The sequence below is a fragment of the Crotalus tigris genome, unplaced genomic scaffold (assembly GCF_016545835.1).
Source record: "Crotalus tigris isolate CLP2741 ecotype Arizona unplaced genomic scaffold, ASM1654583v1 scf7180000017600.4437325, whole genome shotgun sequence".
In the NCBI taxonomy this organism is placed as follows: domain Eukaryota; kingdom Metazoa; phylum Chordata; class Lepidosauria; order Squamata; family Viperidae; genus Crotalus; species Crotalus tigris.
Genome location: NW_024096504.1, coordinates 222,477 through 294,565, shown reverse-complemented (window position 1 = coordinate 294,565; position 72,089 = coordinate 222,477).

Sequence of the window (72,089 nt, the reverse complement as noted above, 5' to 3'; positions counted from 1 at the left end):
CTTGTGTTAAATCTTCCATGGATTTTAATTGCCAATTTTTACCATCCCATCTAAGTAATTGTATATAAGAAATACTATCCATCTTAACGCCTCTCTTTATCCCTTCTATCGCATGCCATGGAATAGCCCATAAAGGAATTCTTGAATCACTTCTATAATATTTCTTCCAAACCCAAAATAAGGAAGTTCTTAAAATATGAGACTTAAAAACCCTATCAACCTTTTTATTAAAAATTAGATAGGCATGCCATCCAAAAAGTAAATCCCATCCCTCCAGGAGGAGTACATCTACATTTGTTAAGTTAACCCAATCACTAATTAATGTTAACACCACAGCATCATAATACAATTTCAGATTCGGTACCTTGAGTCCACCTCTCTCACGAATATCTTGTATAATTTTAAGTTTTACTCTTGGTTTTTTCCCTGCCCAAATAAATTTGTTAATATCTTTCTGCCATTTGTTTAAATTAACCTCATTCTTTAGAATAGGTATCATTTGAAATAAAAAAAGAAACTTTGGCAAAACATTCATTTTAATCGCTGCAATTCTCCCCAGTAGGGACAACTGCAGCTTCTTCCAATTTCCCAAATCCTTTTGTATTTTAACCCACAGCCTTTCATAATTATTTTTATACAGTTTTGCATTAGAAGCAGATAAGATAACCCCCAGATATTTTACCTTATTAACAACATCAAAATCTGTCAACCTAACTAGGGTCTCCTAGTCCAAATTAGTCGTATTTTTAAGCAATATTTTAGTCTTATTGTTATTAATTTTAAAACCCGAAACTTGTCCATACTGATGTATCAGTTGTAACAGTTCAATTACAGAATAAGTTGGTTGAGATAAAGTAACAACCAAGTCATCTGCAAAAGCCCTTAATTTATATTCTTTTTTATTGACTTCTATTCCTTTTATTTTCTGTGATTCCCGAACTTTAATCAGCAAAATTTCCAAAGTTAAAACAAACAGCACTGGTGACAGTGGACAACCCTGTCTAGTCCCCTTCTCAATAGAAAACACCTCTGACAAACCTCCATTAACTATAAGTTGTGCCGTTTGTTTTTGATAAATAACGCGAAGAGCTTGTAAAATTTTTTCTCCAAAATTCATTTCCTCAATTAATCTTAACATAAATTGCCAGTTTAACTGATCAAAAGCTTTTTCAGCATCTAAAAATATCAATCCTGCAGAAACTTGGTTGTTTTTATCCAAATATTCTATTAAGTTGATAATTTGTCTAACATTATTCTTCATATACCTTCCAGTTATAAAACCCGTTTGATCCATATGTATTAATTGTTTTAACACCATCGTAAGTCTATTAGCTAGAATTTTCAAAAAAATCTTATAATCTACATTCAAAAGAGATATGGGTCTATAATTCTTTGGTAATGTGAGATCTTGGTCTTCTTTTGGGATCAAAGATGTAAAAGCTCTACCCCATGACAAGGGGGTCTATGAACCCTGTAATATATTGTTAAAAAGTTCCCTTAAAGGTTGTTTCAACTCTTCTACCAAGGTTTTGTAATAAATAGATGTCAATCCGTCAGTACCTGGTGCTTTACCTAATTTTAATTCTTTAATCACTGTCTCAATTTCCTCAGTGGTAATCAAGCCATTAATTTCTTGTTTCTGATCTTCTGTTAATTTAGGAAAATGAGCATCTTGTATATATTTATCTATATCTGAAGCCGGTACTTTCATTCCCATATATAATTTTTTATAATAGTCTAAAAAAGATTTCTTAATCAGCTCCTTCTGATATACCACTTTACCATTATAATTTATTTTATCTATAGTCCTCAACCTCTGCTTCTTTCGCAATTGATAAGCCAACCATCTCCCTGGTTTATTAACATTGCAAAATGTATTATGTTTCATGTACAGTAAGTTGGTTGCAGTTTGATCAGCCATCAACATGTTAAATTGTGATTTAATCAATTTTATAGATTCTTTAATCTTCTCATCTGTAGGATTCACAATTAAGGCTTTTTCTTTTAATTTAATCTCATCTTCCAACTCCTTACGTTTCTGCACCTGCTTCTGTCTATAAACCTTATTCATTTGTATCAAGACCCCCACATATAAGCTTTACCTGCATCCCAAACCATTGGCATTGAAGTTCCCTTATACATATTTAAAGCAAAATATTCCTTTAATTGCTCCTTTAATTTCTGAACATTCTTTTCTTGTCTAAATAAGTTTTCATTCATCCTCCAGGATCTCCTCTCCTCTTTTTCATTAACCAATTCCATCCAAACTGGACTATGATCCGTCAATGTTCTAGGAAAAATCTTAGCATTCTTTACCCTAAAATATAAGTCCGTTGTAATCAAAAAAAAATCTGAATACTTTTTCTTAAAAATTAAAAAAACAATAAAATATTTTCAAAAAAAAATTGTTGAAAAGACTTCTAAATATATCTGCACAATGGCAAACTGCTTTTATCCCTCTGTTCATTAACATTTTGCGCAATGTTCTTTTAAAGAGGTTTGCTGATATACTTCCATCAAACATCAAAGTATTTGTTTATAAAAGACACAGGAGAAGTAGGCTGTTTTCCTACTTCTAGTATCATCTAATCATTTATATTACAATGGCTGAGTCCTACTGTAAGTTACAGTCAGCTAAGAAAATGATAGATTTCAGCAAGAAGAGAATAAGAAAAGTTTGAATCTTAATTTTGGTGGTTTTGATCTAAGTGAAAAGTCATAATTTCAGCTGCATCAGAATGATCATTTGAAAATTTATAATTACATTTAATTAATTTTTATGTTACCTATTGAATTTACTGCTGTGCTGTTTTTAAAAATTATTATTTGATACATACCATCATAGAAAGACTTTTGGTAATAAATAAATAGACTAAGTTGAATGATTATGATTGGAAACATTTAAATAATTTTGTTTCTTTAACCACTATTTAATCTTGTACATTTCTGAACTTTAATTTAAAAACAAAACAATAAATCCTGTATGAGCTGTTTAATGTATCCTTGTAAGAAAAAAAATCAAAGAAAACTGAATTGATTGTGAATACTAAAAGGGAGGAGATTTTAATTAGAAACCTTCAACCCAGTAAACCAAATTGTTTCTTTGCCTTTCAATGCAGTGGATCAAAGATGTATAAGCCTTGGTTTTCCTTTTGTTTATGGTCAGTCAGCAAAGTATCAAAGCTGTATTATTGATTGCATGCAAATAAAATTAAGTTGCATCTTCAAAGTGATTCAGTTGATTTAGGTAAGCCAGACTTTTGGCTACAAGAATGCCATGGCTCTGATTGGAAGGATGAGATGGTAGGCAATCAATCACTTGAAGCACACTCCTACCACTTTATAAGCTTGTGGTTTCTGCCATTTTCCTTATACCACTCCACACTTGAAACCATTTAAAGATTGATCACTTTGTAGAATTTCAATATGGCCAGATCAGTTTTTATTTGGGACAACGCAAAGGGTTGACATAAGGGTTTTGGTGATAGAGTTAACATGCAAGTCTCTGCAGGGGTGAGTGTGAGACAAGATAATTTAGTGGATCTGGAATGATCTCTGTATGAGGCAAAGTCAGAAGGAGTTAGGGAACTCACCAAAAGAAGCAAGTCCTAAGTAGGTTGAATGTAGAATGAGACAACTTGTCAGGGCCAATTTGCTGTGGCCATTTCACCATTGTTATCTTGCTGTAGCCAACTCAGCAGGACAACTTGCCACGGGACAATTCCACATAGAATAACTCAGTGTGATAAATATTATCTGCCACTGATTCTTCAACAGTATTTCCATTGACAAAAATGGAAATAATGAGGAAGAAACAGTGGTGGATAACATCACTTTAAGTTAGCCCATGTGGATTGTTCCACAATGAGTTCTCCCACAGGGAGCTGGCCATGGCAAGCTGATCACATTGAGATAGCCATGGCAAGATGGCTGCAGCGAGTTGGCTGTGGGGAGTGGTACTTAACCCAGTTGAATGGGAGCAAAAAACAAGAAGAAAAAAGAAGGGAGAGATATATTGTATAATATCAATGGTCTTTTAATACAATATATTCATACAATTATGTAAATATTGTATGATATTTCAACCATGTTAAAATAATTATATTTTTATTTTCAGGTTTTATCTGTGGCTCTGTGATAATGGAACACAAATTACAGAAAGTCATCTCATTGTGAACTTCAACCCAACAACATGTCTCCTAAACCTTGGTAAGAAAAGAAATGTTTTTTATATTGGGTTGTAATAAAATTATTTTATTTTATTTATTTATTTATCAAATGCATTTTCCACCCATCTCTTGGTTGAGGCAACTCTCACTTTCAATGGAGAACTGAAAAGAAGCTTTGGAAGAAAACTCCCATGAAGGATCAAATAATAATAATGGGGATATTACCTAGTCAACTCGGTTTAATCTAATAAAGAAATCTTTTTTCTGATGCATTTGTCTTCTAGATCAGAGATCCCCAATATTTCTGGCTTTGAGGACTGGCGGGGGGAGGGGATGGTTCTGCACGAGCAGCCATCAAGCGCATGTGGCATGCAGTTCCATTTGCGCGAGCAGCATGCACACACACCTGCTGCTCACTTAAATGGAGCGTGCATGTGCATGCTCACCCGCTGCTTGTGCAAGTAGGATGTGCATGCACCCACTTTCCAGCTGTTTCCATGACCCTGTTGCAAACTCCTGACAGCCCACTAGGTTGGGGACCCCTGTTCTAGATAATCCATTTAGTTCAGGGGCTATTCGTTGGAGTCACTTTTGTCAGATCTGTTTGAAGTTTTCTGTTGTGTGCTTGTAACTCACCTGGCCACACTAGTTATTAGCTTTGGTCTCTGTCTCATATTTTAGGATTTGTTAATAGAAATTATTAATGTGAAATAATTCATATCCCATATACACATGGCTATTGGATATAATTAATTCATTTACAAATCAATTTTTAATGTTACACTAATGTAGCAAATTGTGGTGTAAGATGGCACATTGAACACATGAGAGAAAGAAATTGAAACTTGCTTTAGTTAATCTGAAATGCAAATTTTAGCGCTACCTTAGTATGTATTCAGATTAGTTGTCAGAATCCAATTATATTTCATCTTTAATCATCAAATATAGAAAACCCCAATTCTGCCTTCTCTGGATTCTGCCATAAGAGGGAGAGAAGGGGGAGAACAAAGGGGCTTTATGGCCCTCACTTCCTTCAGTATGAAGGAATGTGTTTATTGCAACCTCAAAGAGTTTGAATGTAAATAGCACCAAAGAACCTTAACATGACAAAGGGGCTATTTACCTTTCATGTAGTTTATTTGAAGCCTCCATCCAGAAGGACGGAAGAAAGCATCAAAGGGGTGGAATTGTGATGCCTGAAACTATCACTGGAAGGGGGGGTGATTGGGTGGGACTGCTGGGGAACCCCTTAAAACCTTGAATGGGAGAGCTTGGACCCCAAGTCCTGTCTAGCCCGCCTGCAACTACTTCTTCTTAATAAAGGATTCCTGTTGGAAGAATTATTCCAAGAGTTCTGTCTTCTTAAGATGCAAAGTGGGATGGGTCCTTACATTTGTAAAGATTTGTGGTCCTAGCCACAGGAACAGAAGAATGAGTAAACAGAATGAATATTGAAAGTGCAGGTTAAATAGATCCTATTCATTTTAAACATACCAAGAAATAAACATTTTAATTTGTTGTTGGCCTGAAAGTCTATTTCCATCATAAATACATTCCTTCTTCTATTATTCCGTTTTAATAGTTTAACATTCTAATGAATTTTATATGAGTATGTTTTTGTGCATACATTTTGAAGAATGAACTATGCTTACTTTGTTTCTAACTTCAATTGCTACACTGATTGTGTTCTGCCATATTAAAAACTTGTGTAAAAATATATGAAAAATAATCAAGTTCTGCTTGTTCATTTCAAAACTTTTTCATTTTTTTGCTACATTTCATTATGCTGTCACAAAAAATATAATGAAAGTTAGTCAGCATGGAAATGAGATGTTTGAGGAAAGAGATACAAAGCAATATTTTCTAGAAATCCATTCATCTCTCTCACCATTTGAAGGATGTTCATCCCAAAGTGCATACTGTAGCTAAATGTCTATGGAAGTTCTCAGTCATTCAGATATGGTTGTCCCAAATGCTTTTTTCAGGAGACAACTTGACTTTCTTGTGTTTCTTTTGAAGACATTTCACTTCTCATCCAAGAAGCTTCTTCAGCTCTGAAGCTTGGGATGAACACCCTTCGAATGCTGAGAGAGATGAATAGATTTCCAGAAAATATGGCAGACTACAGGAACCATCTGTGCTTCACTTTGAGATTCAGACAGCAGAGACTCATCCCCAACAGCCTGTGCCTGATTTCAACAGTGAAGGGTCACAGAGCAGAAAACATCCTGCAGCCAAGAAGGCTCCACACACATTTGCATACTCAGATGACTCTGAGGACATAGGTAAACCACCAAATGGTTTCAATGACTCTTTAAAGGAATGTGAATGAATATCTATCTGCAAGCAAAATAAATCTTTCCACTCCCCACCATCTAGTCAGAGCTGAAGAAGCTTCTTGGATGACAAGTGAAATGTCTTCAAAAGAAACACAAGAAAGTCCCGTTGCCTCCTGAAAAAAGCACTTTTGGAAAAAATATGATTGTTTCATCCATTTTCCATTACTTGTTCAAAGAAAACAATTTGGATATTCTTGTTTCTTCGATAGAAATTTTTGCTAATTGACAAGCATCCCTTTCACGTATGTAATTCCAAGTATTCACACTATATTTCTTCATCTAATAATGCTGTATATGCACAATCTGTATATTAATCCATAGTAGAGTACAAAAATATAATAGGTAGAACCTGGAACAAATCATTATTATATGGAAAGTCAACAATATGCCATTTCTTAAAGCAACTTTCCTCCTCTTTATTTCAGTTCTGTTTTTCTGCATACTTTTTTTTCCCTTCCTCAACTTTTCTCTGGGGTAAGCTTAGGTTGCTCTACAATTCTTTTCCCCTGAACCTAGATATTGTTATTTTAAACTATATAATTATTTCTACCATTGATATGTGTAATATGTGATGGACAAACTGATTTATAATTTGAGTTTAAGCGATTCAAACAGATTTGCTTGGAATCAACAGAGGTTATGTTTGGCCTGTGAACTAGATCATCCAAGTAGCAGCTTTACTGAAAAATAAGCTTTATGAGTTTTATTCAGCAGCAGGGCAAGCATATATAATAAGTACCTCATTTCTATTTCCAGATGAATTCTTCTACAACATTAAAAAAAATTGGAATAGGGATCATAGGGAAAGAATTGGATATGAAATGGTGCTGCCATAGGAAGAAGGAAATAGTAAAATGTATAACATAATAAATAAAAAATGTGCCACCCCTCATTTCCACACACAACCTACTTATATTTTCCATATAGGGCTATCAGTGCATGTAGCATAGATGTGTGTGTGGACAAGAATACCAACCTTGCTATCAAGCAAAATGAAGCCTGTAACAGCGAGTGCCACATAAAGTGCACTAACCAAATAGGTGGTAAGACAATAGGGGAACTCAGGCACCACACAGGTTATGTAGAAAGGAAACACAGGGCCACCCACAAAGGACTCAAATGTTTATACACCAATGCACAGAGTATGAACAGCAAACAGGGTGAACTAGAAATTCAGGTTAATGAGGGCAGATAAGATATTGTTGCCATTACGGAAACATGGTGGGATGAAACCCACACATGGAACACACAGCTAGAGGGATTTAAATTATTTAAAAGAAACAGACCAAATAAAAGAGGAGGTGGAGTTGCTCTCTATATAAGAAATAACTACATCTCCACAGAAATAGAGTACAACAATGATAAAAACTGTCTTGAATGCATTTGGGTCAATATAAAAGGGGGGGGAAATGACATTGCCATAGGTGTATACTACAGACCACCCAACCAAACAGAGGAAATAGATGAACTTTTTGCTAGTCAGCTAACTAAGGTATGTAGGAAGCACATCACAATAGTAATGGGGGACTTTAACTACCCTGACATCAACTGGGAGACAAACTCCGCACCAAGTGGAAGATCAAACAGGTTCCTGGCAAACCTAGCAGACAACTTTGTCTCCCAAAAAATAGAGAAGGGAACTAGGGGATTAGCCATTTTGGATCTAATTCTCACTAACAGAGATGAAATGATAGATGGTGTTGAAGCCATAGGAACCCTGGGAGGAAGTGATCATGCAATATTAGAATTCAACATTATAGAAGCACAACCAATAGAACACAGTCAAACTAGAGTCTTGGACTTCAAGAGAGCTAATTTCAATAAACTTAGAGAGGGCTTGGGAAGGATTCCATGGATGAGAATCCTCAAGGGGAAAACAACTCAAGAAGCTTGGGAAATTTTGAAAAATGAGATAATAAAAGCACAGTCTAGCACAATACCAACAAAGAGGAAAAACAACAGCTCTCAAAAGAAACCAGCATGGCTGCATAAAGAACTCTCTGACAAATTGAAAGATAAAAAGGACAAGTATAGAAAGTGGAAAGAGGGGAACATAACTAAGTCAGAATATCAGCAAATAGCCCGAGCCTGCAAAGATGAAGTGAAGAAAGCCAAGGCTCAAAATGAACTAAGGCTTGCGACCAAAGTCAAAAATAACAAAAAAAGCTTCTTTCAACATGTAAAAAACAAGAAAAAAGTGAAGGAAATGATTGGTCCATTAGTGGGTGGAAGTGGCAAGAAGGTGACAAGCAACAGGGAGAAAGCAGAACTATTTAACTCATTTTTTGCATCTGTCTTTACACAAAGGGAAAAAACAGACCAACCTATCAAAAATAGTGCCATAAAAAACAAAACAGAAACACAAGTTAAGATAGGCAAGAAAATGGTTAGTGAGCACCTGTCCAGCCTAGATGAGTTCAAATTGCCAGGACCAGATGGATTACACCCCAGAGTTCTCAAGGAACTGGCAGATGTGATATCGGAGCCACTGAACTATATTTTTCAAAGATCCTGGAACACAGGGGAACTACCAGAGGACTGGAAAAGAGCTGATGTAGTTCCCATCCTCAAAAAAGGAAAAAAAATGGATCCAGGAAATTACAGACCTATCAGCCTGACCTCAATACCTGGGAAGATCCTGGAAAAGATAATCAAACAACGAATCAACGAACACCTAGAGGCAAACAAAGTCATTACTAAAAGCCAACATGGGTTTGTCCAAAATAGATCATGCCAGACAAATCTTATTGCATTCTTTGACCAAGTGACAAAATTAGTGGATCAGAGGAATGCTGTGGACATAATTTACTTGGACTTCAGTAAGGCATTTGATAAAGTAGATCACAACCTACTACTCGATAAGATAGAAAAATGTGGGGTAGACAGAACCACCACCAGATGGATCTGTAGCTGGCTGACCGGCCGTACTCAGCGAGTGGTCCTCAATGGAACTGCATCTATATGGAGGGAAGTGTGTAGTGGGGTGCCCCAGGGCTCTGTTCTGGGCCCAGTACTCTTCAACATCTTCATCAACGATTTGGATGAAGGGATAGATGGGGAACTCATCAAATTTGCAGACGACACCAAGCTGGCAGGAATAGCCAACACTCCAGAAGACAGGCTTAAGATACAGAAGGATCTGGACAGACTTGAACACTGGGCACTAACTAACAAAATGAAATTCAATGGTGAAAAAAGCAAGGTTCTACATTTAGGCAAGAAAAACCAAATGCACAAGTACAGCATAGGTGGCACCATGCTCAATAGTAGTAACTGTGAGAGGGACCTCGGAGTCCTAGTAGACAATCACTTAAATATGAGCCAGCAGTGTGCTGCAGCTGCCAAAAAGGCCAACACAGTGCTAGGCTGCATTAACAGAGGGATAGAATCAAGATCACGTGAAGTATTAATATCACTCTTCAATGCCTTGGTAAGGCCACACTTGGAATACTGCATCCAGTTTTGGTCACCACGATGTAAAAAAGATGTTGAGACTCTAGAACAGCGGTTCTCAACCTATGGGTCGCGACCCCATTTGGGGTCGATCGACCTCTTTTGTGGGGTCCCCAAACGCGGCGATCTGCCATTTTGTCCCCTCCGGGGGTGCACCGCGCCTCCGGGGGGCGGTGCCGTGCACGTGCGCCGCGCGTGGGGGCGGTGGCGCGCCTCTGGGGGGCACCACCGCGCATGCGCGCCGCGCGTGGGGGCGGCGGCGCGCCTCCGGGGGCGGCGCTGCGCATGCGCACCGCGCGTGGGGGCGCCGCCACACCTCCGGGGGTGGCGCCGCACATGCGCACCGTGTGTGGGGGCCCCGCCCCCATGCACGCCGCGCGTGGGGGGCAGCGCCATGCATGCGTGCCGCGCCGCGTATGCGCATAACGTTTGTGTGACAGGGGTCGCCGTCACACAAACGTTGAGAACCGCTGCTCTAGAAAGAGTACAGAGAAGAGCAACAAAGATGATTAGGGGACTGGAGGCTAAAACATATAAGGAATGGTTGCTAGAATTGGGTATATCTAGTTTAACGAAGAGAAGGACAAGGGGGGACATGATAGCAGTATTCCAATATCTCAGGGGCTGCCATAAAGAAGAGGGAATTAAGCTATTTTCCAAAGCACCTGAAGGCAGGACAAGAAGCAACGGGTGGAAACTAATCAAGGAGAGAAGCAACCTAGAACTAAGGAGAAACTTCCTGACAGTGAGAACAATTAATCAGTGGAACAGCTTGCCTCCAGAAGCAGTAAATGCTCCAACACTGGAAGTTTTTAAGAAGAGACTGGACAGCCATTTGTCCGAAATGGTGTAGGGTTTCCTGCCCGAGCAGGGGGTTGGACTAGATGACCTCCAAGGTCCCTTCCAACTTTACTACTACTACTATTATTATTATTATCTCAAATGCTAAATCTTTTCTTTTTTCTTAATGTTGTGCAGATGTCTTACAATGATGTTTGGATATTTCACATGATAAAATTCCCCAACCGTCACTGTCTGCTTATCTGTCAAGTAGAAAAAAGGAAAAAAACAGCAGTCCTGCGTACTTTCTTTTTTTCCTCATCCTTTACTAATATCTATTTTCTTATTTTGTAGTTCATCTACTTTCTAGATAAATAAACAGATGTGATAGTGTCAGATTTGAAGAGCAATTACAGAAGTTCAATACTATCTTATTTCAATGTTTGCTAAATTTACAAGCTCAAATTTGTAAACAAAAAGTTAAAGTGTTGAAAACTTGGTCAAAATTACATCCATTAGTTTGTGCATGTGTGAATGAAATCTAATAAACAAATTATAGACTCTCTTTTCTTGGTTAATTGATTTTAAATTTGTGCAATCCTGTCAAGCTTAGTAGTAAAGATCCTGTTGGGTGCATTCACCTGAAATTTACCCATGATTTATTCATTAGATTTATGTTGTGTCTTTATATCAATAGCATTTACTGCTAGAAAAGTATGTTTTGGATTTCAAAATAGACATTTTATTATTTATTTTACTCATTACTTATTTATTTAAATTTAACTTCTACATTACCTTTCTACTCAAATGAATAGTCACTATTTTTCAGCTCTTAATAGTCTTTATTATTTATTCACATTCCACAACTTTCTTCTATTTCTTATCTTTTTTATGTTAATCTCTGAGGAGAAAATAAAAAAAGGACTTAGTCATAAGCTGCTTCATGTCAAAAAGTTGGAGATAGAACTATCAGTTCCAGTAGAGATGTTATTTTGACCTTTAGGATTACATTTACATCAAAAAGTGTCATTCATCAGACTTTCACTCATATACCAGAGTTTTTCATCTAATATTTTAACAAAGCTCAGTCAACTTGGAATAATAAGGGTAGTCTTTTGCTGCAGTTTTAGAATTTTTGCATATTTTTAATCTTGGCACTTTTATCTAATGCACAATTTTCACCTGAAACAAAATATTAAATGTTTAGCTAGTCTGAGGAACTTGGAATGATCTGTGCTTGAAATTTGGAAAATGTGCTTCATCCATAGCTTAATATAAAATACCTATTGCATAATTTTAAAATATCATTCCTTGATTTTTTTATTAAATAAATAGAAATATAGGTGCTACTTTTCCTATTTTTTTTGGGGGGGGGAGATGAACAACAATGGCACATGCCTTCTTTTTATTTTGCTTTTCTTAAAAGGGTCTCAAATGATAGTCTTTTCAGGCTATTTTTAGGTGGGTAATGGGGCATTTTCAATTTCAGCGTTCTGGAACAGTGGCATTACGAATAATTATCAGTTAGTAACAAGTAAGGTAATACCTTGCCATGGCTGTTGTCATCATGGTTGAACAGATAAAAGCAAAAAGGTGAAATTTACTGCTTAATGCTTATTGATCAGTATGTTTTGGCCAGTTTATGCATATTTTTTTAGTACTTTAAGATAATATTAACTATTATTAAATATTTAATTAATTTATATAACTTTCTCATCAAGATGATTCTGGGCAGCATACAACCACAGTAAAGAGTGCCAGAATTGCTGTAGTAAGTTGAAGTGGTCATGGGATGTCTCATTGTACTTATGACAGAAATTCTGGCCCTGGTTGTGATTCTAAGTCAAGGACTACCTGCATAGCTTATGGCTAGTATCTTGTATTAATTTGAAAACTGGAAGTCATAGAACAGAGCTTTTATATGGGTGTATCATGAAATGCCCCAAACTGCCCACACTATTGCATTGTGAACCAGCTGCAGTTTCTATATGCTCTTCAAGGGCAGGACCATGTAGAGTACACTACAGTGTTCCAATGGAGAAATGGTTAAGGCATAAGTCATTTTATTGTCAGTTCAATAGTGAATTGACTTCCCAATTGAAAAGTAGCCATAAATGATGCAAAAGACAGAGGCTCTCCTAACCATGGCTTTGAGCAGGAGCCATAAGCATAGAAAGATCTATTCATGCCAACTTGGTCTGGGGGAACACAAACCCATTCATTGATAAGGATGGAAAATCTCCAGATTCGGGGTTTGACAAAATCCATAGTCAATTTATCTTGCCAAAGTAAAGTCAGTTTTTCAGGCACCCATAACCTCCAGACCCTTAAAAAGAACCTCAATAGTATAATTTGGTCATATGTTGTAATGACATACAGTATAATTGAGTATCATCCGAACTCTAACTCATATGTATCAATGGATGAACTTACCCAGTGGTTTCATATAGATGTTAATTAGGCGTGAGAAGAGAAAAGCCTTGGAGATCTCCACAAAGTAGAAACTTGGGCTTAAATTTGAACTCTCCTCCCTACTAACATTGACTGGAACCAGACCTGGATAAAGGAGGACCAAAAAAATATAAAAATGGTTCAGGTTTAGTTTCTTGTTATGGGCCTATAGCAGTGGTGGTGAACCTATGGCACGGGTGCCAGAGGCGGCACTCAGAGCCCTCTCTGTGGGCACGCGTGCTATCACCCCAGTCCTAGGCCTTCAGCTGGGTTTTATAAACCCTTTTTGCTTTAGGCCTCTGCTGCTATGTGCAAAAAAAAAAAAGTTCAATCAAGCAGTCAATTTCAACTTCTTGCGGGAAAAAATATCTTGCAAAGTTGGAATTGATTGATTGAACTTTTTAGTCCCACCCAGTCTGCCGTTACCACCACAGCCGTGTCCAGCCAATGGGCCACACCCAGCCAATGGGCCACACCCACCCAGCACCCGACAATGCATAAGTGGGTTTTGGGTTGCAATTTGGGCACTCGGTCTCTAAAAGGTTCGCCATCACTAGCCTATAGTAATGACCAAAATATCCCAGTTTGACATTTTTTTATGGACAGAAAAGAAAAAGTACTTTTCTTTCAAATTAATAGTGATTCAGCACATTTGGGAATAGTAATAGTAATAAAGTTGGAAGGTACTTTGGAGGTCATCTAGTCCAACTCCCTGCTCAGACAGGAAACCCTATACCACTTCAGACAAATGGCTGTCCAGTTTCTTCTTAAAAACATTCAGTGTTGGAGCATTCACATAGTTAAGGATTTATTTAAAGCTTTTTTTTCATGATAAAATGAATCACTACATTGAAAGCTTTAATTAGAAGTAAAACAAAAGATTGCTTTATAACAATATCATTTGACAAGAAATTCCTCAGGACCAATTATAAGTATATAAATTATAATTAATTTCATAATGAAATTAATATTTATTTTTAAAATTTGTATAAGCATTTATACACATGTGGATATAGTTAGTAGACAGATGTTTTTTAATGTATAAATCTCTCAGAAATTTTAGGTATATTATTTGGTTATTTGACAGCTCCTTTTTCAAGGTAGGAATTCAATTGTACTATTGATATGATAGTGACCCTGGGTCAGGTGTAATAAATATACAATGATAAAAAGTACCTCTCATTATCCAGAAATATGGTGGACATCATCAAAATAAAGCTCTGATAATTTCTATAAAACTTAAATAATTTTGAAAACTGGGATAGTCATTTTACTATTTGTTAGGACTTTTCCTGTTGTCTCTGCTGTTGTCATTTGATGAAAACAAATGTTCACTTTAATTTGATAATTCAACAATTTACTTAGCAATTAATAAACCCCAAAATTTCACATTTCTTCAATTTATATATTTTTTAAAAAAGTTATTTATAATGTTTACTAAAAATATAATTTGGGGAATCAGTATGCAAATATTTAAAACAAAAATAATGTGTAATTTTAAATTGAGGACATAAATGATAGTTGGATTTTTGTTCTGCTTAGAAGTATTGCATTAAAATCAATAAAACTTAGTAATGATTTCAGTGAGTCTAATTTTAATAGATCTCTTCTAGAGATAATTATGCATGGATCCAATGTAAACAATTATTATATTTTTAAAAAACCACAAAACATCTAAGTAATGTGAATTCTGGAAGATTTTAATGCACTTTCTAATACTTCTAAACATGTTCTACTTTTAAATAGGGTCCAGAACTGTCAAAAAAACCCCTCCAATGTAGAAAGAAAATCAAATATTAAGGAAAGTATTTTAGTAGCTAAGAGCAAATTAGTATGAAATAAATCTATAATTACATACAAAATAGAATTGATAGTTCCCTAACATTTCTTACCTTACAGCAAAATGCTATAAAACAAATTTACTACAATACAAGGAGCAATGTATCTCTGTAAGCAAACAAAAGACTGTGTACAATAACATATAATGTAAGGGCCCACCCCACTTTGCATCTTAAGAAGACAGAACTCTTGGAATAGTTCTTCCAACAGCCATCTTTTATTAAGAGAAAATGGTTGCAAGCGTTCTAGACAGGACTTGGGGTCCAAGTTCTCCCATTCAAGGTTTTAAGGGGTTCCCCATAGCCCCACCCAATCACCCCCTTCTTCCAGCGACAGTCTCAGGCATTACATTCCCACCCCCTTTTCCTTCCTGCCGGCTGGAGGGAGACTTCAGAGAGGAGTACATGAAACGTAATAGCCCCATTGTTATGGTTAGTCCTTTTGGTGATATCCACATCCAGTCCCTTTGAAGTATACTGAAGGAAGGGAGGGCCATAAAGCCCCTTTGTTCACCCCCTTCCCTTCATCGTATGACAGAATCCAGAGAAGGCAGAAATGGGGTTTTCTATAGTTGATAACTAGAGATGAAATATAATTGGATTCTGACATCCTGCCCCCTTAAAAATAAGACAGATCCACCTGAAAGAAAACAAAACAGGTATAAAAGTTAGTCAAGCTTGTTAGGATACTCTGTATGAAACGTCTTTAATAGCTTCGGGGCTCTGACATGACGTTTATGGACCCACTCGTTTTGTGAGGCAGGGAGGGGTTTCCAGGCAACTAGGTACTGAGTCGCTCCATGATATCTCCTAGAGTCAAGGATTTCCTTTATTTCGAAATGTTGTTCGCCCTCCACCATGATTGGAGGTGGTGGGGGGGATTTTTGGCTGTAAAGGTGATTGATGCTCTCTTTTCAGCAAGCTGCAATGAAAAATTGGGTGCATTTGCCTGAGATTTGGGGGTAATTCTAATTCTACTGTTACTGGGTTTATGATTCTTTTAATTAATTCTTTTAATACTGAAGGAAGGGAGGGCCATAAAGCCCCTTTGCTCACTCCCTTCCCTTCATCGTATGACAGAATCCAGAGAAGGCAGATATGGGGTTTTCTATAGATAACTAGAGATGAAATATAATTGGATTCTGACATATTAATTCTGATTTCTGTCATTTTTCAGGCAAGTTCATATTATTTACAGATTAAAATTTCAGAAGACTTAGAGGATTCATATCAGTGGTGGGATTCAGCCAGCTTGCACCAGTTCAGCAGAACTAGTAGCTAATTTTTTGTTGCTCAGGCCCAGAATGGACTTCCGGAAGTGGCATCCATACAGATAACTGGTTGTTCACATATTTGAATCCCACCACTGATCCAAATGCATGTTATCTTTCAAATATTTATGAAAACACTGGTCTAAAGGTCTAAAGTGTTAAGAGCTATGAACCAATATTTGTCGCAAACTGGAGATTCCAGAAAAACCTGGGCTTAACTAATTTTTTCATACAATATGGGAACTTAGATTTAAGAGTAATGGTATAAATGAATTGGCTAAAATGGTCGCAAAGAATCCTTTAAAAAAGTTTTAGGGAATTAATCACTTCTTGACTTACTGGATAACAAACTCAACCATAAAACTACTTTTAAATTGTTAAAAGATTCTTAAGTATATAGATGCCATATTGAATAATTTCATCTACATAATGCCAGTGGATTTAGTCATCATCTCATGTTTTTCATATAAGTAATACCAGATTCTAAACAATTTAAAGTCCAGAATTTAGGATATATTGTTCACCTATTAAAGCACCTTGATGTATTTGTGATTTTCCCAAATAAAGCCCAGCTATAATGCGCAGGCAATCCAAGAGTAAATAAAAAATTTCTAATCCATTACATTCTTTTAATGACTTTTAAGACTAATCTTAAAACTAAGATAAGATGAGATGAGATGAGAGATAGGATAGGATGGGATAGGATAGGATAGGGTGAGGTGTTGGTGAGGTGAGATGAGGTGAGATGAGATAACTTTTATTGTCGTTTTTTTACTGTGGACACACTGGCACACTGTAAAAATGAAATTCTGTTGCCTGCTCTCAAAAGAAAGTATATATCTACCCATACACATACATAACACACACACACACACACACACACACACACACACACACATTCAAAATGGATGGTGACACACACACACACACACACACACATATATGTGTGTGTGTGTGTGTGTGTGTGTGTGTGTGTGTGTGTGTGTGTGACTGACTGAATCTAGATGTTCTGCTTTGGATGCCACGAAGCCTCCTTCCGGAGGGTATCAAAGAAAACAGATCATGAAGAGGATGTGTAGTGTCCCAGACAATCTTGCAGATCCTTCTCAAACATTGCTTATATGCAATGTCCTAGGTAGAAGGCTAAATAAAAATTAAAACTAATATACAGTTAATAACAGGTATAAACTGAAACCATATGCTCAGTTTATGGTGCAATTAATAATAATAATAATAAAAACAACAACAACAACAACAATGGCCAGTACATTAAAAAAATAGCTGGGAAAGCAGATAATAACAAGACCTGGCAATGGCTAAGAACAGGAAAATTGAAGAAAGAGACCAAGGGACTAATTCTAGCTGCACAAGACCAAGCCTTAAGGACAAATGCATATAAAGTCAAAATTGAGAAGACAGCAACAGACAGTAAGGGCTGCCTGTGCAAAGAAGCTGAAGAAACAGTGGACCACCTGGTAAGCTGTTGCAAGAAGATTGCACAGACTGACTACAAGCAGCGGCATGACAAAGTAGCAACAATGGTGCATTGGAAGATCTGCAAAAAATATCATTTGCCTGTAAGCAAAAACTGGTGGGATCATAAAATAGAGAAAGTCATAGAAAATGATAAAATTAAACTGCTCTGGGACTTCAGAATTCAAACAGACAAGCACCTGCAACATAACACCCCAGACTTAACAATTGTCGATAAGAAAGACAAAAAAGTCTGGATAGTGGACGTGGCAGTGCCTGGAGATAGCAGAATAGAAGAGAAAGAACTGGAGAAGATAACAAAATACAAAGACCTACAAATAGAAATAGAAAGACTGTGGCAAAAGCAAGCAAGGGTAGTACCAATAGTCATAGGCTCCTTGGGTGCAATCCCAAAACAACTGGAGCACCACTTGAACACCATTGGCATTGACAAATTCGCTATTAGTCAATTGCAAAAGGCGGCCTTACTAGGAACTGCTTCCATCCTGCGACGATATCTGTAATACCATCAAACATCCACATCTGCCTATCCCAGGATCCTGGGTAAGGACTCGATAGGTAGACAAAATGCCAAATCCAGTCTGAACATCTGGCTGACTGTGTGATGATCCATAATAATAATAATAATAATAATAATAATATAATAATAATAATAATAAACAACAACAACAACCCCAAGTGAGGCACTACCTTGACGTGGTTGTGGGGCTTGTGTACTCTGAGGAAGATGAGAGCTATGCCAGAGGTTCAACCATACTGGACAGGTCTCATCAGAGGAGTCAGACAAAGAGTGTCTCTCCCATAAAAAATATGGTGAGACGTAAATTTCAGAATGCCATACCGGCTCGGACGTCGCCCGGGTTAACAAGGTCCGCACTAGATATTGGAGTTCCTGGATATCTGGTGAAAAATGGGTTACAGGACTCAGGACTGTTGGCTGAGCAACCAGGGCCAGCAGCTGCAGAACTATTGGAAGAAAAGGTGTTTACCCGTCACAGATACACAATGATTGAAAACAAAGAAATAATGATCTGTTACATCTGCCTATCCCAGGTCCTGGGTAAAGACTCGATAGTTAGACAAAATGCCAAATCCACATCTGGCTGACTGTGCGATGATCCATAATAATAATAATATGGACTTCAACTCCCAGAATTCCTCAGCCAGGTGTGCCTGGCTGAGGAATTCTGGGAGTTGAAATCCACAAGTCATGAAAGGGCCAAGTTTGAAGACCCTGTTCTTGGGTCTGTAAAATGCCTCCCCCTCCTTCTCCTTCTCTGATTTCTCTTTTTCTTCTTTCTAACTACCATGCTAAAAGAGATAACCGCTGTTCCCTCAGTCAGAATTTCCTCCTCATTTGAAAAGAAGGGACGAATAGTCCCAGAAAGTTGCTTGTTATTTAAAGTCCACAGTCTGATAACATCTGGCTGACTGTGCGATGATCGATAATAATAGAGTTGGAAAGGACCTTGGAGGTCTTCTAGTCCAATCCACTGCTCAGGCAGGAAACCCTGTACCATTTCAGATAAATATTTGTCCAGTCTCTTCTTAAAAACTTCCAGTATTGGAGCATATTTAACATAAAGGACATTTTGTGCTTTAAACAAACTATTCAGAATATAAATAATTGTATTTTAAACTGATCTGTTGATATGATAATATTAGAACAAAACAATGAAAAGAAACATTTAAAAATATTTTTAAAGAATTAATTTGAGTTCTTTTTTAAACAAGAACTGCAATTTTCTTGGCAAGATTTCAGAAATGATTTTGCTTCCTATGGCTAGGAGAGAATGACTGGCCCTAGATCACCCAGCTGGCTTCATTACTTAAGGCAAGGCTAACTTTATGGATTGTCATGATTTTTAAAGTTAAACTTACTTCTTACCCATTGATGTGGTACTATATTATTCTTAGACTATTATCAATATACTTCAAAGGAGAACAAGGTACTGACAAAACAGTTCCTTACCATTGTCAGGAAAATGCATGGAAGTGTCAATAAGGTCCCCAATGATCAACCTGAAGAATATAGCTTACCTATTCACAATCATTTATAATTAGTGTTCTTGGCAATATTTATTTAATGTGATAAAATACACTTCATTCTTTTGTGCAAATATAATTTAGATTAAATTAGATAACCTTAATTGTCATTTTTTACTGTGGGTACAACAGTACACCTTAAAAATGAAGTTTAGTTGTTTCCTTTCAAAGTGTACACATACAGTACATAACACATTTAAAACATGCTATATATAACATATGTATAGACCTACACCCTTACATATAAGTAACAAATAAATATTAATCACTGTCCATCTTGAATATATAACAAAAGGAGGAAGCTTTAGAGTTCACAAGATTAATACTGTATGAAACAAAACTGTGACTGAATCTGGATGTTCTGCTTCAGATACCACAGAGCCTCCTCCCAGAAGGTAACAAGGAAAACAGGTCATGAAGAGGATGTGTAGTGTCCCAGAGAATCTTAGGGAGCCTGCTCAAGCATCGCTTATGTGCCATATCCTGGATGGAAGGGAGGGAACTCCCAATGATCTTTTCAGCCATCTTCACCACTCTCTGTGCTGCCTTCCAGCCTATAGTCCCAGCCTATAACCCAGCCTTGTTAAATGCACAAGGACAAAACCCCTTTTTGAGAAATAGCCTGAAGAAAACAAAACCCCTTTTAATATTGGTAACAAACCTGCCAAATGGTCCAAAAACAAAAGCAACAAAACACAATCCAAATGGAGGAAATTGTCCACATGAAACAAAATGCAAAACAAGGAATTCTTCACATGCTCAGTCTCACAGCTTTCTATTATCCATTGAAGCATGTTGTACCAAAGCCTTCTATTTTGGTTTTTTTGGTCATATATTACACAAAGTGATTATTCTTGTACTAACACACTAATTTGAAGCCAATTAGAGTGTTTAAAATGATGGCTGCATCATCTGCATACAGCAAAATGAAATATTCATGGCTGATATTCTAGGAGGGTGAAAGTCTGCTTTGGAAAGTTCCTTTATCAGTGATTTGAACATTGAAACATCCTTTTTTTATAATTCCTCTATGAAACTGTGGATCAGTGTCAATTTTTTCTCCAGAAGAAATAACAGAATAGAATTAGACGCTGATATGAAATTGCAAAAGCAAATAAAAAAAAGGCTTCCACTATAGTCCTCATGAGTGTTTTCTATCATTCAAAGAAATTTGAAGTGTCAGGAACTTACCAGACTACAATAATGTCTTGTGTCTCTGTATGCTTTATTTCCTAGGGATATAGAAATAATGGCATTTATTTTGTTTAAACACAGATTTAGACTTTATTTTGTTGTAAGTTATTTTAAATTTCCTTTATTAAAAGGAGTTAATTAAAAGTTGCTAAATTGTCCAAGTATAAACCCTTTCTTCAGAAGTTTCCTTTTTTCCTTGCTTTCTATTTGAAAAAGTTTATATCCAATTATGTTTTGGTGTGTTTATATGATTATAGGGCGTGGCAAAACCTGATATGTACCCATGGTTCTTAAATCAAAAAATGAATCCCTGAGTATGTTGCAACCCAAACAATTACTGTATAATTTATATATTGTTGCTAGCGGACTTACTGAATCATAATCTTGAAAATAGCCTTTGAAAACTAAAAAAAAAAAAAGTTCTGATAGAAATTTTAACCACACACCATTCTTTTGATAATTGTTGTGACTCTTTAAAAATTAATCACAATCTTTCCAAAAGTAAATTTTATGGGATAAAGCCTCTTTGTGTAGATTGAAAATTATGTTCTGATGTTGTTAATACATGATGTTTCATTTATATAATCTATTAATTTTAATATAAGCAATCATGTTTTTACTTTTTCTCAATAATTTTGGAACTTCTCTGTAAGAAATTAATATAGCCAGGTCATTCAATCCATAAAGATGAAAATATAATATTTTGTATGGAGACTATTTCATTTAAATTTTGTAACTGAAACAGTTTTAATTAACCTTTTTTACATATGAAAACATTTGTTAATGTAGAAAAAAGTTTGAGCTATCAGTAATTCATTCATTTATTAACAGAATTCTGCAGTTTACAGTAATTTAAATGTCATATATAAAAACAAAAAGAATTTTGATATTATTATTATCATAATAATATCCAACTATTTTACATGTGTCCATAAAAATCCAGTCTTCTCAGAGTCATTCTTGATTGGAGCAGCGCATAATCCCAATTAACAAAGAAACAAAACAAGCAAAGTAAAACAGACTAGAACAAAGAAATAAATATTGATAGGTAATTACAATATCAGGAATGCACACAGTTTCATTTAAAACATTAAAGGGGTAAACATAATTTAACATGATTATTTCCTCCCCTGGGGCTTCCCCATTAGTTCCCCATTACACGAGTTTATTCATTTTAAAATCTAATTTTCCTATACAAAAACAAAAAATAGAAACCGGACACCATTGCACTATACATATTTTTCCAGTTGCCTTTTGAAAAAGCACCTTTGGGGCAACCTTTGGATGACAGACAATCCATAGACATACCATACCAGGGCTGGTTGACTATTTGAATTAGAATATAATTTCCAAAAACCTAAATGCTAACTTAGACCAAATTCAAGTTGCCAAAAGAGAAGAAAGGCATACAAACCTCTGCCTTTTTCTTCCATGGTGACCTAGAAGCAGCCATCATGACCAAATATGGGTACAGGTAGTCCTCAACTTACAATCATTAGTTTAGTGACTGTTGGAAGTTACAACAGCACTGAAAAAGTGACTTATGACTGATCTTCACACTTATGACCATCACAACATCCCCATGGTCACATGGTTTAAATTTGGGCACTTGGCAACCTGTACGCATTTATGATGGTTGTAGCATCCAAGGGTCATGTGCCATTTGCAACCTTCCCTGCCAACCTCTGGCAAATAAAGGAAATGGGAGACGCCATATTCACTTAATGAACATGTGATTTACTTAATATCTGCAGTGATTCAATTAACAACCATGGCAAATACTCATTAAATCAGCCATGGCTCATTTAACAAATGCCTAGAAATTCTGATTCCAATTGTGGTCTTAAATCAAGGACTTCTTGTACATGGAAGCTCATGCAATGCATATATTCATAGAGCAAGCATGTCAAACTGCCGGCCCACGGACCGGATGCATCACGCAATACATCGCGCGATGTCACATGACATCACAAGTTTGACATGCCTGCCATAGAGTCTAAAACAGGAAACAGTTCTACTATATTGCTAATACTATCATGAAAAGGATAGTAGGACTTCTAGAAGGAGCTTCCGGTCTGAGGCGACGGCGATGGCGGCTAGCTTTTAGCCGTCCAGCTGGGGAAGTGTCAGAGCCGCGGAGCGCAGCGTGCATCAGCTGGCCCGCGGCTCGGAAATCCCTTCCCGGGCAAAGGGAAGGGACAGAGAGTGCAGGGATAGAGGTAGAACCCCTGAACCCCCTCTGGATTTGGTTCTAGAGGGGGTGAAAGGAGTGTTCCCTCGGAGCTCCTGCTGATCTCCGCCTCCCAGCTGTTTTTGCTTCCTAGGAAGCAAAAGAAACCGCCGCTTCTATCTCCGTGTTTATAGCATTCTGGTGAGTAATTTTTAAACGGACGGAGCAGTTTAAAGGATTTTTTGTTATAATTTAGGTGTTTAATTTTTTTTATTTTTTGATTTCTACTATTATTCCTCCTTTTTTTTTGTTATATTAGTGAAAGGATTTAAGATGGCGCTTTGAAAGTGTCGGAGTTTTTTTTTCCTTTCTCTTTTGTTTTACTTTCCCTTTTTAAGGATTGGTTTTTGCTTTTACTTTTGTTTTTGGTTTAGAATTTTTTCTTTTGAATTGTTTGCTCTTTTATTTTTTATTTTTTGGATTAACTCTGGACTTTCAAGGACTATAGTTTGTCTCTTTTTAAAAACTTTTTTTTTCTTTTTTTTTTTCCCTCCTCCCTTCCTGGCTGGAGGGAAAAGGGAAGTGACAATTGTGCTTTTTAAAATGGCTTCAAAGAGGCAGCAGCCTTCCTCAATATCTAAGGTTATTTCTTCTCCTATAACTTCCACTGCACAGCTACAACAACAATCTAAACACGCACCACCGGCTCAGCCACCACCCTCCCCTCCTCTATCTGGACTTTCAGCACAAGAGGTTAGAGGCATAATGGGAGAGATTGTAGTTCAAATGAGAGAGGAAATGAATCAATTTGTCTCACAGATTAAATCAGAAATTAAATCTGATCTCAAAGAAGAGATAACGGGGGATAAAGACTAAATTGCAAGAAAACAATAATGAATTACGACAAGATATACTGGCAGCTGTTTCAGGTTTGGCTACTGTGGTGGTTAAGCTCGATGCAAGGCTTGAGGAAGTGGAAGACAAAGTTGACTCTTTGGATGACAAAATTCAAGATGTGGAAAGGAAGGTGGACTCCTCACAAGAAGATATTTTGATGTTTCAGTACAGACAAATGGAGTATGCCCTGAGGATCAGAGGCCTCAAGGAAGATGTGAATCAAGATTTGGTGGAGGTGGTCCTTACTGATCTGGCGCTGGCCTTGGATATGGATAAAGGAGAATTACAGAGAGAAGTGGAAAAAATTTATAGGCTCAACTCCTGGATTGCTAAGCAGAAGAACTTGCCTAGAGATGTGGTGATTTATTTTACAAAGAAGTCCCTGCGGAATGAGATTATACAAGCTTTTTACAATAAAAGATTTCAGATTGCTGCCCAAGATGTCATCATTTTAAAGGAAATCCCATCCAAAATTTTAAGAAGCAGGAAAGACTTTGCTTTTTTAACCAATGAGCTTAAAGCTAGATCGATGCCATTTAGATGGGAAATTCCGATGGGTATTGTTTTGAGCCATGCTGGGACACGTTACAGATTGAACACAGTTGATAAAGCTAGAGACTTTTATACTTCGGTCCTGGGTGCAGGCTCAACTTCATCTGGTCGGAAATCTTTGAGTGGCAAGGAAGTTGAGCAGCAATCTGAGGCATTAGATTTGGTTTCCGCTGGGATGATAGAAGCTGTAAAGCAACGCCAGACGGAGGTTAAAGAGCAGAGGATGACCCGTGCAGCCTATAAGCGTAAAGAGAAGGAGCAACGTAAAAAAGAGCCTAAAGAGAGTTCTCCTGGAAGTGCATCACCGCCGGTGGGAGGAGCAAGACCCAAGAGTTATGCAACACACGCAGCTCTTTCAGAGTTTGATGGTGTCTTCTCCAGGCTGCGTGCCAAGGGAGATGGCAAAGTTTTTGACCTGGAATGTTAATGGATTGAATTCTCCTCAGAAACGCAAAAAAATCTTTTATTATTTGAAGCAACATACTAATGATGTTATTTGCTTACAGGAAACTCATATTTTACTTAAAGATCAGAAATATTTAGTTAATGCTCGTTTGGGATCTCATTTTATATCTTCTGCTCCTGGGAAGAAAGGGGGAGTTGTTATATATGTTAAACAAAACCTACCAGCTTGTCTGGTAGAATCAGATCCCCAGGGGAGATATGTGATGATTGAACTTGGTATTTATGGTAAGAAAATACTTATAGTTGGACTTTACGCTCCAAATCAACAACAGGAACAATTTTATAAGCAGTTACATCAAAAAATAACATTGTTTGATTATAGATCAGTGGTATTAATGGGTGATTGGAATGGTGTCCTAGATACACAAAGGGACAAGAAAGGTTCCTCTCCTTTTCTCAAACAAGCAAGGCTACCTAAAGCCTTTTTTGATATGAAAGAAGACTGGGAATTAAGGGATTATTGGCGGGAACGTAACCAAGAGGAGAGAGACTTTACCTTTTTTTCTGATAGACACCAATCTTTTTCAAGAATTGACTTTTTCTTGATTACCACGGACTTGTATAATAAAGTAAAGAATGTAAAGATTTTTCCTAGATCACTGACGGATCATAGTCCAGTTTGGATGGAGCTGATTCAAGAGAAAGAGGAAAGAAGATCCTGGAGAGTTAATGAAAATTTGTTTAGACAAGAGAAGAATGTTCAAAAATTAAAGGAGTCTTTAAAGGACTATTTTGCTTTGAATATGTACAAGGGGACTTCAATGTCAATGGTATGGGATGCAGGTAAAGCATTTATGCGCGGTGTTTTGATAAAAATGAATAATTCTTATAAGCGAAATCAGATTCAGAAACGTAGAGAACTTGAGGATGAAATTAAATTAAAAGAAAGGGCTTTGATTCTAAATCCTTCTGATGAAAGTACTAAAGAATCTGTAAAGTTATTAAGGTCACAATTTAATATGTTGATAGCAGATCAAGCTGCAACCAACTTATTATTTATGAAACAAAATACATTTTGTAATGCTAATAAGCCGGGGAGATGGTTGGCTTATCAATTAAGAAAGAAACAGAGACAGAGAATAATAGAGAAAATAAATTACAAGGGTAAACTAGTTTCTCAGAAGGAATTAATTAAAAAATCTTTTTTGGATTATTATCAAAACTTATATAAATCTACTAATGTACAATTGTTAGATATAAATAAATATTTAGCTGAGGCAAGTTTTCCTAAATTGACTGAGGATCAGAAATATGAAATTAATGGCTTAATTACTAAGGAGGAAATTGCCTCAGCAATTCAACAATTGAAATTAGGGAAAGCACCGGGTACGGATGGGTTAACAGCTGTTTATTATAAAGCTTTAATGGAGGAGATGATCCAACCATTAAATGATCTTTTTAATGGTATCTTACAGGGTTTAGAGATTCCTCCTTCATGGCGTAGTGCCTTTATATCATTGATTCCAAAGGAGGATCAAGATCTTACTTTACCAAAAAATTATAGGCCTATATCTCTTTTAAACGTGGATTATAAGATATTTGTAAAAATTTTGGTAAATAGGCTTATGAGGGTGGTGCATCATCTTGTGCATAAAGATCAATCAGGGTTTATAACAGGAAGGTATATGAAAAACAATGTTAGACAAATTATTAATCTATTAGAATACTTAGATAAGAACAACCAAGTTCCTGCAGGGCTCATATTTTTAGATGCTGAAAAAGCATTTGATCAATTGAATTGGCATTTTATGCTAAGAGTAATGGAAGAAATGAATTTTGGTGAAAACATATTACAAGCCCTTAAGGTAATATATCAAAAACAAACAGCACAACTTATTGTTAATGGAGGTTTTCGGAGGTTTTCACAATAGAGAAAGGTACTAGACAGGGGTGTCCTTTATCGCCATTGTTGTTTGTTTTAACATTGGAAATATTATTGATCAAAATTCGAGAGTCTCAGGAAATTAAAGGAATATATGTTAATAAAAAAGAATATAAGTTAAGAGCTTTTGCGGATGACTTGGTTGTTACTTTGTCGCAACCTGATTATTCTGTAGTAAACTTATTACAGTTGATTCATCATTATGGCTTGGTCTCGGGTTTCAAGATTAATGTAAATAAGACCAAAATTTTACCTAAAAATATGTCTAGTCAGGAGAAGCAGATTTTGACTAACCTGACGGGTTTTGAGATTGTTAATAAGGTAAAATATTTGGGGGTGATGTTGTCTGTTTCTAATGTAAAATTATTTAAAAATAATTATGAAAGGTTGTGGGTCAGGGTACAGAAGGACTTGAAGAACTGGGAAAAGTTGCAATTATCCCTCATGGGAAGAATTGCAGTGATAAAAATGAATATTTTACCCAAGTTTCTTTTTCTGTTTCAAATGTTACCAATTTTGAAAAATGAGATTAATTTAAATGAGTGGCAGAAGGGTCTTAATAAATTTATCTGGGTAGGGAAAAAGCCAAGGGTTAAGTTTAAAATTATGCAAGACTTCCGTGAGAGGGGTGGACTTAAGGTACCAAATTTGAAATTATATTATGATGCGGTGGTTTTAACACTAATCAGTGATTGGGTAAATTTGACAAACTCTGAGATACTTTATCTAGAGGGATGGGACTTACTTTATGGGTGGCATGCCTATTTAATATTCAATAAAAAAATGGATTGGACTTTTAAATCTCATATCTTAAGAATCTCTTTACTTAGGATTTGGAGAAAATATTATAAAAGTGATTTCAAAGTACCATTATGGGCTATACCTTGGCATGCGATAGAAGCAATAAAAAGAGGGGTTAAAATGGATATGGTGTCCTACAGACAGTTACTTAAATGGGATGGACAAAACTGGCAATTAAAATCACGGGAAGAGTTAGCACAAGAAAACTTTATTTATTCTTGGTTCCAATATAGGCAATTATTAGACAGATGGAAGATGGATTGTAAGGTGGGTTTTCTTAGAGAAGATGAAAATCTTATTAAGCAAGTGAAGGATTCAAGACAAACCCACATTAAGAGAATTTATGCGGTTTTAGTTGAATTGGATTCAGAAACGGAACTAATTAAAGATTGTATGATAAGATGGGCGCAGAATTTTGGTGAGCCAGTTTCATTGGACACCTGGGAAAAAATTTGGGTGAGAAATGTCAAATTTACACAAGCACAGAATTTAAGGGAGAATTTTTATAAAATGTTTTATAGATGGCACCTTGATCCACAAAAAATGTCTTATATGTACCCTGACGTGCAACCCAAATGTTGGAGATGTGGTTATAAGGAGGCTTCCTATTATCATATTTGGTGGTCATGCAGAGAGATAAAAGCATTTTGGATCAAAGTATGGTGGAATATCCAGAGAATTTTTAGAAGGAGGGTAAAATTTACTCCGCAATTATTTTTGTTAGGTATTGTTACAGGTTGTGATACAAAGGAGGTTGTATTGATGTTAAATTTGATTACAGCCGCTAGGCTGTTAGTAGGACAATATTGGAAGAAGGAATCCTTGCCTACATTGCAGGAATGGTTTCATAAAGTAGCTTATCTGGCGGAAATGGCAAAGATTTCGGCTTTCTTAAAGCAACAAACGCAAGAGAAGTTTCTTGCTGTTTGGGACAAATGGATAAAATTTATACAATTTAGATTGGGTATACAAAAATATTATATAGTTTTTTCATAAGTTTTATTTTTATATATATTATAGATAATCTTTTTATATATATAAATATAAAGTTCTTAATTTAATTTTTATTTTTACTTTTTAAGCCTATATTCTGCTCTGGGAAGCTCAGGGGGGGGGGAAGGGAGGGGGGGGTTTTTTGGGAGGGGTGGGGGGGTTTTTTTTTTTATATATGTATTGTTTAGTTTTATTTTTTTGTATATGTTGTCTCTTGTTTTGTATTCTTTTTTCTTTTTTGTAAAATTTATAAAACTTTTAATTAAAAAAAAAAAAAAAATCAAGGACTTCTTGTACATGGAAGCTCATGCAATGCATATATTCATAGAGCAAGCATGTCAAACTGCCGGCCCACGGACCGGATGCATCACGCAATACATCGCGCGATGTCACATGACATCACAAGTTTGACATGCCTGCCATAGAGTCTAAAGCAGGAAACAGTTCTACTATATTGCTAATACTATCATGAAAATGTGAAATATATTAATAATTGAGTATAGCTTACAAATAAACCCCAAAACAATAGCTAGGCTTGGCTTTTTAAGAAAATGATTGTGTTTTACAAAGTCCAGTTAAATTTGAATAGCTGTTGGTTTTATTGAGCTATTGAACACTTTCAGCTGTTGATGTTTCTTAATATTTATGCATTTTGAACAGGATGTTTACTTTATTATGATCTATTTACTATTTTTATTGAATGTATAATATCCTATGATTCTACTGCTACTTTTATTGCTTAAATCCCTTGACAGGTTCAAGGGGTGAAATAATAATAAATGTTCAAAATATTAGAGTTGCTAATTGTCTGAATTTTTGAATAACTTTTCAAGGCTCTTATTAACTATAATTTTCTTTTTGAAATGTACAATATATACATTTGTGCAGCATCTGATCAATAGTTTTGTGAAAATTATTTTAAAATCTTTGATTGTATAGAAATTATTATTCAATAAGTAGCATGTGATGTTCTTATGCATACACACATATAATAATAATAGTAGTAACGTTGGAAGGGACCTTGGAGGTCATCTAGTCCAACCCCCTGCTCAGGCAGGAAACCCTACACGATTTCGGACAAATGGCTGTCCAGTCTCTTCTTAAAAACTTCCAGTGTTGGAGCATTTACTGCTTCTGGAGGCAGGCTGTTCCACTGATTAATTGTTCTCACTGTCAGGAAGTTTCTCCTTAGTTCTAGGTTGCTTCTCTCCTTGATTAGTTTCCACCGTTGCTTCTTGTCCTGCCTTCAGGTGCTTTGGAAAATATCTCCTAATTACTTATTATTTCTAGCATTTTATCCTAAATCTTGATAATCTGCATTGTTAACATTGTTAAGTAATAATCCCATTAATGAATTTGGGAGACTAATTGCATCCAGTTGGTGGTAATAATGTCTATACTTAAGTATAAATACATAGATATGAGGTACTCATTAGCATTGATTAAACAGTGCTGATGGAAATAATTGCCAGAGCTGTTCAAAGCTCCCAAGGCAGAATTGTTTTCAAATAGTGTTTAACATGAAAGACCTAACTGAAAAAAAAAAACCTAATAAAAGCAGATTACATTTTGAGATGAAGTCAAGAATAAAATTGTCTCATTCCATTATCTATGAATATAACTTCTAAAGTTACAAAGGTGGCTGATTTGCTATTGGGGATTAGATTGGTCCATTGGACATGTCAGAATCCAATTATACTTCATCTCCAGTTATCAATTATAGAAAACCCCATTTCTGCCCTCTCTGTATTCTGTCATAAAGAAAGAGAGGGGGGTGAACAAAGGGGCTTTATGGCCCTCACTTCCTTTGGTACAACTTCAAAGGGTTTGAATGTGGATAGCACCAAAAGGCCTCATCATAACAAGGAGGCTATTTACCTTTCATGTAGTTTATCTGAAGTCTCCATCCAGCCGGCAGAAAGGGAAAAAGGGGTGGGATTGTGATGCCTGAAACTGTCACTGGAAGAGGGGGGTGATTGGGTGGGACTACTGGGGAACTCCTTAAAACCTCGAATGGGAGAGCTTGGACCCCAAGTCCTGTCTAGAACGCCTGCAACCATTTTCTCTTAATAAAGGATTCCTGTTGGAAGAATTATTCCAAGAGTTCTGTCTTCTTAAGTTGCAAAGTGGGGTGGGTCCTTATATTAGACAGGACTTGCAAAATTAATCCACCTGGAAAGGAGACCCTTGCCGGGGGATTTTGCACAAAATTACCATGTCAGACAATGGAGCAAGAAAGGGGGAAAACTCCCTGGAAAGAGAGCTGCTGACCAAATTGGAACCTTGCCAGATGTTGGAATCCGAGAGGTCAGATTCCTCAGGAGAAGAAGTGCTGGAGACACGGGACCACAAGCCTCGCTGGTCAATGGGCGTTGGAAAGAAAAGTGAGTGGGGAAAGGAATCAAGAAAGGTGACCCTGAGACAGGGGACCAACCAACCAGAATGGAAGCAGGAGATGGAGAAATCCCTGCATGCAAGTGAAGAGGGAGAAAACTGGGCACCGTACTCAGACTGGATCCTAGAGAAAGCTATTGACCTGATGAAGAGAACTTTCAGCTCCCTAAGAGAGGAGAATCCTGAGCCCTACGGCCACCCCAGCTCCTGGAGCCGTAAAGGGAGAGACACCGAGGGGGACGTGGAACCTGCAACGCTGGGGACATCTACTGATCCAGTAGTCCCCACCCCCTACCGGACCACAGATGGCAATCTGGACAGAAGACACTACCACCAACAACGGAGGCACCGATCCATTTCAAGACGTCCATCGTTGAAGGTGAAATTCAAAGGGGAGCCAACACGCTTGGGGTTTTTCCTAACCCAAGTCCTCAGCTACATGGAGGAATACGGGCAGGACATTCCCAGTGACAAAGCCCGCATCCGGATTGTGCAATCTGCCCTGGATGGACCGGCTGCAGATTGGGTGGTGAACTTGAATGACTCCAATGCCCCAGAACTCAGTAACTTCAACCGTTTCATGTCCTCTCTGAGAAGACGATTTGAAGACCCCCTGGCTGATCGCATAGCCCATGAAAGGATAAAAACGATGAGGCAAGGCAAAGCCTGGTGGCTGAATATACACAAGAATTCCGGGCCATTGCCAGCAAACTGAATTGGCCAGAAGACATCCTCCTTAGCCATTTCAAAGATGGACTAAATTATGATCTATATGACGCTTCCCTGCCCCAAGGGGACCCACACCAACTTGAGGAATGGTAGATCTTGGCAGAGGAAGCAGAGAACGACATATTGAAGAGACACCGCTGAGAAAAACAATGGAGCCGCCCCCCGCCTGACACAGGAACCGGTGAAATCATCGGCTACAGCCAAGAAGCAAATGAGGTGTTTCAAGTGCAGAAGAGAAGGGCATTGAGCTGTAGAATGCCGCTCCAAAGCCCCCCAGCACAACCCAGACAGATCCCCAATCAACAAATCCGGAAAGTGTTCAGTTAAGCCAAAAGAAACTGCCATGAGAATGATGGAAATTGCGGAACCCCCCACTTCTGCTCACCAAGGAGAAAGAACTCCAGCCTACACCACAGGGCTGGTGGATGCCTCAGATGACAGCTCGGAGGGTGAACCCCTGGTAAGTGGACACATCACACCCATCTTCAAGACAGTGACTATATTAATCCCCCCCATGCCTGAAGCTGTGAAGGTGAAAGCCTTAATAGACTCTGGCTGCACCCGCTGCCTCATTAGCCCAACACTAGTGGGGAATCTGGGCATCCCATCGAGGAGATTGGAACAACCAATCTCATTTGGCCAGTTAGATGGATCCATAGCAAGGGGGGTGCCAGCTACCCTAGCCACTCTACCAATACACCTCTCCCTGGGCAAACATGAGGAGGACATAACGTTTGTGGTGACCCCAGGCATGGAATGCCAAATGATTCTAGGGATGGAATGGTTGAAAAAATGGAACCCCTTGGTAAATTGGAGGACGACAGAAATCAAATTCCTGAAGGGGGACCCTATGGACTTAAAACCCCAAGGGAGGCTACCAGAATCAAGAATAGAAAAAGCATCCATAGGAGAGGAAAAAAGATTAGCAGAAATACAAGAGGAATATAGAGACCTTGCTGAAGTTTTCAGTGAGGAGAGGGCGAATGAGCTCCCCCCCCACCGACCCACAGACTGTACCATTGAATTCAAGCCTGGGGCAAAACTCCCGAAGCCCAGATTATACTCCATGAGTCCAAAGGAGAAGGAGGAAATGGAAAGATTCATAAAAAAAAACCAGAGAGAGGTTTCATTGAGCCAGCCAAGCCTAAAGTGGCTGCCTCGGTCCTTTTTAGAGAGAAGAAGGATGGCTCTTTACGTTTATGCATGGATTATAGGGCCCTGAATACACTCATGGAAAGCAACCTATACCCTCTACCCCTCATGAAAGACATGCTGTCACACCTATTGAAAGGGAATTTTTTTTCTAAACTAGACCTAAGGGAAGCTTACTATCACGTGAGAATTAAGGAAGGGGACGAATGGAAGACTGCGTTTAACTGCCCCATGGGGTGCTATCAATTCAAAGTCTTGCCATTTGGATTACAAGGGGGCCCTGCAGTCTTTATGCAATTAATCAATGACGTTCTAAGGGAGCACCTGTTTAAGGGGGTCCTTGTTTACTTGGACAACATTCTTATCTTCACCAAAACAAAAGAGGAACATGTCAACCTTGTCAGAGCGGTTTTAAAGAAACTGCGAGCCGCCCACCTATATGCCAAACTCTCAAAATGCGAATTCCACCAGGAAAGAATAGACTACCTAGGTCACAGGTTGGCAACCTGCGGCTCCGGAGCCGCATGCGGCTCTTTGAGCCTTCCCCGGTGGCTCCCAGCCTCCTCTGCCTTTGCAGAGAGAGACAGAGAGAGGCAATTGCGCTTCCCTGCTTCCTTCTCTCTCTCTCTCTCTCTCTCTCTCTCTCTCTCTCTCTCTCTCTCTGTGTGTGTGTGTGTGTGTAAAAGATTGCACTCACAGTGTTCTCCGAGGAGCTGAAAAGCTTTCTGGACAGAGCTCCTCCCTTTGCTGCGTCTCTGCAGCAAGCAGGAAGCAGGAAGGGCAGGAGCGAGCTAGCTAGCCCAGCTAGGCTGACTCAGGAATTCTGGGAGTTGAAGTCCATGAGTCATAAAAGAGACGAGGTTGCTTACCCTGAGCTTGTTGGACAACAGCTTGAAGCTTGCCAGGTGAGCAGCAGATAGGAGAGAGAGAGAGAAAGAGAGAGAGAGAGGGAGTGGGGAAGAGGAGTGGCAGGCAGACCAAGGGCAGATAGAGAGGGAGGGAGAGAGAGAGACAGAGAGAGAGAGAGAGCCTTTTGACATCTAAAATGAAGATAACACTGCATATATCCTTTTTTTACCTGTATGTGTATGTGTATTTTCAGCTCCTCGGAGAACACTGTGAGTGCAATCTTTTACACACACACACACATATATACACACACACAAACACACACACACACCTATAATAAAGGTAAAAAAGGATATATGCAGTGTTATCTTCATTTTAGATATCAAAAGGATTTTGCGGCTCCCGGTGTTTTGTTTTTGGTGGGAAATGGGTCCAAGTGGCTCTTTGAGTGTTTTGGGTTGCCTACCCCTGACCTAGGTTATCGCATATCCCTCCAGGGCATTGAAATGGACCCAGAGAAGGTCAAAGCAGTATTAGATTGGGCACCACCCCACACAAGAAAGCAACTACAAAGTTTCCTGGGCTTTGCAAACTTTTACCGCCAATTCATACCCTCATTTGCCCAGATAGCCTTGCCCCTCACTAACTTACTAAAAATTGAGGGAGCATCCTCAGTAAAACCTAGCCAGCCACTAACATAGACAATGGAGTGCCAAGCAGTGTTTGAGAGACTAAAGAGACTATTTTCTGCCGAACCAGTACTAAGGCACCCAGATATGGACAAGCCCTTCGTAATACAGGCAGATGCAAGTGATGTGGCAGTGGGGGCTGTTCTATTACAAGAAAATGATGATGGAGTATTGCAACCCTGTGCATATACATCCAAGAAACTCACGGAAACAGAACAGCGCTGGCCCGTATGGGAGAAGGAGGCTTATGGGATACATTGGGCATTACTCACGTGGCGACAGTTCCTGGAAGGCAACAAAATCCCCTTCCAGGTGTGGACTGATCACAAAAATTTGGAAGCCCTGAAAATGCCCAGGAAACTCAATCCCAAACAAGCCCGCTGGTCCCAGCATTTTCACCAGTTCCAATTTCAGCTCAAACATTTACCAGGGAGAAAGAACTTCCTGGCAGATGCATGCCTCAATATAACAGTGCACGAACCACAGACTCTAGACCAATAATGGCAGAGTCACAACTGGCAGCACCAATAACCACAAGAATCCTAGCCAAATTAAAACCACAACTGGACAGCCAAACTGGAATTGAATTCAGAAAAAGTTTGGAAACAGATGAATGGTTCCAGAAAAACAAAAATGTGTGCACAATGAGAGACGGGTTGCCTTGGGTAGGGAAAAAAGTTATATATACCAACAACTCAAAGAGTCACTTTCATGCAGCTTTGCCATGACACAAAATCAGCAGGGCATTTTGGATTTGTAAAAACTTTACATTTAATTAAACGGCAATTTTGGTGGCCATCCATGAAAAAGGACATAGAAAGTTATATAGCCAGTTGTCCAAAATGTGCCACTGCAAAGAGGTTGCAAGGGAAATCGCTAGGACTATTACAAAGAGTGGCAAGTCCCTCAGCCCCCTGGAGAGAAATAGCCATGGATTTTATAGTGGAATTGCCAGAAAGCAATGGGAATACTGTGGTCTGGACGGTCACGGACTTGTTTTCCAAACAGGTGCACTTTATCCCTTGCCAAAAGATTCCCACTGCAAAAGCCTTAGCAAAACTTTTCATCCAACACATTTACAGATTGCATGGGGCACCCCAACGCATCATCTCTGACAGGGGGGTGCAATTTACATCTGCATTTTGGAAGGAATTTTTATCCCTCTTAGGAACCACTCAGGGACTGACATCTAGCCACCACCCACAAGGAAATGGGGGGGCTGAAAAAATGAACTCCGTACTTAAGCAATATTTAAGATGTTTTCTTAGTTTCCAGCAGACCGAGTGGGCGGACTTACTCCCCTTTTGCAGAAGTTGCCTACAATAATGCAGTCCACTCCAGCACAGGTTACACTCCTTTTCAAATAGCCACTGGTCAAAGTTTCAACCCCATGCCAGAGTTAACCCCAAACGAACCAATGATCCCTTCACTGAAAGAATGGAAAAACTACAAAACACCTGGCCAATAGTTAGAAAAGCACTAGATGAAGCTAGGCAGGCATACAAAGCACAAGCCGATAAAAAAAGGGTTGAGCCTACACCATTCATTATAGGAGAAATGGTGTACTTATCTACAAAATACCTAAAGTCCCTACAGCCGTGTAAGAAACTTGGACCAAAATATATAGGGCCTTTTCCAATTAAAAGAATCATAAACCCAGGAACAGTAGAATTAGAATTACCCAAAAATCTCAGGCAAATACACCCAAGTTTTCATTGCAGCTTGCTGAAAAGAGAGCATCAGTCACCTCTACGGCCAAAAATCCCCACCACCACCTCCAATCATGGTGGAGGGTGAACAACACTTCGAAATAAAGGAAGTCCTTGACTCTAGGAGATATCATGGAGCAACTCAGTACCTAGTTGCCTGGAAATACCTCCCTCCCTCACAAAACGAGTGGGTCCATAAACGTCATGTCAGAGCCCCGAATCTATTGAAGAAGTTTCACACAGAGTATCCTAACAAGCCTGATTAACTTTTATACCTGTTTTGTTTTCTTTCAGGTGGATCTCTCTTATTTTTAAGGGGTGCCGGATGTCAGAATCCAATTATACTTCATCTCCAGTTATCAATTATAGAAAACCCCATTTCTGCCCTCTCTGTATTCTGTCATAAAGAAAGAGAGGGGGGTGAACAAAGGGGCTTTATGGCCCTCACTTCCTTTGGTACAACTTCAAAGGGTTTGAATGTGGATAGCACCAAAAGGCCTCATCATAACAAGGAGGCTATTTACCTTTCATGTAGTTTATCTGAAGTCTCCATCCAGCCGGCAGAAAGGGAAAAAGGGGTGGGATTGTGATGCCTGAAACTGTCACTGGAAGAGGGGGGTGATTGGGTGGGACTACTGGGGAACTCCTTAAAACCTCGAATGGGAGAGCTTGGACCCCAAGTCCTGTCTAGAACGCCTGCAACCATTTTCTCTTAATAAAGGATTCCTGTTGGAAGAATTATTCCAAGAGTTCTGTCTTCTTAAGATGCAAAGTGGGGTGGGTCCTTACACAACAAGTGATAGGGTAGGGGAAGGGGAAGGGGAAAGTGTAGAAAGGGGGGAGAAAGAAAAGCTTTTGATTTCCAACTCCCTTTGGTTCAGTAGAATAAGATAATAACATCAAACTTCAACTTTTTACTTTTATGTAGTAGTATAAACTAGCCATTTCTATAACAACAAACCTATTTAAGCAGTAAAACCCAAAATCAAAGTTTCATTTTTTCCACTTTAAGTACAAAGTCTAGAAGCAGTTTCCAAGTAGAAACAAGAGTAATTGTGTTTTTTTTCCCTTTAATCAAAACAGTCAGCTTAGCCATTTCTGCTAACTCTGTCAAGTTTTGCAGCCATTTGTCCATTGTGGGAATCAAAGTGTCCTTCCATTTCTGTGCATAAAGTAATCTTGCTGCCGTACACATATATAACATTAAAGTTCCCCCAAAAATTTCCAAATCTTTTTCCATTAAGAAAAAACAGCTGCACCTGTTCCAAAAGAACAGCTACACCAGGTGCCCACTTTACAGGACATTCTCCCCCTGTGAAGTGAGGTCAGCTCCACTGCTATTTATTTTCCAGAAATTCCTCAAGACCTGGGTTTGTTATTAGTTCTGGAGGTCTCAGGGGATCAGTGAGATCTTGAGGTGACTCCAAGATGGGTGGCCAGATACATTTGATAAATAAATAAAATAGATGATAGTTAAAATTTGCTGAACACTAAATGTTATCTTATGCCTTGGTGTTTGAAGAAAATATACAGTGGATGATCTTCTGTGAAGCTTGAGGAAATCATGAAAAAGGAAATCTTTATACGGTCTTCAAATAGTAATTATCTGATTCCATTAGCAATTCAGGATCCTATTAAAAATACTTACTGAAAAACAGATGGCGATGCACAACAGATACATTCTCAGAGGATATCCTGTTTTAGCACTAGAGACTCCAAAGCACAAAATCTATTATATAGTGCCCAAAATGTCTTAAAGTGAAGAAGCTAAGGTCAATTTCAATATTTTAAGAAAATTCAGTCCACCATGAAAGGACGTATGATGTCAAGACATTGAGGCACATTGTAAATGTAACAAACTTCAGTGTAGGGTTGTAAAATTAAACTTAATGTATATTATTATCATGACCTTCCAATTTCAGCAGAACATCATTAATACTTGACATCTATGCCTGTTAGAATCAGAGTTGAACCTAATACCTGAAAGTGAAAATTAGATCACTTGGATGGATGTAATGAGTTCCAGAATACAAGTCAGTGGAGAAATCCTTCCTGATGTAGTATTTCAAATATTGGGACTGACTGCAGCATGAATGTTGCATATCTAAATGCTATCATTATTGAAATATAATCTTTATTTGAGGTTTCATATTATGTTCTGAAATGTTTTGCAAGTTGTTGAAAAAATACTTCTTTTTCTCTATCAGAAATGGATTTTAGGCTCAACAAATGCAATATTTTTGAAAAAAATATAGTATTATTGTCAAGTTATTTTCCTCTTTCAACATCTTTTCTTTGATTGAATTCTTTATCTTTTATCTTTCTAGGAATGATGCCTTCATTGGAATAATAAGTATTTGGGATTTTTTAACTAAAATAAACCAAAGTATTCTTCACATCCTTACTACATCATCTATTTATCTTGACAACAAAGAAAAATAAGTATGAACTAAAGGTAATTCTGATTGTCCTTATTTTCTGTCTTTGTGGATTACAATTCTTGAGACTGTTTGAACAAATGAAACATAATATATGAAAGTTATAATTTTGATTCACTTTAGCTTGGTCATGTAACCCAAAAAGCCTTTTTTTAAAAAAAAAAAAAGTTTTGCTTTAAAATATTTGGTAAATAACCTACTACCTGCTCCAAAAGATGAAGAGTACTTTATTGGAATATACTTTAATATACCATTTATTTAGTGTGTGTGTGTGTGTGTGTGTGTGTGTGTGTATATATATATATATATTTTAGATTGAGCTGATACAGGCAAAAGAAAAGAAAAGAAAGAAGATTTCTTTCTCCCATATCTGGGCTGACAGGGTGTTCATTCAAGGTAAAAATCTCCTCCCCCTGTCTCTCTCCTGGTAGCTAACAAAGTGGGAGAGAACCCGTGGCTTAGAGGTTATAACATCTGCCTAACATGCAGATAGCCCAGGTTCGAATCTCAGAAGAGTAAGTTTGGCTGATGAGGGTTAAAGGAACCCGAAATAGCTATACCATTCTCTCTTTATTCTTTGTTAGCAAAACCTAAAAACCTAAAAATGTAAAATGATGTCGCAGTTAGTGACTGCTGCTTGTGGATGGCTCTAGATTGAGCTGATACAGGCAAAAGAAAAGAAAAGAAAGAAGATTTCTTTCTCCCATATCTGGGCTGACAGGGTGTTCATTCAAGGTAAAAATCTCCTCCCCCTGTCTCTCTCCTGGTAGCTAACAAAGTGGGAGAGAACCCGTGGCTTAGAGGTTATAACATCTGCCTAACATGCAGATAGCCCAGGTTCGAATCTCAGAAGAGTAAGTTTGGCTGATGAGGGTTAAAGGAACCCGAAATAGCTATACCATTCTCTCTTTATTCTTTGTTAGCAAAACCTAAAAACCTAAAAATGTAAAATGATGTCGCAGTTAGTGACTGCTGCTTGTGGATGGCTCTAGATTGAGCTGATACAGGCAAAAGAAAAGAAAAGAAAGAAGATTTCTTTCTCCCATATCTGGGCTGACAGGGTGTTCATTCAAGGTAAAAATCTCCTCCCCCTGTCTCTCTCCTGGTAGCTAACAAAGTGGGAGAGAACCCGTGGCTTAGAGGTTATAACATCTGCCTAACATGCAGATAGCCCAGGTTCGAATCTCAGAAGAGTAAGTTTGGCTGATGAGGGTTAAAGGAACCCGAAATAGCTATACCATTCTCTCTTTATTCTTTGTTAGCAAAACCTAAAAACCTATAATATATATATATATATATATATATATATATATATATATATATATTTCTGAGGTTTTCGCGGGTGTTTGTATGTAGGTCTTTGGTTATTCGGGTTTTCTCCCACGTAAAATTGGAAGTGTCTTGGCGATGTTTCGACGAAGTCTCATTTGTCATCTTCAGGCTGGTGCTTTCGGCTTCGTGCTTCTAGGAGCAATGTGTGATTGTAGCTGTTTCCTCCTTTTAACTGCCAGTGGGGGTATGAACTGATTGGATGAGAGCTTGGCTGTGTTCTGATTGCATGGAGGTGTGTTCTGATTGGTTAGGAGCTTGGCTGTGCTCTGATTGGCTGGGGGGTTGGCTGTGCTCTGATTGGCTGGGGGAGTGTTCTGTTTGGGTGGGGGCTTTGTTGTGCTCAGGTTAGTCTGAGTTGCAGGGGGGTTTAAAATGGTGAACTGCATTGCTATTTTTTGGCTTCGCGTTCGTGGTCGTGCCTCATCTTCATGGTGGGTGTCAGTTTGCTTCATGTATGGATTGGAGGGGTTTAAAGTGGCTAATGATGCAGCTGTGGTCTGACTTCTGGTTTGTGGTCGTGCCTCATCATCGGTGTGGGTTTGGGTTTGCTTTTTGCGTGGAGGTGTGGTGGTGACATCCTGTGTGGTTTTTGTGAGTGTGGGTCTGGTGTCATTTTTTGTGCTAGGGAGTCGTCTGTCAATAAGGGCGGGTTTCCAAATGGCTGGTAGGCAGGAGGTATCATTTCGTTTGTTCATGCTGTGTGGGCGTTTTTCTATCTCGATGGCTTCTCTGATTATTCTGTTAGTAAAATGTTCAGTTTGGGCAATAGTTCTGGTCTTTTTAAAGTCAATTTCATGTCCTGTGATTTTAAGGTGTTGGACCAGGGAAGAAGTTGGTTCCTCTTTTTTGACTGAGTTCTTATGTTCTTCAATGCGTGCACTTATTCTTCTGTTGGTTTGTCCGATGTATGTGGTGGGACAAGTGGTGCATGGGATTTCGTATACTCCTTGATTTTCTAATTCAATTTTATCTTTGGGGTTTCTTAGGATGGTGGATATTTTTCTGTTTGGGCAGAATGCTGTCTTAATGTTGTGTTTGTGGAGGATCTTACTGATTCTGTCTGTGGTGCCTTTTATGTAAGGGAGGAGGGCTTTGCTGTTTTCTTGTTCTCTGTCTTGGGTTTTAGTGGGGGTTTCTTTTTGGATTAGTTTGGTAATCTTATTTCGTTGGAATCCATTGGATGTAAGTACATTAGTGAGAGTGTGTAGTTCGGTTTTTAGGTGTTGTTCATCAGCTAAGTGTTTTGTTCTAGAGATGAGTGTCTTGGCTACGGAGTTGATCTGTGCTGGGTGGTGGTGTGAGAGAGCATGCAGATAGCGGTTTGTGTGTGTTTTCTTCTGGTAGATGGTGTGTCCTAGGGAGCCATTGGATTTCTTGTAGACTAAGACATCTAGGAAGGGAAGTTGGTTATTAGCTTCTGTTTCCATGGTGAACTGTATTTTGGGGTGTAGGCTGTTGAGGTGTATGAGGAAGTTGTCCAGTTTTTCTTTCCCATGTGGCCAGATTATGAAGGTGTCGTCTACGTATCTGAGCCAGATTTTGGGTTTGTGTTCAGATTTTTCTAGAGCTTGGGTTTCAAAGTGTTCCATGTAGAGGTTTGCAATGACAGGTGAGAGGGGTGATCCCATGCGTGCTCCTTCTATTTGTTTGTATTTTTGTCCGTTATAGATGAAGTATGTGTTGGATAGACAATGGTTGGTCAGATCTAGGATGTGTTTGGGAGGGTTATATTTGTTTTGGATAGCTGTCAAGGCTTCTTTGATTGGCACTTGGGTGAACAGGGATATGACATCGAAGCTCACGAGTAGGTCACTGGGCTGTAAGTTTTGTTTCTTTATCATCTCTAAGAAATGGAAAGAATTTTTTACGTGTGAGGTGATGGATTCTGCATAGGGCTGTAGTTGTTTGGCGAGAAATTTGGATAGGTTTTGTAGAGGTGAGCCTATGGAGCTGACTATGGGTCTAAGTGGGGTTCCTTCTTTGTGTATCTTGGGGAGACCATAGAGCTTAGGGCATCTGGATGATTTCTCTCTGGGAATGATTCTTTGCTGGATCTCTTCGCTAATGGGGGAGGCTTTTATTTTGGATCTGGTGGTTTTTTCCAGGTAGGTGGTGGGATCTGTGTTTAGGGGTTTGTATGTAGAGTCTTGGAGTAGGTTGGTTAATTTGGTTTGGTAGTCAGATGTGTTCATAACCACCGTGGCATTGCCCTTGTCTGCTGGTAAGATTATTATGCTGGTGTCTTCTTTCAGGTTACGTAGTGCTGTCTGTTCCTCTTTGGGTAAGTTGCTTTTGGGTGGCTTGCTGGTGCAGAGGATGTTGGTGATTTCGAGTCTGATTCTGTTAGCATCATCGGGGTTGATTTTGGTCAGGCTGGTTTCAACTCCACATATAATGGTTTCAGTGGGGATGTGTTTGGGAGCGACTGCAAAGTTGAATCCTTTGGAAAGGACATTGGTTTCGGCTTTGGTGAGAATCCTATTTGAGATGGTATGCACTGTTTGTTTCATGTGTGGCTGTGAGGGAGGAGGGGTTTGTTTCTGGCATTCTTGTAGTCTTCGGAGTTTGTTGGTGTGTGTGTCTGTCTTGAGGGTTGTCTGTGTTTCGGCTCTCCAGAAGGCGAGTTGTTTGGATTTGTCCCAAAGTGTGGGGTGGATCTTGTTGCTGAGTTTGAGGTGAAGTGTGAGGAGATCTTTGTTAATTCGGTCTAGGAGGAATCTTTTTGTGTGAAGTTCATTTCTGATTAGGGCCAATTCTGTTCTTTTCAGGATGCGTTTGGTAGCTGCAGAGTTGGAGTGGAATTTCAGTTGGAAACATGTGGGGATTAAATTTTGATCTCGGCAGTTGCGTAGGAATGCGAGGTCACATAAAATGGAAGCTCTTTGGACTTCAAGTTTTTCATAAGTCCTGACCTCGCATTCCTACGCAACTGCCGAGAACACAAAGTGGCTAAAAAGGCCACTGACAATGTTGGGGAGTTTCCCCCAGCGAAAGCTTGGCAACTTTTTAGCACAAGTATAGTATATTTTTAGTAAAGTATTCTTACTTTAAACCCTCCCGATGATCGTGTTTTATTTCTTTCATCTATAATTATGCCCGGGAGTCGCATTTTTACCAATATTCTTGAATATATATATATATATATATATATATATATATATATATATATATATATATATATATATAGTTAAAAAGGTTAAAAATATGAACCCTGGGAGTATACATGGTGAAGAAATAAAATGAACACCAGGGTAATAAAAACTGTAAAAGTTTTTAATTAATTAAAACTATAAAAGTTTAATTAAAAGCGCCAAGCTTTCGCCGTCACCTGCCGGCATCTTCAGGGCTAGCGCGCCAGAGAATGAGGAAGTCCTTTATAGGCGTGTCAAGGTTTGCGCCCGGCTCCTTGACCTTGTTATCGGGCCTGATTGATTCAATTGCGTACGGTTAACCTGTTTTTCCTTTCTCTTTTTGGTTGCATTTCTATCTTCATCCATCCTTATTTCTCTCAACCTTGGGGTGGTTGGGTGGCAACTCCAGTTGTTTCGGTTGTCTTTGCATTCTAACCTCCCCCCAGGTTCAGGTGGTAGTGCACATTCCACATTCCTTTCACAGCCATGTCCTACCCAATTGTTCCTTTTAAAGTAACTTTCCTTTTTAGTCCCAATACTTTCATTTTTGGTGCGCCCATCATCCGGATGGTCTTGCGAGCTGTTACGAGTCAAATACGGCGTAGGGGGGTGTTCAGCAAGGTGGAGGGGTCGTTTCCTGGTCATCGCCATACCCAGCTGTCTTGCGCGCGTCCTGCTTCGGGTACTCAGTCCGGGGTGTGTGTGTGTGGTAGTCGAATCACGCTCCTTCTGGCTGTCATAACGTTTCTCTTCGGCTCTCCCCCTTTCTGCACTGTTGGTGTTCGTGTGCATTCCATGGGAGTTCTCAGGATCATCGGGTAGGGGGTGTAACGACTCAATCCCTCGCACTCCACCGCTCTCTGATCTTCTCCCCTCCTCTTCGGCGGTGCTCGGGGGTTCGTCGTTGGCCATATCTCGTGATCTATCCCCCCTAGATCCGATCGCTCTGGCTGCGCGAGGGGGTCTTCTCCTCCCTTCCGGACTGGCCACGATGTTTCTTTTGGCGCGCAGGCAAGCTGTTGCGTTTGGCGATTCCCCCGCGCCTCCACCTGCCGTATCCTCCTTCATCTCGTTCTCACTATCAGAACTCCAGATCTCAGTTTCCACCACCCCCCTAGTCCTCTGGGATTGCGGTAGCCTCACTGGGATGGTCGGGTTGTCCCGCAGTTGCCCTTCCTCCTCCGGATTGCACCAGGTCTGTTGGGCAATTTGCCCTTCCTCTTTGGTATCACCGGGATTATTATTAAGCCATCGGGGGTGTTGCCGCTGATTATTAATGCTCCATGATCTTAAAGCCACGTATGCCGGGCATAGGTCAACATGCCTGTTAATAGATCTATTATCCGAGAGCCATGCCTCCCTAAGTAGGCGGCCCCCTTTGGTGTTATCATTCGCCAATACGCTGACGCCACTAAAATTAAACCTATGGCCCAGATCTACCGTGTGTGCCCATATCTGGGAGTAACAATCTCCCCTTCTCACTGCCAATCTGTGTTCGTGGACCCTGGTCTTAATCCGTTTAGCAGTCTCCCCAACGTAATTGCACTGGCAGTCCATGCAATCAATCCTATAAACGGCTGCCGATCTTTCAGTGTTGGGGAGCGGGTCCTTGGGGCGCATTATAGCCGCCCGCAGTGTTTGGTTTGGTCTATGGGCCACCTGTATGTTATACGGTGCCAGGATCCTCGCTGTGGCTTCTGATACATTATGAATATAGGGGAGGGTGATACGTGTAGTTGCCTAAGGTATGGATTCTTGGGATGTAAGGTTACCCCGGGGTCCAGGTGGTTTACTGAACTGATTAATAAACTTTACCGGGTAACCATTACGTCTACACATTTGGAAGAGATGGTTTCTCTCTTCCTTCTTGGCTCTGACGGTGCTGCAGTGTGTCTCCACCCGTTTGAATAATGTCCTGACATAGCTGACTTTATGGGCCATCGGATGATTACTCCCAAAGTGGAGAATCCTGTCCGTACATGTTGGTTTTCGGTACACCCTGGTAGCCAGACATCCATCCACCTGGCGCTGCACTAATACATCCAGGAATGCCAAACTGCCCTGATCTTCCTCTTCCATAGTAAATTGGATGTCTGGGTATACCGAATTCAAAATGCCCATAAAGTCAGTCTTGTGTCGCTTCTTGATGACCGCAAACGTATCGTCCACATAGCGGGCCCAGAATTTTGGTTGATGCCAGGCCATCGCTATGTGTTCCAACTGTTGGAGTACTATCTCTGCAACCACACTGGAGATCGGCGACCCCATAGGTGTTCCTTTAATTTGTTCATATATAGTACCCTGGAAGGTGAAATAAGTGTTAAGGCATACTCCCATCAACTTTACAAGATCTTCCGTTTGAAGGGAGTCTTGGCACTGCTCATGGTCTCCTTGATTTAACCGGTCTCTTAGGACCGTAACCACAAGTTCTTGCGGGATGGAAGTAAACAGCGAAACTACATCAAAGGAGACCATGAGCTCATCTTCTTCCACCCTCAGGGTTTTAATTCTATTGAGGAATTCTTCTGCCGATCTCACAGTGGTATTGCTGTTATTTGCCAAGTGGCTGATGCGTGTGCTCAGCCACTTGGCAAGTTCAGAGATAGGGGTACCCCTAAATGCTACAATGGGGCGGAGGGGGACATTGGGCTTATGTATTTTTGGTAAGCCGTAAAATCTGGCGAGCGCTGAGTCGCCAGGGCGTATCCTTCTTAGCACTTCTTCCCCCATCCTCCCCTTACGTTTTAGGTCATCAAGAAGCCTATTCGTGCGGTTTCTCAACGTGGTGGAGGGATCTTTACTAACCACTCTAAACTTTTATAGTTTTAATTAATTAAAAACTTTTACAGTTTTTATTACCCTGGTGTTCATTTTATTCTTCACTATATATATATATATATATATATATATATATATAATGAAAATATTATAAATATATAATATTGAGACTTCACAAGCGACATTTAGACAAAATTATAACTATGTCTCATTAAAATTAATAGGACATAAAGTCTAATAAAGATCAATTGTCTTACTGATTTCAATCTGTCTTCTTACTGAATTACAATCAAATAATGAATATTTTGAATCACATTACATGTAGTCCTCAAGTTATGACTGTAGTGGACGTTACCCATTAAGGTTTTAATTTGTGATGGTCAGAAATTGAATCATCCACCTGAACAGGTCTATTTATAATATTTTTGTGGCAGTCAAATGCTGTGATTGTTAAGCAAAATCATAGTTGCTATGGGACATTCCCCCCCCCAAAAAAAAATCAGAAGTAAATGCTGTTTTTTGGCAAAGCCATTGTAAAAATCATGTAACCACAGAATGTTGCAAATAGTCATTAATGAGCCTGGTTGCTCAACCCCCAAAGCACGGTCATGAGACTAGGGGGGGAATGACCATTGGAATTTTGAATCCAGATTGTAAGTACCCCCAGGTAGCTCCAACATAACTTTGAATGGTGACCAAGCAACTGGTCCTAAGTTAAAGAATATCTATATTAAATCAGCGTAGCTATTATAAGAATCATGTCTCAGACAATTGATGGACTGAACTAAGATTCAGTTCATTTTCGTTTTTCCATTACTATTGCTGGTGATTGCAGCACTGAGAAGAATCTTGTCAATTGTGATCACCATGTAAATATCAGAACATTACAAATAAAAATACGTAATTCACATAAAGCTCCATGTTCCTTCAGACTATCTGCTGTTCTTCTAATTCCACTTGTTTTTCATTTGAAAAACTTGTATTTTGTTGACGCAGGTATGCATAACGCAAATGAGCAACATGATTATAACTGCACTAGAGGCTTAAAATATGTTTCTTCACTTCTGTACAACACTTTTCATTTTACTGTTCTTAATGTACCAAAATTGCTTTGAGTTCTCCCAACCTATTATGCAGTAGATCCATAGTTAACTGTCACATGCTCAGTAGGTAGAGCTTTTCTACAATTTTTTCCATGTCAGAATAAAAGACCTGACTGATATTTTGAAATGACCAATTTTTCTTTGAATTTCTCTAGTAATGCTGTTGTTCAGATTAGAAATGCTTAAAAAATCTCTGTTATATCATCTAAAGAGGTCCCTTATTTTATTTATTTTCATGAAAATCAAAGGAGAAAGTGGTTATATATGGTCAGATAGATAAGTGGTTTTATATGGTCAGATAGACCCATTTCCCATAGGGAGATCAAAAGGGGATCATAATGAAATACAAAAATGAATACATAGAGATATAAAAGGTGGGGTATCAGTTATGAGTGAACTCCACTGACAATGAAACCAATATAATAAATTGTTCTTGACACTTGTAGTGTGATTGATTTGTAGATTGTATGTGTTATAGTCCCATCTATCTTGGACAAGCATTGTGTCAGATATTTTTTTATTAAGTATTATGTATTGGATGGTCTACTTGATACAGCAAGAGTCATGGCATTCCATATTTTTATTGTTCTCACATATTACTGTAATAATATTTCTTTCTTGATCAGTGACAAAAGAGTATTGTAATTTTGACAAATGTTTTACACAGATACTGTGAAGCAAGATCTAATCATGAAAAAAAAATATAATTTTTATCAAAGATTAAGTTTAGGGGATTGATTGGATTGATTTTCTTCAAAGCAATAATTTATGTTTTATTAATCTAATGAATCAGTGTTTTCCTAGCTTTAACATGCTTGCTATTTAAAGATAAATTGCTTTTTAAACCCTCCAATTGGTCATGTCCACTGAGTCCAATGGAACAATATTTTTTTAAGTTACTGTAGTTTTAGTGGATGGCAAGTAATTGTGGATAATCAAGGAAGAGGTTGTTCAAGGTTCACTTGTGCTATAATTCTTTACTATCTTTCCCATGTAGACATTTGCCCTAGAGGATATCAAAAATTTTATAGTGCTTCTTCGGGTAAAGATTCAACTTGTGCAAGTGAATTATGTCTTCATTGCTGCAAAGTAGGATGAACAACACTAATGTGATTTTGGACAGCAGATTCATTTTCAGAATGCTAAATCCTTATAGTTTAGAAATACCTTCTGTGCAAACCTGAGGCAAATAAGAAAAGATGAAAATTGCATTTCTGATTTTAACTTTGACATTTTTTTTAATATATACACATTTTAAGAAAATTGACAGGGACATTTCATAAAATAATTTGGTGGTTATTTTTGGTAAGGATTATACCTCTGCTTTGGAAATTACTTTTCTTGGAATTCGAATTCCATTTTTAATCTAAAAATAACTAGTATTTGAATATTATTAATATTATCTTTATAACATGCAAAAATTTCTGACTTCTTTGAGTTAGTTTTCTGCCTTTGCCATACCTCTTAAAAAGGCAGCTGGAGAAATAAGACTGTTAAAAAAAATTAAGTGCAGATGCCCTTTCTCATTTTTAAGGGAACATCTTTTTAGATTTTTAATACAATTTATGTGTTCATTGTTTCTGTGTCTTCACATCATCTGTGATATTCTGTGCTAGTGCTTGAAAGCAGAAATAACCTGTTGAGGCTCTCAAACATGACTGACATATAGATAATTTGTTTTGAACATTCATTAAACATGATATTATTGAAAAATAAAAGAAAACTTCAGAGCTCAACTGTTTGTGATGAATAGAATAGAATAATAACTTTGCTGTCACTTTGAATATACACTAATCGGCATACATTAAATTGAAATTTCATTGCATTCAGCTCTCAAAGAGACACCACCTCCGACTACATAAATATGACATAAATAAATAAATAAATAAATAAATAAATAAATAGAGAATTATGGATATACCCACATATATTATATGACACAGAGAAACAACAGTCTAGTTCGAATCTTATGAGTTTACCAGACGATGGCATAGCTAATACAGAATCTGGTAGTTCTGCTAGAAATACTTCAAAACTTCCTCCCAGAGGGGATCAACAGAAACAGACCGTAAAATGAGTGTGTGGGGTCTCTAACAATGCTTTGAGCAATAAGCACATAGCGCTTATAAGCAGCATCCTGAATACTAGGGAGTGAGCTTCCTATGATCTTCTCGGCTGTCCTTACTATTGTCTGTATGGACTTTCTAACTGAGGCACTGCTGCCACCAAACTACACAGTGATGCAGTTTGTTAAAATCTTTCAATCGTGCCTCTGTAAAAAGTGGCCAGGACAGAAGGAAAAAGATGTGCTCTCCTCCTCCAACGCAGGAAATGCAGATGTTGGTTTGCATGCTTCACTAAGGATGACATGTGGAGAGACCAATTCAGATTGTTAGTCATCTTCACCCCCAGATATTTAATACTGTTGGCAACCTCTACAGCTGCATCTTTGATACTGAGTGGAGTATAACTATGCCGGCTCTTTCTGAAATCTACAATGATCTCCTTTGTTTTATCAACAAATGGACACATTTGCAGCATCCTGGAATCTTGGACAATGGACCCACATCAAAATATCAAATAGTCTTTGATTTTACTATATGAGATATCCTGTTTAAGCAGGAGGATCTGGATTGGCTTTGGCAACTCTTCTGTTTCTATGAAAAACATGATTCTTTTATTAGGATTTATGAATTTAAGATGTGAAAGGAACACAAATTATGTTAATGTTATCATCATTTCAAATTATATATATTATATTATATTATATTATATTATATTATATTATATTATAATATAATCATATCATATCATAACATAACATAACAACATAACATAGCATAGCATAGCATAGCATAGCATAGCATAGCATAGCATAGCATAACATAACATAACATAACATAACATAATATAATATATCCTTAATAATTTTAAAAATGTGAACCCCAGGCATGTTTACGTTAAAGATATGAAAATTCTCAAACTCTGGGATAGATAAAATCAGCTGTTTATTGTTAAAAGCAACAGAGGCAAAAACAATAAAACCAACCGTTCGTAAAAACAAATATCTACTGCCTGGTTCTCTGCCGACGTCATCAGAGTAAGCGTTGGAAGGTGGAGATTCTGCCTATAAGCCTAATTGACTCTGTGCTCTGCTCATCGAGCGTGTGATGTGCTCTGCTCTAGTCAACTGTAATTGCTCTAACCGCCTCGTATCCCCTTTTTCGCAATTTGGTCCTGCTGTCCTTTCTCCTCCCATTGCTTCTTTCCCTGCCTTTTTTGTTTTACTCATCCTGCTCAATCCTATTTTCTTTTGCTGTGCCCCCTCTGCTGGTATACAAGCCGATCCTGGGGGGTCCCTCTTCTCCTTTCCCAATCCTCTCCACCCGTCTTGCCTGTGCTCGGCTACTTGGAGCTATTGTCAGAGTTTCCTCCGATACCCCTCCCATTGTCCTTGCAAGCCATCATGTGCCCTGGTCTGATGGCATGCATGCCATTCCATAATTGTTGGTCTGCTGATCTTCCTCCGATCCTTGGGCTGGCCTCCTCAGTGCGCCCGGCACATCTGCATACCACTCCTGCCCTCTGCAGACCATCCCTGTCAATCTCATCTTCACCGGCCATTCCTCATGCGTTTGTGTGTGTGTGGGCCATGGCGCTCTCTCTCTCCTTGCCTCATCCAACTCTGATCATTGGGAGTTGTCATTGGCTCGCCCCTCACATTTTTCCATTGCCCGATCTTGGTAGGCTGCTGTATATCCTGCATCCTCTCCTTCATGCGTGTTTGTGTCACCCTCATCCACCCATTGTCCTTCCCCCAATGGCCTACATGTCACTTCATCCTTGCAAGTCTGTCGGTTCTCCTCCGTTGTTCATGCGTATATGGAATGCAGTCCTCTCTCTCCTCTCTCTGTCCACCTCCGATCGTTGGGAGTTGTCGCAGGATCGCTCCTCACTTGTTCTTGTCTTCCAGCCTTGATGGCCCATTGTGTATCCGGCCCATGTGGCTCAGAGGAACATCGGTGGACTGACAATGATGGAATGGCATACATGCCATCAGAAACAGACGCATGACGGCTTGCAAGGATTACGGGAGGGGGAGGATCAGAGGAAAGTCCAACAATAGCTCCAAGTAGCCGAGCACAGACAAGACGGGTGGAGAGGATTGGGAAAGGAAAAGAGGGACCCCCAGGATTGGCATGTATACCAGCAGAGGGGGCACAGCGAAAGAAAATAGGATTGAGCAGGATGAGCAAAATAAAACAGGCAAGGAAAGGAGTGATGGGAGGAGAAAGGACAGCAGGACCAAAATGCAAAAAAAGGGGATGCGAGGCGGTTGGAGCAATTACGGTTGACTAGAGCAGACAGGCCCATCACGCACTCGAGGAGCAGAGTGCAGAGTCAATTAGGCTTATAGGCAGACTCCCCACCTTCCAACGCTTACTCTGATGATGCCGGCAGAGGACTGGCGAAAGCTAAGGCAGTAGATATTTGTTTTTATGAATGGTTGGTTTTATTGTTTTTGCCTCTGTTGCTTTTAATAATAAACAGCTGATTTTATCTATTCCAGAGTTTGAGAATTTTCATAATTTCTTTTAATAATTTCATTTCTTTAACGTAATGTGCATGCACGTGCGCGCGCGCACACACACAAACACACACAAATATATATATATATATATATATATATATATATATATATATATATATATATGTTTTCTGAGGTTTTCGTGGGTGTTTGTATGTAGGTCTTTGGTTGTTCGGGTTTTCTCCCGCGTAAAATTGGAAGTGTCTTGGCGACGTTTCGACGAAGTCCCATTCGTCATCTTCAGGCTGGTGTTTTCAGCTTTGTGCTTCGAGGAGCAATGTGTGGTCTTAGCTGTTTCTTCCTTTTAACTGCCAGTGGAGGTATGAACTGATTGGGTGGGAGCTTGGCTGTGTTCTGATTGGGTGGAGGTGTGTTCTGATTGGTTAGGGGCTTAGCTGTGCTCTGATTGGCTGGGGGGTTGGCTGTGCTCTGATTGGCTGGGGGGTTGGCTGTGCTCTGATTGGCTGGGGGATGTTCTGTTTGGGTGGGGGCTTTGTTGTGCTCAGGTTAGTCTGAGTTGCAGGGGGATTTAAGATGGTGGGCTGCCTTGCTATTTTTTGGCTTCGCGTTCGTGGTCATGCCTCATCTTCATGGTGGATGTCAGTTTGCTTCATGTATGGATTGGAGGGGTTTAAAGTGGCTAATGATGCAGCTGTGGTCTGGCTTCTGGTTTCTGGTTGTGCCTCATCATCGGTGTGGGTTTGGGTTTGCTTTTTGCGTGGAGGTGTGGTGGTGACATCCTGTGTGGTTTTTGTGAGCGTGGGTCTGGTGTCATTTTTTGTTTTAGGGAGTCATTTGTCAATAAGGGCGGGTTTCCAAATGGCTGGTAGGAGGGAGGTATCATCTCGTTTGTTCATGCTGTGTGGGTGTTTTTCTATCTCGATGGCTTCTCTGATTATTCTGTTATTAAAATGTTCAGTTTTGGTGATAGTTCTGGTCTTTTTAAAGTCAATTTCATGTCCTGTGGCTTTAAGGTGTTGGACCAGGGAAGATGTTGGTTCCTCTTTTTTGACTGAGTTCTTATGTTCTTCGATGCGTGCACTTATTCTTTCTTGGGATGCATGATTTTGTTTATCCCACGCTCTCAATGCCTGGTGTGCCGGACAGAGTTCTATGTGTCGGTTGATCGAATTTTTGTCGGAGAGCCAAGCCTCTTTGAGCAGGCAGCCTCCTTTGGTGGTATCACTGGATAGGGTATGCACATCATTAAAGTCGAACTGGTGGACAAGATCAGCCATATGCGTCCACATTTGTGAGTGCTGTTTGCATCTTTTGATGGCCAGCTTGTGTTCGTGCATCTGGGTTTTCAGTCTTTTGGAGGTCTCCCCAACATAATTGCTAGGACAGTCTTTGCAGTTGATCTTATACACCACCCTGGATTTTTCTGTATTGGGGAGTGGGTCCTCGGGGTGCATGATCTTAGAGCTCAGTGTCTCGTTCAGTTTATGGGCAGTTTGGTGACACGGAGGAAAGCTGAATGGGGTGGTGGGGAGAGATGAACAGGAGCAATCTGACAGCCGATCCCCAGGCGCTTGTATACACACCAAGAGAACAAAAACAACTAGAGGGGGGAGAGCAACTTTAAGAACAACACGGCTGATGCTAATGAGTGGACCAATGACCAGATTGAGAGTCAAGGTGCAGAGGCAGCCAGTCACATAAAAACAGATTCCCAGATCCAGCATTTTATACTGTGACGATGTCGGGAGTGTGGCTGACGAAAGCTCAGTACTTTTAGATTAAACAGTTTTGTTTATGATTTTATCCTGGTGATCATTTTTGTTTATCAATTTCATGACATATATTTCTTCCTTCCTTATTTGGGCCGACAAGGTGCATCAAAAAAACACTCAAGATGAATCTCCTCCTCCCTCCTCTTCCCTCCCTGATACAACTGACAAAGTGAGAAAGAACCTGTAGCTTAAGGTCAACAAAGCTGCCTAACATGCAAGCAGCCCAGGTTCAAATCTCAGAAGGGTATGTCTGGCTGATGAGAGCTAATCAGCTCAAAATAGCTATCCCAGTCCCCCTTAATTCTTTGTTAGCAATCTAAAAATTTAGGAAATACAAACGATGTCGCAGTAGCGATTGCCTGCCTGTGGACAGCTCTAGATTGAGCTGATACAGGCAAAAGATTTCTTCCTCCCATATTTGGGCCGATAGGGTGCATCAAAAAAACACTCAAGATGAATCTCCTCCCCTGGTCTCTTCCCTCCCTGATACAGCTGACAAAGTGAGAAAGAGCCTGTGGCTTAAGGTCAACAAAGCTGCCTAACATGCAAAGCAGCCCAGGTATGTCTGACTGATGAGAACCAATCAGCTCAAAATAGCTATCCCAGTCCTCCTTAATTCTTTGTTAGCAATCCAAAAATTTAGGATATATATATATATATATATATATATATATATATATATATATATATATATATATATTCTTCCCATAGATCTTGGAAGCCAAGAAAGGAACAATATGAAGAAAACTAGCTGCTAATGGTGGCCTATCCTTGAATTAGATAATTTTTAACTATTTTTAAGAATGAGTTTTGGTGACAATAGAAAGAGTAGAAACATAATTGGAATATTATTTGAAGTTTTTAAAAAAGAATATATAAAACATAATATAATTTTGATTAAATATTTTTTTTCTTTCAGTAAATCTAGGAAAGTCAATTGACTATGCACTGCAGCTCATGATGATCATTGGGTTTTTTTTAGTATATTTTATTTATTTTTTAGAATGACAATCTTTAGGGTTTAGTAAACAACGTGTTGTCTGGGTTCATATATTTAACAACAGTGAATCATAGTTAATTTCTATACTTTCATAATCAATATATTGATTAGAAATACTTTCCCTCTCTTCTTCCAATAGGTTCTCCTTTTACTAACATTAAGCAAATATAGTTCTTAATACTATCAATACATACAGATTTAAATATAAACATTTTTCTAATAATTAACAATAACATCAGTGTGTAATGTCTTTTTTAATCAGCTTATTTTACAGTTGCATTTGCAAAAAATCATCTTATATAAATCACTAATGTATAGGTCCTGTTTTCAGAACTATTATTTAAGCTTAGTTTCCCCTCAGTAGTCAAAACATTTCTTGTCAGTTATAGTTTTCCAAAAATTGATTACATTTAAATATCCAAAATATTTCATACATTTAAATCATCCCAATATTTTTATATTTCCCATATTATAAAAAAGAAATAAAAAATAAAAAATACTATACTACTTATAGATAACATTTCTCTTACCGTAGAACCTCTTCATTTCCAAGATTTAACTATTCTTTTAACCATATTTAGACAAATGTTTGGCCATATAATAATAAACATAATAATAATAAACATAATAATAATAAACATAATAATGAGGCACTACCTTGACGTGGTTGTGGGGCTTGTGTACTCTGAGGAAGATGAGAGCTATGCCAGAGGTTCAACCATACTGGACAGGTCTCATCAGAGGAGTCAGACAAAGAGTGTCTCTCCCATAAAAATATGGTGAGACGTAAATTACAGAATGCCATACCGGCTCGGACGTCGCCCGGGTTAACAAGGTCCGCACTAGATATTGGAGTTCCTGGATATCTGGTGAAAAATGGGTTACAGGACTCAGGACTGTTGGCTGAGCAACCAGGGCCAGCAGCTGCAGAACTACTGGAAGAAAAGGTGTTTACCCGTCGCAGATACACAGTGATTGAAAACAAAGAAATAATGATCTGTTACTACAGATCAAGTCCAACAAGAAGAGGATATCTAAAACGAATGCACCAGTTCTGGAAAGAACAACATCCAGAATCAGAAATAACAGAACAGAGACTAGCAGATCAACGCCGATTTATAACACGAAATAAAGTATTCACAGAAACAGAATTGGACGAACTGCAAAGGTTTACCCAGGGCAAAGAAATCAAAGCCTTACCAGAAGTAATTCAGAATGTAGAGGCAAACCAGGGGGAGTTGGCAGTGAAGGAATCTAGCAGAGATATACAACTGTTCTCATTTGGAAACCAGGCACCTCTACCTCAGGAAGAACAAAAGCCTCTAACTAAAGAAATAAAAGAATTGAAACAAAGAATAACTGAGCATCTAGAACAGCACAAAAACAACAGAATAAGGCTGCCTGCATTGAAGCTTGTTCCAAAGAAACAGCTAGCACAAGCATTAAAAGATGCAAATACTGCAATAGCAAGTATAAGCACCAATTCACTGCAAGAAACAAACCAACTAATGTACAGCACAGCTGCAGTTATAACAGAATACCTGGGATGCAAAATCAACAAAAAAGAAAAACAAACAAACAGTGCACCAGAAAAATGGAAGGTTAGACTAGAAAATAAGATCAGCAAGTTAAGATCACATGCAAGCAAGCTAGAACAGATGAAAGAAAAGAAGCTGAAGAACAAGAAGACCAAAGAATACCTAATCAAGAAATACCACTTAGAAACAAGGAAGATCAAGGAAGCACTGGAAATAATAAAGCAACAAATAACAGCTATAGCCAGGAAAATCAGTAGATATGAAGCTCGAATTGCAAACTATAGGCAGAACCTCCAATTTCAATCCAATCAGAAACGTTTCTACCAATCCATCAATGGAGAAACTGCAAGGAATCAGTCAGTACCTGACAAGGAAGAAACAGTGCAGTTCTGGAAGCAGATATGGGATAACCCAAAGAAATACAACAAGGATGCGGCTTGGTTAAAAGAGGTGGATGCAAATAAAACAGAAGTTGAAATGAAAGAACTAGTAATAACAACAAAAATGGTAGAAAAAAGAGCAAAGAAAATCAAAAATTGGTCAGCACCAGGTGAAGATGAACTGCATGGGTTTTGGTTGAAACATCTAACTGTTATACACCCACTCATTGCCAAGCAGTTCAACAATATACTACAAGGAGGAGAAATTGAAAAGTGGCTAACAACTGGGAAAACCTACCTAATAATGAAAAATCCAGCAAAAGGGGCAACACCAGGTAACTACAGGCCAATTACCTGCTTACCAACAACTTTCAAATTACTAACTGGTGTGGTAGCTGATGCAGTACAACAGCATCTAGTTGAAAACAATCTCTTTCCACCTGAGCAGAAAGGAAACCGCCCCAATAGCAGAGGAACAAAAGATCAACTCCTAATAGACAAAATGATCTTGGAAAACTGCAAGAGAAGGAAGACCAACCTGAATGTGGCATGGATTGACTACAAAAAGGCATTTGACTCTCTGCCACATGATTGGATAATAAAGTGCCTAGAAATAACAGGAGTCAGTAGAAACATCAGAAAATTTGTGCAAAGATCGATGGCACAATGGAAGACACAGTTGCAGATCAATGGTGAGAGCTGGGAGAGGTTAATATCAAGAGAGGAATATTTCAAGGAGATTCATTATCACCATTACTATTTGTTATTGCACTGTTTCCTCTGTCAACAATACTGAATAACTCAGGACATGGCTATCAAACATCAAAAACATCTGCCAGACTATCCCATCTCCTTTACATGGATGATCTGAAGCTGTATGGAAAAACATCATCTGAAATAGAATCGCTGCTCAACACTGTCCGTATATATAGCCAAGATATTGTAATGGAGTTTGGCTTGGACAAATGTGCCACACTTACTATCAAACAAGGAAAAATAGTGAAAACTGAAGGAATCAAGATGCCCACGAAAATAACATTAAGAGTCTGGATGAGGAAGAGTACTACAAATACTTGGGTATCCTTCAAGCTGACAACATCAAGCACACTGAAGTCAAGAAAAAGATTAGAGGTGAATACATCAAGAGAGTGAAGAAGATCTTAAAATCCAAACTCAATGGAGGAAATACCATAAAGGCAATCAACACCTGGGCAATCCCAGTCATTAGGTACACAGCTGGAATAGTGGACTGGACTCAAGCAGAACTAAAAGCAATGGATAGGCAGACCAGAAAAATAATGACAATGAATCATGCCCTTCATCCACGCAGTGACATTGATAGACTTTATCTACCAAGGCAAATAGGTGGGCGTGGAATGCTACAAGTACATCAGATGGTTGAAGAAGAAAAAATGGCTTTGGAAGAATATCTGAAGAACAATGATGAAGATGCACTGAAATTAGTATATCAGGAAGGCTTACTGACTACTGGAGAGACCAAACTGGCCTACAAGAAAGACCAAATGAAGAACAGAATAGAGGCATGGGAAGACAAAGCACTACATGGCCAATACATAAAAAAATAGCTGGGAAAGCAGATAATAATAAAACCTGGCAATGGCTAAGAGCAGGAAAATTGAAGAAAGAGACCGAGGGACTAATTCTGGCTGCACAAGACCAAGCCTTAAGGACAAATGCATACAAAGTCAAAATTGAGAAGACAGCAACAGACAGTAAGTGCCGCCTATGCAAAGAAGCTGAAGAAACAGTGGACCACTTGGTAAGCTGTTGCAAGAAGATTGCACAGACTGATTACAAGCAGCGGCATGACAAAGTAGCAACAATGGTGCATTGGAAGATCTGCAAAAAATATCATTTGCCTGTAAGCAAAAACTGGTGGGATCATAAAATAGAGAAAGTCATAGAAAATGATAAAATTAAACTGCTCTGGGACTTCAGAATTCAAACAGACAAGCACCTGCAACATAACACCCCAGACTTAACAATTGTCGATAAGAAAGACAAAAAAGTCTGGATAGTGGACGTGGCAGTGCCTGGAGATAGCAGAATAGAAGAGAAAGAACTGGAGAAGATAACAAAATACAAAGACCTACAAATAGAAATAGAAAGACTGTGGCAAAAGCAAGCAAGGGTAGTACCAATAGTCATAGGCTCCTTGGGCGCAATCCCAAAACAACTGGAGCACCACTTGAACACCATTGGCATTGACAAATTTGCTATTAGTCAATTGCAAAAGGCGGCCTTATTAGGAACTGCTTCCATCCTGCGACGATACCTGTAATACCATCAAACATCTACTTCTGCCTATCCCAGGTCCTGGGTAAGGACTCGATAGGTAGACAAAATGCCAAATCCAGTCTGAATGTCTGGCTGACTGTGCGATGATTGATAATAATAATAATAATAATAATCATCATCATCATCATCATCCCCCAGTGAGGCATTACCTTGACATGGTTGTCGGGCTTGTGTACTCTGAGGAAGATGAGAGCTATGCCAGAGGTTCAACCATACTGGACAGGTCTCATCAGAGGAGTCAGACAAAGAGTGTCTCTCCCATAAAAAATATGGTGAGACGTAAATTTCAGAATGCCATACCGGCTCAGATGTCGCCTGGGTTAACAAGGTCCGCACTAGATATTGGAGTTCCTGGATATCTGGTGAAAAATGGGTTAAAGGACTCAGGACTGTTGTCTGAGCAACCAGGGCCAGCAGCTGCAGAACTACTGGAAGAAAAGGTGTTTACCCGTCGCATATACACAATGATTGAAAACAAAGAAATAATGATCTGTTACTACAGATCAAGTCCAGCAAGAAGAGGATATCTAAAATGAATGCACCAGTTCTGGAAAGAACAACATCCAGAATCAGAAATAACAGAACAGAGACTAGCAGATCAACGCCGATTTATAATACAAAATAAAGTATTCACAGAAACAGAATTGGATGAACTGCAAAGGTTTACCCAGGGCAAAGAAATCAAAGCCTTACCAGAAGTAATTCAGAATGTAGAGGCAAACCAGGGGGAGTTGGCAGTGAAGGAATCCAGCAGAGATATACAACTGTTCTCATTTGGAAACCAGGCACCTCTTCCTCAGGAAGAACAAAACCCTCTAACTAAAGAAATAAAAGAATTGAAACAATGAATAACTGAGCATCTAGAACAGCACAAAAACAACAGAATAAGGCTGCCTGCATTGAAGCTTGTTCCAAAAAAACAGCTAGCACAAGCATTAAAAGATGCAAATACTGCAATATCAAGTATAAGCACCAATTCACTGCAAGAAACAAACCAACTAATGTACAGCACAGCTGCAGTTATAACTGAATACCTGGGATGCAAAATCAACAAAGAAGAAAAACAAACAAACAGTGCACCACAAAAATGGAAGGTTAGACTAGAAAATAAGATCAGCAAGTTAAGATCACATGCAAGCAAGCTAGAACAGATGAAAGAAAAGAAGCTGAAGAACAAGAAGACCAAAGAATACCTAATCAAGAAATACCACTTAGAAACAAGGAAGATCAAGGAAGCACTGGAAATAATAAAGCAACAAATAACAGCTATAGCCAGGAAAATCAGTAGATATGAAGCTCGAATTGCAAACTATAGGCAGAACCTCCAATTTCAATCCAATCAGAAACGTTTCTACCAATCCATCAATGGAGAAACTGCAAGAATCAGTCAGTACCTGACAAGGAAGAAACAGTGCAGTTCTGGAAGCAGATATGGGATAACCCAAAGAAATACAACAAGGATGCAGCTTGGTTAAAAGAGGTGGATGCAAATAAAACAGAAGTTGAAATGAAAGAACTAGTAATAATAACAAAAATGGTAGAAAAAAGAGCAAAGAAAATCAAAAATTGGTCAGCACCAGGTGAAGATGAACTGCATGGGTTTTGGTTGAAACATCTAACTGTTATACACCCACTCATTGCCAAGCAGCTCAACAATATACTATAAGGAGGAGAAATTGAAAAGTGGCTAACAACTGGAAAAACCTACCTAATAATGAAAAATCCAGCAAAAGGGGCAACACCAGGGGTTGGACTAGATGACCTCCAAGGTCCTTACAACTTTATTATTATTATTATGGATAATCACACAGTCAGCCAGATGTTCAGCCTGGATTTGGCATTTTGTCTACCTATCGAGTCCTTACCCAGGACCTGGGATAGGCAGATGTGGATGTTTGATGGTATTACAGATATCGTCGCAGGATGGAAGCAGTTCCTAATAAGGCTGCCTTTTGCAATTGACTAATAGCGAATTTGTCAATGCCAATGGTGTTCAAGTGGTGCTCCAGTTGTTTTGGGATTGCACCCAAGGAGCCTATCACTATTGGCACTACCCTTGCTTGCTTTTGCCACAGTCTTTCTATTTCTATTTGTAGGTCTTTGTATTTTGTTATCTTCTCCAGTTCTTTCTCTTCTATTCTGCTATCTCCAGGCACTGCCACGTCCACTATCCAGACTTTTTTGTCTTTCTTATCGACAATTGTTAAGTCTGGGGTGTTGTGTTGCAGGTGTTTGTCTGTTTGAATTCTGAAGTCCCAGAGCAGTTTAATTTTATCATTTTCTATGACTTTCTCTATTTTATGATCCCACCAGTTTTTTCTTACAGGCAAATGATATTTTTTTCAGATCTTCCAATGCACCATTGTTGCTAATTTGTCATGCCGCTGCTTGTAGTCAGTCTGTGCAATCTTCTTGCAACAGCTTACCAGGTGGTCCACTGTTTCTTCAGCTTCTTTGCATAGGTGGCACTTACTGTCTGTTGCTTTCTTCTCAATTTTGACTTTATATGCATTTTTCCTTAAGGCTTGGTCTTGTGCAGCCAGAATTAGTCCCTCGGTCTCTTTCTTCAATTTTCCTGCTGTTAGTCATTGCCAGGTCTTGTTATTATAAACACCTTTTCTTCCAGTAGTTCTGCAGCTGCTGGCCCTGGTTGCTCAGCCAACAGTCCTGAGTCCTTTAACCCATTTTTCACCAGATATCCAGGAACTCCAATATCTAGCGTGGACCTTGTTAATCCGAGCCGGTATGGCATTCTGAAATTTATGTCTCACCATATTTTTTATGGGAGAGACACTCTTTGTCTGACTCCTCTGATGAGACCTGTCCAGTATGGTTGAACCTCTGGCATAGCTCTCATCTTCCTCAGAGTACACAAGTCCCACAACCACATCAAGGTAGTGCCTCACTGGGGGGGGTTGTTGTTGTTATTATTATTATTATTATTATTATTATTATTATTATTATTATTATCATCATTATCATTATCATCTTCATCATTATCCTTATTATTATTATTATTATTATTATTATTATTATTATTATTATTATTATATCATAAAGCAATATTATACAGGTGGGATCTGTTATGACTCAATCTACCACCTCCATTGCACTGTTTTCTCATTGGAGCTCTACGCCGACTGGCGGAGCCTGGTCTTAAGGCCCTTACAAAAGGATATTTTTTAGTAACATATTATATGGTTAAAGACTAGATAAAGAACAAACATAGGAAGATCAAAGACAGGAAAAAATAGGAAGATAGAAGAAGGAGCTAAGCATATCTGTTTCAGTAGGTGAGGCATTAAGTCAAAAGGGGGTGACCTTTTGGCTCCTTCACTGGGACAAAGGTAGAGGAGCAAAAGGTTATAGAATTATGAGATTTGTGGGGGTGCAAAACACAGCAGTTTGCTGCACGTGCATGCTTACCCCTACATCTCACTCTTTTCTATTTTATTAGTTAGGGCATTATCCTAAGCTGGAGTAGTTAGTGGGTCTTAATCAGGGGACATACAACCTTGCATTTGTTTATACAAAGCATAAACATGTTCCTGAGATACGTTTAATGATGGTTTAGTATGGAAAACTGCAAGACATCTTATTAAGTAGAGAGAAAAGACATTGAATAACTATATATGTGCATAATTAAAGGATACCTCTTGAAAGGAGGTACAATTTAAAATTCCTTGACTGACATGTATACAATAAGTTTTGTTAGGTGAAGTAGTACAATTCACAATTTTTGCACAAGTAAGATTTGTAGGAAAAGCTACAATTGGTGTATGCAAAACAATAGCATCAAAGGGTAACATATAAGAGGCAGGACCCCAGTTTGACATAGTTGCATATTGAAATTCATTGTCTGATAGAAAATTGCTTAAAGCAGTATAATTTTTTAAAACTGACGCTGGGACACACACAGGTATAAGACAGGTAGAGAGTAGATTTTCCATATCATGTGATTCAGAAAGACAAAAGTCTGTCACTTGTGTGACATTAGCTAATTGCACCCAAATATTATACTTCATCCGTGATTCTAAAGGATGAGGTGGAAGAGCTTGAGTTCCCACACAGCAATTAAAAAGGAAAGAGAGGCAAAGAATGATTAAGGAATTTGCAGTCAAAACCGCAAATATGGCAGTGCATAAATTCTCTGGTGTAGGTTCTTTCCCTTGTTGCCGCAGAACCTCCTGCGCTTTGGATGTTAGGTTCTTCACATCGCCCCAGGTCGTTGGCCGGCTGTGATGGCAAGAGTGAAAGGGACGCTGTGCTGTCTGAAGAGTCACCTTCATTTCCGGTATTGGGTTCTGGACTTGATGCACGACATCTTTGGTTGGTCGCACACACCGAGCTGGAATCCAGAGAGGCCCTGTAGAAGCAAGCACAGCAGCATAGCCTCGTCCCCAAGTTAATAAAGGAACTGGACCTAACCAGGTTTTATCAGGCAATTGCTGATAATATACCAATGGATTAGGGAGCATGGCTTTTTGCTGAAAGTGATGCTGGTAGGCAGTAGTGTTTTGAAAAGAAATATTCAGTTGATTTAAAGTTATTAAGACTTTATTAACTTGACGAGTTATCCATTCCAAATTAGGTACCCTTGATCCCTCCTTTTTTAATTGTTTAAGTAAACATTCTTTAAATGAACGATTGGCTCGTTCAACAATAGCTTGGCCAGTAGAATTATAGGGAAGGCCATGACGAAAAAGAATATTCCATGTAGTGCAAAATTGTAGGAAGGAAATGGAAGTATAAGCTGGGCCATTATCTGTTTTGATAACTGCCGGTTTCCCCAAAGCCATAATAGCCGCCATAAGATGGGAAATGACACGATTAGAGGTTTCTCCCCATTGGGGGATTGCCCAGATGGCACTGGAAAAAGTGTCAATTGAAACATGGAGATATTTCCAAGGTGCTAGAGATGGAATGTGAGTAACAGCCATTTGTCATAATTGATTGGCTTCTAAACCACGTGGGTTAACACCTGTGTCTCCTATAGGGAATAGACCAGCACATTGAGGACAAGCGGAAATTATTTGTTTTGCTTGGCTTAGAGGAATATGGTAGGGTTGTGCCAGGCCACAAGCATTTTGATGGAAAAAGGAGTAACTATAAAAGGGATCAGAAAACAAAGTGGGTAATATATATACTGCAGCATCCACCTGAGCATTACCTTCAGAGAGAAGTCCAGGTAAAGAGGAATGACTTCAAATGTGTGAAACAAAATATGGATGAGTACGATCCTGTAATAAATGCCTCAAAGTTAAAAACAAGGGCAATAAATTAGCATCTAGTCTGGGTGTTACATAAGCACCAGGTAAATTAACAATAAGTTGATAGACATAGTGAGAGTCAGAAATGAGATTAAATGGTTTTTGAGCAAAAATGTGAAAAGCGAGAATAGCAGCCACAAGTTCCGATCGTTGCGGTGTGGGTTGCACAGCTGTGTAAAGAGTGTGCCATTTCGCTGTTGACTCATCTCAAAATGTGATTGCTCCTCTAGTTTTGCCGCCATCAGAAAATACAGTAATAGCATCAGACAAAGACTGATTTGAAAGCATAGAGAAAATACGAAAAGAGGAAGTCATTAAGAATGTAAAGCGAGGGTTTTTAGTTAAATGATATGAAATCTTCCCTACATAGTCTATCAAAGCAATTTGTAAAGCTTGACATGTCTGAAATGCAAATTCAAAATTAGATTTAGCAAGAGGAATACAAATGTCCACCAAGTCTGTGCCGGTTCATTGAAGAGCCTGCAAATGGCCTTGTACAATTAAATCTGCTATAGCAAGAAAAATAGGCAAAACATTATGGGAAGGGGTATGTGGTAAATAAAGCCACGCAATACAATAAACTTGATTGTTCTTTATAGCAGAAAGGACCGCTGTAGGTAATTTCTCAGTGGGGAAGATTAATAAGGTTAGCAGATAATTAAGAACAGGAATATGGTCAACGAATTTAGTTCTTATAATTGAATTAATTTATTTAATAACTCCTTGCACTGCCGAGGTAATGGAGATTACATCTGCAGGGGATTTGCCCTGGGTGAGTAATTCAAATAAGGGACTTAACAGACCTGTAGGTAAGCAGAAATAAGGTCTTACCCAATTAATAGTGCCCAAAATTTGTTGTAGCTTAACTAGCGAAATAGAAGGAGGCAAAAAAAAACCTGTGAAATATTAGGACTTGAATAACTTTGGAGGAGTTTGTGTCCTAAATACACATATGGCGAACAACGCTGTACCTTTTCAGGGGCAATTTGTAATCCACTGCTGGTTAGATCTACTTGAAGTTCAGAAAGCCAATAAGATGGGATGGAAGGGCTCCTATAAGAATATCAGAATATATTTAATATAATGATATATTAAAGCTGTTGGATGATGCTTACAAAAAGGAGCTAAAGCATTAGCTACAAAATATTAACACAAAGTGGGACTGTTCAACATTCCTTGTGGTAATACAGTCCAGTGATAACGGCAAGTGGGTTCAGTGATAGCTGGTACTGTAAAAGCAAATTTTTCTCAGTCTGCCATACACAGAAGTATGAAGAAAAAACAATCTTTCAGAGCTATGATCATTAATTGATGATCTTGTGGAATTAAATTCGGATTGGGGGGTGCCACATTGCAGTGCTCCCATAGGCTGAATACATGCATTTATGGCATGGAGATCATGTAGGAACCTCCATTTGCCACTTTTCTTTTTTATAACAAAAACTGGAGTGTTCCCTGGACTAGTGGAAAGGGCAATGTGTTTGGCTTGTAATTGTTCTTGAACAAGAATTTTTAAGGCCTGTAATTTGTACAGAGGAAGAGGCCATTGTTCCACCCAAACAGGTGTGGTAGTTAACCAAGTTAAGGGTAAAGCAAACATTTTATTCATTGAAAGTGACGGTAGCCCCTCATTTACTAAGCAAATCTTGTCCCCATAAGTTGACATGAATGTCAAGAATGAAGAGACAGAGTTGAACAGTTACAGTAGAATTGGGAAGACTTGCAGAAAGAAATTGTGTACTTTGTCATGCACCTTGTTGCCCTCCTACACCCCAAACAATAGGGCATGGGTCAGTGGGCCAAGATGCAGGCCAATCTTTAGCTGAAATCACTGAAACATCAGCCCCTGTATCAATTATGCCCTCAAAAGGCTTACCCTGAAAAAAGACTGTCTGATGGGATTGCTGGGTGGTGATTGGGGTAGTTAATGCAATTACAACAGGATCTGTGGAACCAAACCCGCCGTCCCCTCGATCCCTATCAGAACCCCCTGCAGGGACAAAATAGGGCAAATGGAGTAATTGAGCAGGACTAGCATTGCTTGGCAAAGTCTGTGGCATGTTAGTCCATAATTGAATAAAGATGACGCCTGTATAGTCAGAATCAATTACTCTAGGGATTACAGAAATTCCCTTTTTTCCCATGCTAGATCGAGGCAAAATTAATCCAACATATCCAGAGGGGAGAGGACCGGAAAGTTGTGAAGGGACTACTTGTACCTCTCCTGGAAATTTGAAACACACTTCTTGTTGGATAATTACATCTATCCCAGCACTCCCTCTAGTGGCAGCCAGGGTATTAATTGTTGATTGAATTACTGAGGGGTCTTTGTTTGGACCGGGGCCAGAGACTGGCCCGCTTTGAAGTTTCCTGACTGGCATTCATTGGCCCAATGAAAACCTTTATTACACTTAGGGCATTTTGTTTTTGGATGCCCCCAGCAATATTTTGAAATGGTCGGGAGACAGACATTCCTCCCCCAGGGTTTCTGCATTCCCATTTAAAGTGTCCAATTTTACCACAATTATAACATTTCCCCTGAGGTTTCTGAATTTTTGTAAGAGCTGAAGCTAAGAGATTAGTTTGAAAAGAGGCAGTTCCTATATCCTGACATGCTTTAACCATTTCTGCCAAATCAGGTTGAGCTCCCAATCCAATGATGGCCCGTTTACATTCAGTGGTGGTATTTTCTTTAGCCAATTTCATGAGCAATTCAAATTGGGCATCAGGATTATGAATTTGTCGTTTCAAGGCATCTTGCAGACGATTAATAAAATCTGCATATGATTCATTTGCCTTTTGATGAATATTTGAAAATGCTTAAGATGGTTTCCCAGTTACAGGAACTTTTCCAAAAGCTTTGTAAGCACATTCAGAGGATATTTGAAGAGTAGCCATAGGCAAAACAATTTGTGCATTCACTGGAATGTAAGCACCAGAGCCATATAACTGCTCTGGGACATAAGCACCTCCAGAAGTTGCAGCTCTTAATGCACACTGATGTCTAAACTCACTATCCCATACCACATACTGAGCTGGCATTAATAACATACAAATTGTTGTTTTCCAATCTTCTAGTACCAAAACATGATTCCTCATTTTTGCTTCTAACATACCTTGTACATAAGTACTTCCTAACCCAGTATCTCTTATACCCTTACGCAATTCTGTTAAGATTGCATAGGAAAGTGGTCGATATTCCACCACTGGAGCTCCATTTGGAGCTACCTGTCCAGTCAAATGTACAGGACAGACTGAGAGCATATCTGCTAGTTCCTGCATATCTCCCTCCCCTTTCGCCATTTGATCTTCTAATACATGGTGAATGGAAACATAAGATCTAGAATTCTTTTGCTCTGAAGGTGTCACATCCATCATGGAAGATATAGGAGCTGATGGAACAGAAACCTTTTCATGATCAGAATCTGGAGAGGGAGTAGAACTTAATTGACTGTGCTACTGCATCAGCCCCATATTTTTCCACTGCATGGCGACATTGATGCCAACAATGCAAAACATCAACTGAGGCTTGGGGCTCTTGATGAAAGGTGTTGCCTATTCTTTCCCAATCCTTAAGTCGGAGCGTCCCCCGTTCAGGATACCAAGGACAGTTTTTCCCTGTCTCACTCACTAGCTTCCTAATCTCCTTATCAGGCATTGTCATGCCTGACTTTTGTAAGAGAAACCTTAACTCTCTTACATGTTTTTGCTGGTGGTGAGATAGATCACAACCCATACTTACAGTTTGAGAAATCCCGGAGGACGAAGGTGCAGTCCAGACGACTGCAAGTATGTTGGCTGTTGCTTCCCAGTGTGTGTGTGTGTGTGTGTGTGTGTGTGTGTGTGTCCCTGTTCGGGTGCCAGATATAAGATGTAAGATGTAAGCAGTCACAGGCATGTCTTGAGCAGAGGCTGAAGCTGCTGAGCAGAAGCTGAAGCTGCTGACAACCTCTGTCTTGTTTATTGCTTTTATATTCTTTTTACATACACAAGCTTAACCATTAGATGCTCACAACAGTTTATTCATTGGAAAATTCTTTCATCTAACCAACTATTTTCTAGTAACATATTATATGGTTAAAGATTAGATAAAGAACAAACACAGGAAGATCAAAGACAGGAAAAGATAGGAAGATGGAAGAAGGAGCTAAGCATATCTGTTTCGGTAGGTGAGGCATTAAGTCAAAAGGGGGTGACCTTTTGGCTGCTTCACTGGGACAAAGGTAGAGGAGCAAAAGGTTATAGAATTATGAGATTTGTGAGGGTGCAAAACACGGCAGTTTGCTGAGCGTGCATGCTTACCTCTACAACATTGAAGTTAATATATTTCTAATTATAGCTCAATCAATCAATACATTTGTCAATATAATTTTACTTATACATATCCAAGTCCTGTTTTTTTAAGTTTTACCTAATTTCAATTACAGTTTTCTTTTTTTAAAAAAAATTATATTTTTCCTTTTTCTCTTTACAAACAACAAAATACAAAGTACATTTTTTCTTTTTTCTTAACAATACTATGTCCTATATCTCTTATATTTATTTACATTTATTTACTTTTTTATTCCTCAGTTCTAACCAATTGTAATACATGTCCCATATTTCATAAAATTCTGTAACTTCTTTGTCCTTTATTTCTAAAGTAAGTTTGTTCATCTCAGCACAATCTAATATCTTACGTATAATCATTGCATTTTACAGTGTTCTAATTTAGCCTTTAATGTCCATAATAATTAGACTTCGGGTAACCCAAATTTTCCTTATTTCATTACAAAATAGTTATCATATCTAAAATACACATATTATTCAGTTAATTACATTCTTACTTTATTTCACAAGTATATTCTATTTCTCATCCTAATACCTCATCATTTACTAATATATTTTATTGTCATAAACCAACTTTTGTATTGCAGTTCAAAACTATAATATAATGGCTAATTTTCATTTGCCTTATAAAGCTAAGTCCTAAATATTAAATCAATCAATATCTGTAAAGATCTCCTTGGCCCATTAAGTAAGATTTTAAGCTGTTCCATTATCAGTCAACAAAAAAGAGAAAAAAAGGAAGAGAAAGAAAATCCCATTTTTAAAATCTAACTCTAGCTTTCTTTTTGTGCCAAGCAGGCTTCCATACCAGTGCCTTTAAATCCTAAGATGGATCTCCCTTCATTCCTACACATGTTATTTGAATCAAAGGAGAGCATCCAGTTATCATTTTTTCAAAGGAACTGGCCCCTTTTTGATCATTAGATTGTTGCCCTAATAGTTCAAATCTCCATGTTTGATTTAAAATATTTATCGTCAGTTTGGTCTGGTCTTCTTCTTCTTCCAGTTTCATCTGGCTAAAATAAGAGGTCATGTCCAGTGTTGTAGTTGTTGTTTGATTGTCTAGATTATCTAGGTTCTCAATATATTGTGTTTGTTGCTCTTTAGCACCCTCCATCTTAGTGTTGCTTTCTTCAGTTTCTGTTGCTTTTTGAGTTGCAGCTTCTTTAATTGAAATCAAGGTTTGACTGTCAAAGTTCTCTGTAAATTGTACTTGTGTAGAATTCTCTTTGATATTAATTTGTTCCTCTTCTGTTGTTTTTTTTTTTTTTTGGATTGTAAGTTCATCAGTTGATGTCTAGGTTTCAATTTGTAATTTTAAGGTGACATCTTTGTCTTTCACTCTGGAATTCATTAGCTCAGTGGCTTCAAGGATATTTTTAAGTATGAGTTTGTAGTTAGGTTGTGGGTAGAATTCCTCCTTTTCTGTGGTGACTGAAGATAATTCTTTAGTGGAGGCTATGTTTAATAAAAGTCAGCAGATGTCCACCTCCCTAGAAGTTCTTTTCACCACCCAGCTGTTTCAAATTCTTATCTTTTTTAGATAGTTCGAAAGACAAATCTAGGGAGTAAGCAAGCCTCACAGTCAAAGAAATTCACTTGCTGTACCAGGCTTCACCACAAGATATCCCTGATAGCATATAAAATCTTTTTCCAGACACAAGTTAGGCTTTTGTCCAGTTTAATTATTTTTTTCCAACTTAAAAAATAGATAAGGTAATAGGTCCCTGTAAAAATAGGAACTGATTGAGACCCCAAATATCCAAAAAGTACAAGTCCAGTTATTTAGTTGTTTAGATTAGTTGTTCTTTCCTTTTCTTTTCAAAGCTTTTCAAAGCTGTATTTTCCCAAAGTAGGCAGACACTGCTATGTTAAAAGCAGGGAAAAAATTTCAGAAGGCTTTACAAGAAGATAATTGAGATACAAGAAAGGTAAGGTAAGGTCTCACCCAATTCCTCCGCGGTGCTTTTGTTGTGCTTGGTGGTGATTTTGGCTTTCAGCTGGTAAAGCTTAGTACCGTCGGTCCAAAGGAGCTGCCTCGGATTAAATGGAAGGGCTGCCGCCCATCTGCGATCTGTTGAAAGTCCTCCTCATGGTTGTCGCCCCTCCAGGGCAACTTACAACCCTTTTCATGGTCGCCTGACGAAGGGAAACCGGGCGGCAGAGAGAGCGCTCCCTCGAATGTCCGCTAGCAATGCGATCTGGAACCGGAAGCCAATGAATTGGCTCTTAACACAAAGATTTCAGTGGCCATTCAATTTGTGCTAAGAGACCACTGCTCACACAGCCTGTCAGAATACAATTATATTTCATTTCTATCTACCTTGTTGTTGTTGTTAATTGCGAAGTCATGTCCGACCCATCGCGACCCCATGGACAACGTTCCTCCAGGTCTTCCTGTCCTCTACCATCTTCTGGAGTCCATTTAAATTCACACCTACTGCTTCAGTGACTCCATCCAGCCATCTCATTCTCTGTTGTCCCCTTCTTCTATTGCCCTCAATCTTTCCCAGCATTATCTATCTACCTACTCTGATATAAAACCAATTCTTACTCTGTTCTGGATTCTGTCATACTACAGAAGGGGAGGAGGGTAAGCATGGGGGTTTTATGACTCTCACTTTCTTCATTAACTACAAAGTGACCAGTTGTTTATTCTCTTTGAGAGGACTAAACATAACAATGTGGCCATTGTCTTTCATCCTACTCCCTGTGAAATTCTCCCCTTTGCCGGCAGTGAGGGAAAAGGGGGGGGGAGAAATGCAATACCTGGAATCTGGAAAAAGAGAAAATGAGTGATTGTGCTGATGGAGCAGACTGATGGATTGAATTGCCCGGAAGAACTGTGGGGTGGGGGCTGCTTGGGAACACTTTAAAACATTGAACAGTGGGAGAGGATTCCCCAGATCCTGTCTAGCAGGCATGCAATCAATTTCTCTTGGTAAAGATTCCTGTTGGAAGAGACATTCCAAGAGTTTTGTCTTCTTAAGATGTAAAATTGAGGTGGGTCCTTACATTAGACAGGATCTGCAAAATTAGTTCACCTGGAAGGGAGAACCTTGCCAGGGGATTTTGGAAAAAATACCATGTCAGATGATGGAGCAGGAAAGGGAGAAAAACCCCTGCAGAGGGAGCCACTGCCCCGACTGAAAACCTGCCAGATGTCAGGATCTGAGAGGTCAGATTCCTCAGGAGAAGAGGTGGTGGAGATGCATAATCACAAACCTCGATGGTCAATGGGCATTGGAAAGAAAGGCGAGTGGGAAAAGAAATCAAGAAAAGTGATCCTGAGACGGGAGGCCAACCAACCAGAATGGAAGCAGGAGATGGGAAAATCCCTGTATGCAAGCGAAGAGGAAGGAAGCTGGGCACCGAACTCGAGCTGGATCCCAGAGAAAGCTATCGACTTGATGAAGAGAACCATCAGCTCCCTAGGAGAGGAGAATTCTGAGCCACACAGCAGCACCAGCTCCTGGAACTGCAATGGGAGAGATACTGGGGGGGAATTGGAACCTGCAGCCCTGGGGACATCCATTGATCCAGTAATCCCCACTCCCCCCGACCCGCAGATGGTGATCTGGATGGAAGACCATACCACCGACAACGAAAGCACTGATCCATTCAAAGACTCCCACCGCTGGACATGAGATTCAAGGGGGAGCTGACATGTTTGGGGTTTTTCCTAATCCAAGTCCTCAGCTACATGGAGGAATATGGGCAGCACATCCCTAGCGACAAATCCCGTATCCAGAACGTGCAATCTGCTTTGGACGGGCCGGCTGCAGATTGGGTGGTGAATTTGCATGACTCTAATGCCCCAGAGCACAATGACT